The 68207-nt window shown below is 46.0% G+C and overlaps 2 protein-coding genes across 2 annotated transcripts; one reads left to right on the top strand and one right to left on the bottom strand.

Moving 5' to 3' along the window:
- Nucleotides 1-14324: 14324 nt before the first annotated feature.
- On the bottom strand, nucleotides 14325-42600 carry NDUFS1 (NADH:ubiquinone oxidoreductase core subunit S1). The gene is made up of 19 exons (XM_015416009.1): nucleotides 42485-42600; nucleotides 37843-37910; nucleotides 35404-35495; nucleotides 33549-33656; nucleotides 32985-33061; nucleotides 31853-31940; nucleotides 31629-31759; nucleotides 29656-29841; nucleotides 28921-29055; nucleotides 27298-27412; nucleotides 26460-26605; nucleotides 24828-24956; nucleotides 23187-23316; nucleotides 22470-22630; nucleotides 20902-21056; nucleotides 17446-17621; nucleotides 15678-15812; nucleotides 15452-15524; nucleotides 14325-14668 (listed from the first exon to the last, which is right to left on the bottom strand). The coding sequence occupies exons 2-19, from the start codon at nucleotides 37904-37906 to the stop codon at nucleotides 14577-14579; spliced, it is 2193 nt and encodes a 730-aa protein (XP_015271495.1). The 5' UTR covers nucleotides 37907-37910; nucleotides 42485-42600; the 3' UTR covers nucleotides 14325-14576.
- Nucleotides 42601-43011: 411 nt separating this feature from the next.
- EEF1B2 (eukaryotic translation elongation factor 1 beta 2) lies at nucleotides 43012-50627 on the top strand. Its single transcript, XM_015416002.1, has 6 exons — nucleotides 43012-43177; nucleotides 46271-46393; nucleotides 48725-48842; nucleotides 49212-49278; nucleotides 49820-49945; nucleotides 50431-50627. Exons 1-6 carry the CDS (start codon nucleotides 43098-43100, stop codon nucleotides 50583-50585), a joined length of 669 nt encoding a protein of 222 aa, XP_015271488.1. The 5' UTR covers nucleotides 43012-43097; the 3' UTR covers nucleotides 50586-50627.
- Nucleotides 50628-68207: the final 17580 nt, after the last annotated feature.

Consider the following 68207-nt stretch of genomic DNA (forward strand, 5'->3'; position numbering starts at 1 on the left):
GAAAGCGGGAGGGCCTCGCCTCCCTCCGCTCGGGGGACTGCCCTCGGGGGCCCGCTAACGCCGGGGCAGGACCCCGCGGAGGCGGGAAGCCGCTAGGCCCGCGCTCGGCGAAGGCCTCGTCCCCTTTGCGCCTCTCGACCCCTCCGGCCGGCCACGACCCGGCGCCGCCGTCCCTTCCCCAGCCTCGGAGGGGGCCCCCGTAGCCGTTTCGGCCCCCCACGGCCCCCCAAGCCCCGCCGGCCCCACTCCGGGCTCCGCGGCCTAGGTCGCTCCTCCGAATCCCCGGCTTGGCGTAGCGCGCCCGGCAGCCCGCCCCGCCCAGGAGGCGCCGCCTGCCCCTCTACGCGAGCCCGGGGATGCAGGCCGGGCCTGGCTTACCTTTCCAGCTGCTTTTTTTTCTCTCTCTCCTCTCTCGCCTCTCCCCCCGTTTCCCTCTGTTGGGCTGACAGACCAGAGTTTCCTCCCCAGCAGAGGGACCGGGGAATGGGCTCGGAGCGGCTTCAGTGCTGAGGAGCGGCGGCTGTTGTTGCCCCCTTGGCTTCGGAGGGAGGAAGGGAAGGGGGAAGGAGAAAAAAAACCACACAACTCACACCGCCGCCAGATTCCCTTGCTTGGAGAAGAGGAAAGCCAGGTTTGCACCGGAGCTCTCTTTATTATTATTATATATATCTATATTTAAAAAAAACTACAAAGTGCTCAGAGGGTAGGTGATTATTAAGGGGAATCCCTGAATATATTCTCCAGCAAAGAAGGCAGGGCTGCCGGAGCCGCTCGAGAAGAGAGCGCTTAGCCAGCCTCCTAACAGCACCACTACAGGCACTGCGAGGACATAACACCAGAGAGCCGCTCCTCTGCCCTCCAAAACAACAACTTTCCTACCATCTTGGAGGTAGGAGAGACAGAAAGGAGAAGGAGAAGAAGAAGGAGGGTAAAGTACGGGAGGCTCTCGCGAAGGGCACTTTGCAGAAAGGCACCTGGGAGGGAAGTCTGGGGGATGCCGCTTCTTCTTCCCCGTCTAGAAAGACCAAAAAAAACGACTTAGCCAAATGATTTCTCTTGGAAGCCCGCTTGCAACTTTGAAAAAAAAAAAAGAGAGGTGGGCAAGGAATCTTGTAAGTTTCTTCTTCCCTCCTCCTTTGTGATTAATATTTTTTTTAAAAAAAAATAATTAAAAAGCAGGCCAGGGTTTACTTTTCCTCCATACCTCTGAAGTTTTAAGAACTTTTATGCTTGTCTGGCAATTCTGCGAATGTAAGTAAAAAAAGTGTCCTTGCAATAGAGTGAGTGTATTTTTTTGCACAAGACAACTGATATTGAGGTGGGGTTGGGTGCTTTGGGAGGAATGGGATCTGTCGGTTCTGGAGAGAAGGTGAACGGATGGGACTTCACGTCTTGGTCAGAGGGGTGTCTGGAGCTCGAGGTGATGGACAGCGATCCGGAGAGGGTAAAAATACCAGTCAGTGCAACTCCTGTACAATGTTTGGTCCCCTTTCTTTGTTCATAACAATGCAAAATGAAAATAATAGTAATAAAATTGATATCAACATCTTGAAAGCCAGTATCTGAGTTTTAATATGTTTTTGAAACATCCCCCCCCCAATGAATGACCAGTGTAGAAATTGCTTTTAATTTGTCTGGGTTTGAAGTTTGACTGATGAGATTCTGATTGGGCTTTCGGAGTTGAGGAACTAAGCATAGGTGATCCCCCCCCCCCCAAAATGTTTTCAGTATAAAAACAGATTTGGGAAATGTCCTCTCAAGTGGGCAGTTTTCATTTCAGACCTGCTAAGGTATTCAGCAAGGTTAGCTATTCATTCCTTATGAACAGATTCTGTAGAATCCTTTGCAGCGTGAACAGTAGCAAGAACGCTTAGAAAACTATTCTGAGGTTTATAGGAGACCGTTACAAATTTGTTGCGCTTTTAAAAACAAACTTTTCAAATGTTGATTAACTTAAATGTTGTAGTTGAGACAAGAGTAACAGTGTGTTAGTTTAAAATTTAGCATTAATTGTTGCCCGTTGCTTAATTATCATCACAAAGAAACGTGTACTTAGATGTCTCCACTTCAGAAGTGTCTTCAGAACGTCTCAACTGAGCAATTGCCATCTTTTTAACAATTTTATTTATTCTTTATTTATTTATTTTTTGGATTTGTATCCCGCCCTCCCCGAAGGCTCGCTCTTTCTTTCTTTCTTTCTTTCTTTCTTTCTTTCTTTCTTTCTTTCTTTCTTTCTTTCTTTCTGGAGTCCGGTGTTCGATACGCTTTCTTGAGTATGTTTGTAGAGTCTGTGCACATAATTATTGACTCTGACAACTCAGTCATAAACACGTTTACTTAATAGTTTTAATTGTTGTTTTTATGTCTCTGTACATATTTTAGCTTTAGTTTTAATTGTTTTAATGGGGGTGTTTTGGGGAGGTTGGTTTTAATGGGTCTAAAATGTGACTTTTATTACGTATGTTTTGATTCATTGGCCACTGTGGTGGCCCATGTGAGGGCAGAAAGATGGGATATAAATTTTGGAGAATAAAAAAATCCACGCAGCCCATGTCAGAGCACTTGGATAGCAGATTCTCCCAACTCAGTATATCTAGTACAGAAGCACGAGAACTTTTTATAGACTCCCTCCATCCCAGATTGGCAGTACTATCTATTAGTGCCAGATAGCTTTGTGGAAGGAATCTCTGGTCTCCCCTTCAGTCCTGCACTTTAGATAATATGATTGTTTTCCCTGATGGCTGGAAAACCACCTACTTTGGACCATTCGGGGAACGCATGTTTTCTAAAAGGAGGAACATAACAGGATTTAGGTTATAGTATACAACTCGGGTTATTTGGTGCAATAGCCAGTGGGAAGCTTGTGTTCAGGCACCAAGTTTCTGAGGTTCAGCAAGCTTCTGGATTTTCTCTGTGTTTATGGACAAGAGCCTAAATTTGAACTGCTTTTTCCAAAGTAACCTTTTTTCTTTATGCTAGCGTATGGTCTAAGGGAGTAGCTTTCCTGGCTAATGTTGGATTTCATGTAATCAAATGCCTTCTGCCATAGTTGTTGAAGTACTGTGACTCCTTAGGGTCAGACACAGGGCAGAATAGCATCTGCCATACAGCCTGCCTCCTGCTGTAATCCTCAGTGGCGGGCAACGGAATGTGGTCTGTGAAAGGCCCGCCTTGCCACAGACATGCAGTGATTTGGCTATGCTGCAGCCACCCCTGTCATTACAGGAGACGAGGGGATTCCCGTCATGTGTAGTTAGTTGCTGGCCAATTTTTGTTTGCATCCAGCAACGATGTGTCCGTTTTTGTACTAGAGATCTAACCCCACGCCTTCAGTCAGGGAATAAAAAGTTTGGCTATATATATGTGCTTGATGACAGTAACAGTGATTTCCTCGGGAAGTTCAGAGCGCAGTCCTGCACTCGTTTACTCGAGAGCCAGTTGAATTCAGTGGGACTGACTTCTCAGTAAACGTGCATAATGTACTGCTGGTGTACCATATGGAACCTGTCGAAGGGCCCCTGGTTGCAGGCGAGGACATTGTAACCCAAAGAATGTTCCAACCGAGTAATGTAACCAGTTTCCAATAGAGATATATTATTTCCACACAGATTTTATTTATTATTTATTGCAGAACTCAAGGCGGCTTACAATAACAATAAAATTATTATTTAAAAAAAAAACCCTAAAAAGCCACAATTTAAAATCTCCAGTTAATAGTTAAAAAAAAAACCAAACTACTCAAATGCAGTCCTCAATAAAACTATCCTGTGCTCACTTTGGCCTAAAATCGGAACGATACAAAGTAGATGAACATTCTCAGCTGCCTTCCTGGAGCTTAAAAGTGAACAGGCCAGGTGCATCTCTGTGAGGAGGTTGTTCCATAATCATGGGGCTGCCACCAAAAAGGCCCTCACTCATGTGCCCACCTGACAAGCTTCTTTGATTGGCGGGACGGTCAGGAGGGACCTTCCCCACGCGAGTAATCCCCAGGCGAGAAGGTTCTTCAGTTCTATGACTGCTGGATGAAGAAGGGAGCAAGTGGTAGTGGCCCGTCGAAAGAACAGCTAAGCAAAATAACCTTTTAGATATGGACTCTGGAGGAAAATAAATGCTCTCTCTGAGTAACATTCCCTCGAGTGTTGATATGCGCATGAAAGTTTAATGAGAGCCTTTGTTTCAGTGCCGTGACATCATAATTCATCCCTTAAAGTAGGCATTTGACCTTTTACATAGCAAAATTTGTTCATGTTGCCCTTTAAATATACGGGCTTGGATTACAGCTAGAATTTTGGTGCACAAGGGGGGGGATTTCTGCCAGTTCCCCCCTCCAGTGGCAGTCCAGAACATCCCCAAAACACCACCCAAAACACTGAAGAATAGATGACCTCCGGGAACAGCTTGGAAGGCATCAGAGGTCTCCTGTGGGGGAGGTGAATGGGCCAAAATCGCACACACGGACCTTGGATTTACAAATATTCTAGGCGGGACCCGAGTCATTGAGCATCACCAACCAATGTTAAACATTCAGGTGGGGTAGCTGTGCTGGTCTGAAGCCGCAGGACAAAGTTTGACTCCAGCGGCACCTTGAAGGTCAACAAAGTTTTATTCTGGGCGCAAGCTTTCGTGTGCAAAGCACACTTCTTCAAACAAGTTGGAATAAAATCTCTAGGGTTACTGAAGAACGAAGCTAGAGTCCAGTGGCACCCCCAAGACTCTTGTTTCATTCTCACATCTCTAAGTCTTGTATTTGTGTGCTATTTTGCTGGCATCCATTGATCTTATTGGCCACCTGACCCAATTTCAGCTCCGCATGTGCATCTTGGCTTTGAGTGGCCCCTCCAACGCGCATCTCGGCTTTGAGTGGCCCCTCCTAACGGCTGCCCCCCACCCTCTTTTTTCCTGTAAGTAGCCCTTGAGGAAATTTTATTCCAGTTTGAAGAAGTGTGCTTTGCCCGCAAAAGCTTACACCCAGAATAAAACTTTGTTGGTCTTCAAGGTGCCACCGGACTCAAACTTTGTTCCAACGTTACACATGTTTAAATGTCATGGTGTTTCAGGACACATGGCCTGACCTTTTTCCCACTGAAGGTACCGAGTCTTTTAAAAAGCTTACCTTTGGCCCGATCACGCCCATTATTTTTGCCATTGCAACAGCAGCACAGTGCATCCCAGAAACCTCAGTGCACACACCTACTTCTGCGATACGTACAGCCTGTTCCGCAATGGCAGCGTTCAGAAGAGGAACAACAAGACAAGAAGAAAGCACAACTGCACTTAGGGGAATGCCACTTTCAGCCAGGTTTAGGACAGGGTTGGTTTAAGAAAACAAAAAAGAACATTCGGTCCCTGGGGTCCTGCGGCAGAACTCCAGTTTTGGCCGTTCTCCATTGTACCGGCCTTTCTAGCTCAGCAAGCAGAAACGGAATGCTGTTAAATTATTAATCCTTCGAACTAACTCCGCATTGTACTCTGGAAGGTTGAAACGATCCTGTCCCGATTAATTCCCCGGTTTGTTTACATTTGGAACCTGACCCTGCAAAAAAGCGAGGCATTATGTCAGTCCCTGGTGCCTCCAGGGCTCCCAGAGCAGGACTGAATGGCATTTGCCAACGTGTCTTTGGCTCTGGCCAACCCTCCTCATCCCCAGCAGGTTCCGTATCTTGCACGACGGCCAATATCAGTGTCATGACTGCTGAAATGCTCCCTCTAAGCTGTAGAGTCTTGTGGGGGAAAATTCGACTTTGTGAGCTCGTGGCATTAAAGTTGTGAGCGAGAGATTTGGCTACAGCATAAATCAGTTTGCTCTGGAGCCCTCCTTCCTGAGCGAAGACAAAAATGTGTGAGCCGGAGGCTAAAAAACTGTGAGTTGGCTCACACTCAGCTTAGAGGGAACACTGCTGCTGAGGTGAACACACTGTTACATGCCGCTAGTCCCTTACTGTCCACAGCTGGTCCAGAGCTTAGGGGCCAATCTTGGCACTCAGCCTCTCCTTTTGTGAGAGCCAGTTTGGTGTAGTGGTTAAGTGCGCGGACTCTAATCTGGGAGAACCGGGTTTGATTCCCCACTCCTTCACTTGCACCTGCTGATGTGACCTTGGGTCAGTCACAAGCTCTGGCACAGCTGTCCTTGAAAAAGAGCAGTTTGTGTCAGAGTTCTCTCAGCCCCACCCACCTCACAGGGTGTTGTGGGGAGGGGAAAGGAAAGGAGTTTGTAAACCGCTCTGAGACTCCAAGTGAAGGGCGGGGTATAAATCCAATCTCTTCTTCTTCTTCTTCTTGTACATTCTGTGAAATGCTGCATGTCAAATGCTGTTAAGAGTCTTGGGCCGAGGTCTGCTATGCTTCATTAGTACTTTGTATTATGGCAAAAATCAGTTGTAGGGTTGCCAGGTCCCCCTCTGACCAGCAGCAGGGGATGGGTGGGTACGGTTGCCGGACCCAGGCTGGGAAACTCCTGGATATATGGAGGTGGGGGCCTGGGGAGGGGAGGGGAGGGACCTCAGCAGGGTGCAGTGCCACAGAGCCCCCCCTCCAAAGCATCCGTTTTCTCCAGGGGAACTGATCTCTGTAGTCTGGAGATGAGCTAGATCATAGGATCACAGAGGCCATCTAGCCCAACCCCCCTGCTCAGTGCAGGATCAGCCGAGAGCATCCCCGACCTGTGTTTGTCCAGCCGCTGCTTCAAGACTGCCAGCGAGGGGGAGCTCACCACCAGTGTTCCCTCTAAGCTGAGTTAGTGTGAGCTAGCTCACAGTTTTTTAGCCTGCAGCTCACAGATTATTGTCTTAGCTCAGGAAGGATGGCTCCAAAGCTAACTAATGTATGCAGCAGCCAGATCGCTTGCTCAGAATTTTAATGCCAGTAGTTCGCAGAGTAGAAATTTTGCTCACAAGACTTCCCAGCTTAGAGGGAACATTGCTCACCACCGCCCTAGATCAAGATGGACAGCCGTGTTGGTCTGTCCGTAGCAGTCGAAAAGAGCCAGAGTCCAGGGGCACCTGAAAGACTAACAGAATTTGTGGCAGGGGAGGCGCTTTCGTGAGTCACGGGCTCACTCCTCCAGGTACAGCTCTTCCATCTCAGCCTCTTCCACTTCACGTCGTCGTCAGATACAGCTCTTCCACCTGAAGGAGTGAGCCAGTGACTCACAAAAGCTCATACCCTGCCACAAATGTTGCCAGTCTTTAAGGTGCCACTGGAATCTATTTATTTATTTATTTGGCTTCTGTCCCGCCCTTCCCGTCGCAGCAGGCTCAGGGCGGCTCACGACATTATTACTGATAAAATAATTTCTCAGTTAAAATGACAATAAATTAAATCTAAAAACAATGCATCGCTAGGAACGGCATACAACATAGCGGAAACCCACAATTGATTAGCACATGGTCTGGGTCATGTCAGCAAGGCACAGGCTACTCGATGTTGATGATATTATTGGTGTTATTAAGATATGGATGGTATTGGGGCCAGGGCCTCAGGGTTGTAAAAGGTAAAGGTTCTCTTGCTCGAAAGCCAGTCGAATCCGACTCTAGGGTTGCGGTGCTCATCTCCGTTTCAAAGCCGAAGAGCCAGCGCTGTCCGAAGACGTTTCCGTGGTCATGTGGCCAGCATGACTAAACACCAAGGCGCACGGAACGCTGTTACCTTCCCACCAAAGCAGTACCTATTTATCTACTTGCAATTTCTTGCTTTCAAACTGCTAGGTTGGCAGGAGCTGGAACTAGAGACGGGAGCTCACTCCATCTTGCGGCACCCGGGTCTTGAACTGCTGAACTACCGACCTTCCACAGCCTGCAGTTCAGCGTCTTAACCACTTGAGCCACCGCAGCTCAGGGTTGTGGCGGCTCCTTAATCAAATGCCTGGTGGAAGAGCTCCGTTTTACAGGCCCTGTGGGACTGTAAAAGGTCCCGCACGGCCCTGATGTCTTCCGAGAGCTCATTCCACCCGTGTGGAGCCGCCACCGAGAAGGCCCTGGCCCTTGTTGCTGCAAGCCTGGCTTCTCTAGGGCTTCTCTTGCTCTTTTCTGCTGCTGCAGATGAGCTGTAATTCACCTGGCATCTCTAAATTCAGTTGTTTGGGCCCGGACCTGTTACTTAAGAAAGTTTTCACGAGCAAAATGGAAAAGAAGCAGGTCCGGAGTATCCGCCACAAGAGGTAAACATGGCGGTTTGCCAAGGAGATACGGATTTGCAAACCTTCACCTACTTCTGTGCTCTGCAGACACTGCCACTTCAAACCCTACAGCATTCACCGTGGAGGCCCATGGCAGCCCGCAGATAACTTTCTTCACACCCTTAGAAGTAAAGTACAAGGACAGTGAGCTAAATATTGTCATTAAAAAATTATCCAAAGCATTTTTATTCAGCAGGGTCCTTAATCAGTGCAGTTTTCTTGGCGCTCTTTCCTGGCTGCATAGTTTCTCGCATTGCTTCCTGGTGGGGTGGACTGGTTTCTGAATGTCACATTAAATCTCTCCAGACAAGGTGGCATTTACAGATGGAAATAGGAGGAGATGGAGGTTGGCAAGATGAGGAGAGCCCTTGGGTATCTCACAAAGTCTGCCATTCATGTCCTTTTTATTTTTCCTCTCCTGTTTGGCTCCCCAAAAGTTCAAAGCAAGATGGGTGGGATTTCCAGCCAGTGTCCCATACGGGGCCAGGTGAGTTGAGGCAACACCAGCCATTGAACGTACAGGAAAATTTCCCAGTGAGCCTGGGGGGACACTGGCTGGACGGGAGAAAGGTACCTGGACTGGCGATGTGCTTTGGGTGGGGCCAGCATTCCACAGGAGCCCAAGACACATAGGAATAAAGACAACCTAAGAGGGGGGGGAAGTGCGATAAAACTTTGTGGAATTGTACGCAGAGTGGAGATGAAGAATTTTTTCTCTCCCAAGACTAGAACTATACCTAGTGAGAGGTATAAGGAAGTGCCTCTTTGGAGAAAGCATCAGTAGCTACTGGCCATCAGCATTCCCTCTAAGATGAGTTATTGTGAGCCAGCTCACAGTTTTTTAGCCTCCGGCTCACATTTTTGCCTTAGCTCAGGAAGGATGGCTCCAGAGCAAACTAATCTATGGAGTAGCCAAATTGCTCATTCACAACTTTAATGCCAGTGGTTCACGAAGTCGGATTTTTGCTCACAAGACTCCACAGCTTAGAGGGAGCGTTGCTGGCCATGTGACTAAAGGGAACCTGCACATCCAGGGGCAGCCAACCTCTGAATCCCAGCCCTAGGAGGCAGACTGAACCCCAGCAGTTCTGCCCTTCAGCGCTACGTGACTCAGACCCTTCAATGGCAATGGGCATCATCATCTCACTGTCTCCTTATGCAGCCTGTTAGCGGGAGGCAGCAATGGGTGAGGCCAGATTGTTGGCACTTCTGGTAGGGTCTGAGCTGAGTGGCCCCCGAAGTGGTGGTTTTTGTAGCGCCACGGGGGCTAATTAGTTTGGCTTGTCCCTGGGCCATTTTACCTCCCCCGTCTACCCCTGCTGGCCAGGCTGAGCACCTGTACAGTGCAGGGGTTTCAAGTGTTGTACTGGGACCTGGGAGACCTAGTTTCGAATCCCCCCTCTGCCTTGGAAGCTCCCTGGTTGACCTTGGGCTAGTCACCTGCTCTCAGCCTAACCTACCTCCCAGGGTTGTTGTGAGGATAAAACAGAACAATGTAAACTTGGGAGAGAAACGTGAGCCAGAAATAAATTAGCGGTACAGTGAACTTCCCAGTAATGCGGTGGCCTAAGCTAATTCTCTTGGCCCTGGTTATATTACAATCAGGGGTCGTTTCGTAGAAAGAGAGCTAGGGGAACTCATCGGGAGTGCAAGGAAGCCCCGCGAAGGCCCTCCCTGGCCCCAGGCAGGCAGGGGTGGGGAGAGGCAGGGAGCAATCAACTTACCCTCCCTCTTCTCCTGCCTCCTCCTGACTGAATGAGGGCCGGAAGCAGGGGGCGGGGCTTTGTCATGTGCCCCGCCCCCCGCCCCTCACCCGGGGGAACTGCGATCCCCTGCGATCCCCCCCGAAATGACCTCTGATTACAATAGTTGTACAGGGCTAGAGGGCATGAACTGCAGAGCAAAGAATGTTTACGGTCAGAGGGACGCTTCTCCCATCGCAGAGACACATGCCGTCATTTGCTTAGTTGCTTATGGTATGATTCAGGGGAACTCCTTCTCAGAAGTGACTTGTGCACAGTCGTCTCTGTATTGAACAGCCTTCTGCGAAGGGTGTGAGCCCAGAGTTGCTCAACACACGTGGGTGACAGAGTTAGGATAACAGGAAACGGAGGGTGTTTTGGTTTTATGCCGCCTTGGCGTTTTTAAAAAATACAAAATTAACTCTTTCTTCTCCCTTCCCCCCGAATTAGTTTCTGTCGCTAAGTGGGATGCCTGAGCCCCTTCTTAAAGTTCCAAGGGCCCAGCAGGAGGATCCGGGTCCGGTTCGGCCTTTCAGTCTTAAACTTTTGTAGAAAAGGCAGAAACACTTTTTTGAGGGGACGGGAATGCTCGTTTTGACACTGAATGAACCAAACGTACGGAGATGGTGCCGGCTGCTGCATAGCCTTCTCAAGAGCTCTTGATCACTATTTAAAATACTTGTTCTTAAAGTTCTTTAACGCTTTTTAAAAGTTTTTTAAAGCTTCAAGTGGGCAATAGGCGGCTGGGTCCATCTTTTATCTAAATAAACTTTGACATAGCTTTTTAGGCCTCATTTCTTTTCCTTCTGCTGCTCATTGCCAGCCTGTCAGCTTTTTACTTACCCACGCACAGCTGCAGATAAAACTTATCAGCTCTGAGGAGATACACAGCTTCCTTAGCCTAATATGGCAAACATCACAGAGGGACAGATGTCAGAATCGGAATTTGATGCAGTGACTCGGCACCTCTTGCAGATGTGCTTGCTGTTGTGTTCTCGTGTGAGCGGCGGACCCAACTCTAGCTATATCGGTGTTTGTCTTCAGTGAAAATGAAACAAGATTTTGTGAAAATAAATCTAGAAAACTGATAAAACTCCTGAGCTAAGATGACTACGGCAGGACTTCTCAGTAGTGTTCCCTCTAAGCTGAGTTCGTGTGAGCTAGCTCAGTTTTTTAGCCTCCAGCTCACACATTTTTGTCTTGGTTCAGGAAGGAGGGCTCCAGAGCAAACTAATTTATGCAGCAGCCAAATCACTCGCTCACAACTTTAATGCCACTAGCTCACAAAGTAGGATTTTTGCTCACAAGACTCCACAGCTTAGAGGGAACATTGCTTGTCAGAAACAAGGCGATGCAAAGGAATTTGCCAGCTATTGAAAAGCCCAACTTTCTGGCTTACGGCCGTCCACCTTCTCCTCTCAGACTGCTGTGCCGATGCAGGCGGTGGCAGGATTTGAACACTAAGGAAGAGTTCTCAGGAAACCCCAGCCTCACTTGGAAAAAGTCCCCTGAAGTGCCCCCTTTCCCAACTGGGCTGCCTTCATGTTTGAGCTCAGCAGTCCCTTCTCCAGCCCGATCTGCATGCCTACGGTTTACTTCATTCGTACCCTGTCGTTCTCCCTGGTGGGGGACCCAAAGCGGCTGACATCATTCTCCTGTCCTCCCATTTTATCTCACAACTTGGTGATGTAGGTGTGTGCGTGCAACTGACCCCAGCGAGCTTCTGTGGGCAGAGTGGGAGCTTGAACCTGGGTCTCCCGGATTTTAATCTGACATTCCAGCAATGACATCACACTGGCCTACAAACCACACACCTCACCCTAAGGAAGGAGGCGAAGACCACCATACTTGACTTGGTGTCATTCGTGATCAAGAATGAGTAGGAGCATATCAAGGTGATCTTAGTACAGCCGCAGTCGTCAGTTACCAAATGCAGAGTAGGATTTGGGGATGTGCCCTTGTGGAAAAGTAAGTTGGAGAGGTGGCTGTGGTATGTTCTTGATATTTGCCCGTTCTTCTTGTTGTTGTTGTTGAGTCGCACAGTCGAGTCCAACTCTTCGCGACCCCATGGACCAGGTCACGCCAGGCCCTCCGGTCTTCCGCCGTCCTCTGAGGTTTGCTCAACTTCATGTTCGTTGCATCGATGACACTGTCTAACCATCTCATCCTTTGCCGTCCCCGTCTTCTTTGACCTTCAGTCTTTCCCAGCATCAGGGTCTTCTCCAGTGAGTGCTCCCTTCTCATTTGGTGGCCAAAGTATTTGAGCTTCAGCTTCAGTATTTGGCCTTCCAGGGAACAGTCAGGGTTGATTTCTTTTAGGATTGACTGATTTGATCTTCTTGCAGTCCAAGGGACTCTCAAGAGTCTTCTCCAGCACCATAGTTCAAAAGAATCTTCTTATGGTATTCTTATTCCTTTGTTATGGGCTGTTATTAAGTTTCTGATTCCTTTTGAACTATTATAAGGTGTTAATGTACCTCGAAAGCCTTTCAGGCTGGGAGGTGAAATAGTGGTTTTAAATAGAAATCAATTGCCCTCTTTATGGGTTTTCCTCCCCATACCCACCGTTAAAACATCTAACAAGCATTAACGTTTGAGTCCAGAGGCACCTTTAAGACCAACAGAGTTTTATTCAATGTATAAGCTTTTGTGTGCCTGCACAAGAAAGCTTATACCTTGAATAAAACGTTTGTTGGTCTTAAAGGTGCCTCTGGACTCAAACTTTGCTCTGCTGCTTCAGACCAATACAGCTGCCCACCTTAATCTAGCATTAAATAACTGTGTCAAATACCGAGTTTTGTAAAACCTAGACTGTAGCCTTGAAGTCAGTAGGACTGTTTTAAGACATATTTAGGATTGAAGAGCTGGTCAGTTAAGCAGCCTAAAGATTAAAGTTAAAGCCATCCCTACTGTGCAAAAGTGTGTAGCATGCAAACAAGAGTTTTAGCTTTAGTTTGCCTTGTCTTCCTTTTTGTGGGTTTGGGGGAAATCTAAATGGTCAATAAATGACGCCACAATCCCCAGAACGGTTGTGCTGATTGATGGATGACCTGAGCAAGTGAGCCAAAACCATAAAGCTACTGAAACTAGCCCTATTGTGACCAGCGAAAGTGGCCTAAGTCCACTTCACCTGGGAATGATATTCTCCAATTGCTCTATATTGAAATTAGTTTGCTTAAACTCTTATCTATATAAAAATGGAAAGTATTTTCCCTGCAAATTCTAATTTGAGTTTTGATCCCCTCACCACAGGGAATTTGTGGCTTCCCACAAGAGAAGTTGTGCCGCTAGAGGGATTTTGGTAAACTGAAAACCAAACAGCAGTAGAATATTTTAGTCATCTCTCTTTACTGGCACTAGGATTTGAACGCTTTATGCAGACTGGAGGTTCTTCAGCCACTTTTCCTGATACAGCACTAGGCACGCATGTCCCCTGCCCACATTGGGTCAGGGGCCTTCTCAATTGGTATGGGAAAGGTCGCCAGGAGTAAGAGCAGAATCAGCACCCACCTTCCCCCTCAAAGAAGGGTTTTGTGTTTCAGCACAGGACTCTTTAGATACAGACCTGATTGCATGGTAAAGTACTGGTCTGTGTATCTGCCAAATGTCTGCACCATTACAGATACAGTACATTAGCTTGCATGTAGGCAAGAGTTAATGTTGGTCAATTCTAACTTCCATAGAGGTTTGTCTTCTCCATTGCAGGAACTGATCTTTTAATTGCTTTAACCGTCATTGAAAGGTTAGAGTTAGAAGTTCAGTTCTGCAGCACAACAGAAGTAGTAATCTTGTAATTGCTTTAACAGTCATTGAAAGGTTAGAGTTAGAAGTTCACAGTTTCTGCAGCACAACAGAAGTAGTAATCTTGGAGCTTCCAGCTTCTCCTTTACAGTGCAATCCTAAACAGAGTTACACACTTTTTAGGATTGCACTGGTAAGTGTCCTGGTGAGAAGACATCCGGTGGGGTTGGTTCCATTTTTGCCCAGCGAACAAATATCAAGATTGTGTACTATATTCACAAAAGATATTAGGGCAAAGTTATTTTCACTGCGGCTTTCTTCTGTATTGTGTTTTTTGTTTTCATATTCACTTTGTGCTGTTTCTGTACTATTTCAGTAGATCAAATACGGAAGTCAGACTTTGAGACACTAGTTTTTCTGCACTGTATCTGATATTTAAAAAAACAGCAACATTAAACCTCTTGGGTGTAATAGGTGTAAGCCTATTACTGTCATAACACCCTTTATAAAAGTTTACTCTCCTTTGTCCAGAATTCAGACAGCATGATAAAATGCAACAAAATACTTCGATCTTGCTATATTGTTCCCATTACTCTATGGGGTAGATTGTACACGCATCCAAACTTTTATCATTACTTTGATGAATCAGAACACACAGAAATAGGCTCCCATCTGTAAAACTGTTTTAATTTTACATCATTTTTGTACACAATCAGTATACATAATAAGTATGCATAGATACAGTAAATTGTGCTGAACATAATTATTAAATGCACACTGACCATTAGCCTTAAATAAAGTTTACCTGCATTCATTTAAAGAAGGTCTGAACCCAAAAACTGACTACCACAGGTGGGTGGAGAACAGAAGTGGAGAAAAATCACTCTTTTAGTGCCTGGTGGACTTCCGGATCTCATTCCTTAGCAGAAGGATGGTTCTTCAATTGCCTTAGCCCCCTCTGTAACAGCTTTCACACATTTAGCCATTGTCTGTGATGCTCTGCTGATAGGATCTGTGAAGACAAGCATTTATGTGCAATTGGTGAAGGTCACATTCCAAGACTGGCTGTATTCGGGGAACAGAAACTTGGCCAAACCCCACTGGAGCTGTTCTTAACATATTATATGCCAGATTTAGTTAACTCCCAGTCTCTGTCTCTAACAGGGCAATCCTGAGAACATCTTCCTGGGTGTAAGCCCACTAGAGTAGACCTGATCACCACTTTGGGGCCAGGAAGCAATTTTTTCTCCAGGCCAGTTTGGCCAGGGATCCTGGAGGTTTGTCGTCATCTTCTGGGCATGGAGCAGGGGTCACTGGGAGCGTGGGGGGGGGGAGGCATTTGTGAATTTCCTGCATTGTGCAGGGGGTTGGACTTGATGACCCTGGAGGTCCCTTCCAATTCTACGATTCTAAGTGCATGTGTGTAAAACCAAATAAAAATACTAGTAATATTCTGTCAGGGAGTTCAGGGTGGCCAACATAGTTCTACCCTTTATTCTATGCACACAACCACCCCAGGCGGAGAGAAAATGGCTGGCCCAAGGTCACCCAGGGAGCTTTGCAGATGAAAAGGGGTTCAAACTTGGCACTCTGCAGTCCCAGTCAGCCACGCCGTGCCCCTACCCACTGTCTTCATGATAGTTCCTTATTCGCAACAGCAATCAAAGTGCTTCATATGGAAGTGAAACCGCTGCTCTGCCTCTTTACCAAATGCACTAGAGGCCTACTGTGGATTCATGTGATAAAAACGCTGCACATTTACGTTTCCCTCGAACTGCGTCAGTGGTCACAGTACCTGTCATATAGAAGTCTTTCACTGTGAGCTGGGGTGGAACGAGGGGATCGGTCAGAAGCTTCTGATTCACCACCTGCAATTACAAGAACGTGGCAATCACCTCCAGGGGAAATAATCATTGTTTTCACTCTCCACACAGTACATTGTATTCTCCTCAGCTTGCCGCAAAAGCCCCTGTTCTCGCTGAGTCGAGCGAGTGCAGAGAATAGCAGAGCTGACATCATACCTTGGAGAGCTCATTAGCCTGGCGAAAGTAGTTGGCTTCTTCCACGTCATCATATCGGACCAAATTTGGAGAGACTTCTTCTAATCTGCTCCTCACTTGATCAAGGGTATCGTACGGGAGGGTCATGCCGGCCAGCTGGAAAAGACAAAAACGGGCAGGGAGGAACAAATACAAACGACAACAAAAATCAAGATCTGATACTGTCGTGATGGCTTTTGATTATTTTTATGTATTGACCTCCCACTTTTCTCCCCAAGGGAGACCCGAAGTGGCCAACGACAACGTTCTCTCCTCTGGTTTATCCTCGCAACCATGACCCTGCGAGGTAGGTTAGGTGGACGGAGAGTGATTGGAAATGCTACAGAAGTCAAGCTACAGCCAATAAAATGTTACCAAAATATTATATGGTGTACACAATAGTAAAATTAAAGCATAAGACCGGTTTATCTGGCTGCATTAAGAATCAGAGCAAGCTTTACATAAGCTGTAATAATTTCCCAAACAAAGTTGATGAACACGTCAAATGACCAACAGAAGACCATAAGAAGCGTGTACTGAAAAGAGGACGACGAGATTGGACTTATATCCCACCCTTCACTACCTGAAGGAGTCTCAGAGTGGCTTACAATCTCCTTTCCCTTCCCCTCCCCACAAGAGACACCCTGTGAGGTAGGTGGGGCCAAGAGAGCTCTCCCAAGAACTGCCCTTGAGAGAACAGCTCTGAAAGAACTTATGACTAACCCAAGGTCACCCAGCTGGCTTCAAGTGGAGGAGTGGGGAATCAAACCCGGTTCTCCCAGATTAGAGTCCACGCTCTTAACCACTACGCTAGCCAAAATGCATATGGTCTTGTGTTGGTCATTTGAGCTGTTCATGAACTTTGGGAAATTATTGCAGCCTATGTAAAGCGTCCTGTGATTCTTAACGCAGCCTGATACTCAAGTGCATTTTTAAAATTTTACTATTGTGTATGCCACATAATAAAATATTTGTTTTGATAATATTTTATTGGCTGCAGTTTGACCCTTGAAGCATTTTCAGTATATTTCAGGCCGAGTTTTGTTTCCCCTTTTCCTTCGTTTTGACGAGTGACTGGCCCAGGGTTACCCAGCGAGCTTACATGTTAGAGCAGTAACTGAAACCTGGGTTTCCCAGGTGAGATGCTTCAATGACTGCACGTGATGATGGCTCACACTGAAAACAGTCAATATTTGCAATGAGGCAGCTGAAGTTACTGTAATTTTGAGGGGGGATTAGCTGAAGTATCGTATTTGTGTTTCGTGCAAGTACGATCAACAAGGGAACAACTGGCAGGTCTACTGTGCATTAACGTCCCACCAAGAATAAGCTAGTCCCCAAGTGCTAATACGGCACACACTAGGTGATAATTTTATCCTACGAGCCAGAGTAGAATCCAGTCTGCTCCCTGGCTATTCCAGGGAATCCTGAGAAAGAAGACATATTTCCTCATCTGCCTCCACCCTCTTCTTTTTCAGCAAAAATAATTTTATATACGTACAGAATTTATATTCCGCCTTTTTGCCCCATCAGGGCCGCCAGGGGGGCTTAACAAGTCAAAGCAAAACATTATAAAAGCATCCCGAAACCAATTTAATGTGCTGATAGATTTACGAGGTTCCACCGAGATTCCAGGCCGGTGCCGCGAGAAGATTCAAGGAAACAACGTTTTCTTTTTTTACTGCAGCAGTATCCCTGCAAGCCCTGACTTGCACGCTGTGGCAATTAATTTTTCATACACTTGCGGTACCTCGGAGACGGCTCTAATAATTCTCCAGTCCTCTCTCGCCACGCCGGGCGGCATCACCGCAACTCGGGTTTGCTGAGCTCGGCCCTCGGTGTTTACGTAGGTTGCAGCTTTCTCAGTGTAAGCGGCTCCTGGGAGAACGACATCAGCCATCGGGGCGCCGACATCACCATGGTGCCCTGAAACAAACAGCCGTGGAACTGGCATCAGCTGTGCCGGGAAACGTCACTGATATAACCTGCATGGTTCGGAGCCTCGTACAGGCAAATGCACACTCCCTTGACTGAAGAGAAGCCTTGATGACGTTCAGACCTAGAGTTAGCTTGTCCATCCATTCTAAAAGGAAGAACACTGTATCTTTTCTTCACTAATCCTCTACTAAGAAGAAGAAGAGGAGACTGGATTTATACCCCGCCCTTCACTCAGAGTCTCAGAGAGGCTTACAAACTCCTTTCCCTTCCCCTCCCCACAACAGACACCCTGTGAGGTGGGTGGAGCTGAGAGAGCTCTTTCCAGAACTGCCCTTGAGAGAACAGCTCTGGCAGAACTATGGCTTGCTCAAGGTCATCCAGCAGCTGCAAGTGGAAGAGTGGGGAATCAAACCCAGTTCTCCCAGCTTAGAGTCCGCGCACTTAACCACTACACCAAACTGGCTCTCATATTAAACACCATATTAAGAGGGCTTGCTCTCCCTCCACCTACCCCCGCCCCCCAGTGTGTGACATGTACTTTATCGTTCTTGCCCCAATACTAGTGTAGTCTTTCTGGCTGAAGTTTGCATTCATGTCCCTGCCACTTGATATCTGTAATTGCCTTTCTGTAATTATACCCTTGATGAGCTTGTTGAACCACTGTTAACACACTGTTCAAGCCACTCTTGGCAGATGGTAGAGCTATGAAGCCTTTTAAACAACGTGCAACACAGGAGGAGTTTCTATGAAGGCTCTGAAGTTCAGTTGTCAACCAGAAGCTTTCCCCAATCAAAAGTAAGGTTCACCGAATTCCATGGGAATCCCTCGGTTTATTAGAGAGCATTGGCTTAGTTAAGTGTACTTGTGATGGGAGCCTAAAGCAGCGGTTCCCAGACTTTCTGGTATGGTAATCATCCACGTTTTTGGGGTACCCTTGGCCAAGTTCCCTCCTCCTTGTGCTTTTCCATGCACTGAACAGCTCCTACCAGTTCTTTAGGCTTTCCCCCCCTTCCTCCAACTACTACTGTCAACTAGACTAGTTGCCTGACAGATCCCCCCCACCCCAGCCCTTATTGTTGAAAAGAGAGGTGTAAGGCAAGAATGTGAGAAATTTACAAAGGACAGGGAGAGAAAGAATGATACAGAAGGAGGGAAGGGACATTGGGGAGGGGTGGCCTGCAACCCACTTCCAGAGGCTTCGCGACCCAATTTTGAGTCTTGGGAAACGCTGAGCTAAAGCACACAGATGCACCAAGCAAAGGTCAGTGCAAAGACGGTGGACTATAAAAAAATCACCCACGTTTATTTCCTACTGATGATACTTTTGAATGGAGCAGAAGCTGCATACTACCCTTCCTATTAGGGGTGTGTAAGAAAAAAAATTCGGCTGAATTCGGATTTGGGTATTTTTGATCCAAAAATATTCGGTATTCCCAATTACTCCTGAATACCTGTATCGGCACTGTACTGGTATTCGAATTAATACTGGGGAAACCCGAACAATGTTCCCTCTAAGCTCCACAGGGCTGTGAGCAGAAATTCTACCTTGTCAGTAAAAAAAGTTAGTAGCATTAAAATTGAGAGCGAGTTACTGCATAAATTAATTTTTTATAGGATTAATTCCATAACCTTGTAAAAATCTCAGAATAAATTCTTTTAAATTATATTCAAACTATATTTTAAGAATAAATTAAACATAAGAGAAAATGGAATCAAGTCATATTTCACCCACCCCTTTCCACCATATCGGTAGACCTGTCCTCTGGAGGTCTACCCACCCCTTTCTGGAGAACAGGTCTACCCACCTCCCCACCACTCAGTTGAGCAAGCCACGGTCTGAGTGAACTCAGAAGTTTCACCCTTCTGGGTTCATTCAAGGCTTGGCTTGCCAAACACATTTCAAGGGACCATCCCTTTAAATGCATCAGGCTTCCCCTGCTCCGTAGTTTAAACCATGGGCCAGGAGAAGTTGGCCCCCAGAATCTGGCGTGCCCGGGGATGTCACTCTCTCCCCGCAGCACGCAGACCTGGCTGGGAGGGCTTCTTCTGCAGCGTGGTTTAAACCGCCCCGCAGAAGCTGGTCCCAGGAGCTGGCGGGTGGGAAGGGAGAGCCCCCACACACACACAGACCCTGCTGGCAGGGCTTCTTCTGCAAGGCGGTTTAAACGACCTCACAGAAGAAGCTGGTTCCACGATCGCTGGGGCTGCTTTGGTATAACTGTACCACACCTGTATAAAAGTCGAATAATATCGGCTGTATTCGGGCTCAGCTATATCGGTGGCCAAGTACGGATCTCTAATCTGTATTCAGCTGAATAAATTCCTGAAAAATACTAATAAGGTATTTTTCGGGTATTTGTACAGCTCGGTATTTACCGAGCGCTCACCCCTACTTCCTATCAGAGAAACGACCAGCAGTAAATCCTATGGACATAGTTTCAGAGGACAGTCATGCTGGTCTGCAGTAAAACAACTAGATTTGATTCCAGCAGCACCTTGGAGACCAAGAAGATTTTTCAGATATAAGGTTACGAGAATCAAAGCCACCTTTCATCGGATATGCATCTGACAAAGGGAGCTTTGACTCTTGAAAACGTATATCCCAAAACCCTTCTTGGTCTCTAAGGTGATACTGGACTCAAATCTGGGAATCCCATCCACAGTTACTCTAAGCCTGTTGAAGCTGATGGGCTTAGACTGGAGTAAACTCCAGATGGCAGTGCATAGTCAAACTTACATTCCTTTCTCAGTCCTCATACTCTAAAGTCTTTCGGACATGCTTGGCAGGAAGTAAATGGGTGAAATCCTCACATTTTCCCCAAGACCTCATTCACTGAGGTTTTTAGGAAGTTGGAGCCGAACATCAGGCAGCAAAAATTTCAAGGACAAGGTTCAAAACCTTCCAGAAGCACGTACAGAGCGACACCGCTGGGATTTGCAAGAATCGCACATGGGGTACAATAAGTTCAGGCTCCAATGGTCATGCTCCTCTTTAGTCTTAACTCTGGATCAGTGGGTCCCAACCTTTTTGAGTATGGGGCCCCCATTTTAACATCGGGGAAAACTGCAGACTCCCCACAAGAGTAGCTGTACTCTTAGTATCCACCGATTGGAAAAAATGCACAATGACCCAAAAAATGGCAATGCTTAGTGTGCGTATAGTTTCGTGGGCCCTTTAAAACAACTCTGGGCCCCCTCAAGTTGGGAACCACTGCTCTAGCTCGTGAGTTTAGAGGAAAATTATAAGAACTCCATGCCTGCTACTTACCCTGATAGATAATAAAGCAATTCTTGGGCAAATCCTGACGACTAACGCAACCTGCATCGGCCCCTAAGAGGTACAGGACTTTGGGAGGGTTCTTCCGGATTGCGTCCACTCCTGGTTTGTAGCCTAGGTCAAGTGCAGCTACTTGGCTGGCAACCCTATACAGAAAAGATTACTACTTCACCCTACATAATTTCCTTAATAGTCAAAGAAACATACAACAATTATATAATCTGTTTAAATTTGTCCGGTGTCTCTATTTTAGCTACTTTGGCAATACCCCACCTTTCTGCCCCGGTGGGGACCCAAAGCAGCTTACATCATTTTCTCAGTCCATTTTACCCTCACAACAACCCTGCAACGTAGGCCAAGCTGAGTGTGTGTGACTGGAGTGCCTGCCTTCAGAAGCCTGCAGCTGCCAGAGGAGAACATGTGGCTGGACACATGCGGAAGTGAGAGGAATGACACAGAATTACACATAGCATGTTTTGTGCAGAGCCAAAAAAAATTCTGATAGGTGGGAAATTTAATAAGTTGTTCATGCTCAGTATTGGAAGTAAATTTATATCTTAAATCTGAATGTATCCTACTGGAGATCTTTTACTAGGGTACGCCCTGACCTGGATGGCCCAGGCTAGCCCGTTCTGGTCAGATCTCAGAAGCTAAGCAGGGTTGGCCCTGGTTAGTACTTGGATGGGAGACCACCAAGGAAGCCCAGGGTTGCTATGCAGAGGCAAGCAATGGCAAACCACCTCTGCCCATCTCTTGCCTGGAAAACCCCATGAGGGGGTCACCATAAGTCAGCTGTGACTTGATGGTACTTTCTATCACCACCGTGTCCCATTCGGACGGCCAAAATTGTTTCCTCCTATATAATATAATGGAGCTGGTCACCACAGCCGCCTCCACACATGACTGGATGCTGCCTTCTCACTGGGGCAGCTCCAGAGTGAGTTTTCCACAAGCAGAATGGAGCTTTCCTGCTCCCCCACCCCCCCAGTGTTGTGGTCTCCACAAAATGCTGTTCTGAGGAGGGGGGGAACAGGCAGGCCCTCACCAGAGGTAAAGAGAGGCCCAAGGCCACTTCCATTTTTGAGACACACACACACACCCCGCCGAAAATGGGAGGTTGGGAAGATTAGTATTTGTATCTGTAACTATAACCAAATTAAGAGTTAGCATCAAAAGTGTAAATTTGAGGGGCCCCCTAGAATGTGAGACCTGGGCCAAATGGCCCTGCTGCCCCCCCCCCCCGAGGCCCTGGGAACAGGGGAACAACTTGTGAGGAGTCTGCAGTGAAATTGTCTCTCCCTTTCTGTTACTGGAAAATCTAGTCTGGTTCCAACCCACCACGTTACAGGAATCATTCACATCTGGATCTTCCTGTATGGGCGAGAGAGAGATTGCTATGGTGCAGCGAGAGCACAAAAAACAACCATTTCTGGGCGCAACCCAACATTTCTAGACATTCTGTAGCTGCCTTCGGACGGCTACAGCCAGCAGATCTGCACTGGGAACCTTTTACGCCCCTTCCATGGGATCCCACGGAATAGCATCAAGCTCGAGCAAACCTATGAAGGATGTTCAGGACCTTCCACTCGGCGGCAGCTCCGCTTTTGCTCTTAGCGTTCTGGGCAATGGTGGAAATGGCTGAATGAATGGCCGCTCCATCCCCCCGCTGAAGTACCGTGCTGCCGACCACCACCATCGGCTTTTTGGCCTGATTTAGGATCTGAGTGGAAGAAGCAAGAGAACGGGGAAATCACGGCTACAATACCGAGACAACAAACCCATTTTCAAGGCGATTTTTTAACACAACGATGTCAAATTTTGGTTTGCCACCAGTACCCAATGGGCTTTGTGTTCTCCTCTCTACTTTACATGAAGCAGAGCCATGCAACGCCAGAACTGTATTATTGTGCCGGTCTCTGAGGAAGGAAATCAACACGGCAGTGATTCAGGCGCTTTCCTAGAGAAGTGGTTTTCAAACATGAATTGGTGATCTGCACGCAGTCGAGGAATTCTCTCCACACTAAATTGGTTTAGTTAGATGCCTCCCATCCGGACACTGGCAGACCAGCTTAGCTTTAGAAATGCATTAGATAAATTAAATCTCGCATGGTACATTTATTAACCTTGACCCAATCGTTATGGATTGAATATATCAGTTCTGCATAGCAAATGACCTTGGTGAAAACCCGTTGCACAAAAATATCACTCGATTCGGGAGTGGCGCGGCCACAATGGGTTCTGCGGTGGGTTTCTTTTAAAAAAATATTACAGGGTACCTTGCTGAATGGATGTTTCTCCGAGGCTATGTCCAGAAGCAGCTGTGGGGAATCTCCCAGGTGGTCGTAGGTGTAAGTCAAGTCGACCGGACTACCCACGAGGGCCACCTGCAGCTCATTGTGTAGCCAGCTGAAAACGGACCAAATGTGAGGTGCCGTTAAGGCTCGAGATTGTATAACACCCCATACATCTTTGCTATGGCCATTTCACTGATGTGCAGGTCCCTGTTTATCCTGCAAGAGTTCCTCTGCACAGAAAGCCTTGTTTATTAGTTGGCTGAGAGTCCGTAAGAGGCCGTACTCTCTTCTTTCCCGTATTTAATCCAGAATTAAAATGTGGTGCCAATTCGTAGTGAAATATAAAACTGTAAAAAGTCTCTATCAGGTCAATCTATGGCTACACAGAAGTGGGCAACAGCAAACCACTTTTGTTCATCTCCCGCTGTCAGCTATGCTGCCACAGCATGTGGAGGGGGGAAGGAGGCCGCTGGGTGAGCGTCTTCAGGTTCTGGAATGTTAGCTTTCACTTCTTCTGCTGCGTCTTATCTAGTAGCCTGACCTTGGTACTTCGCGATCCTTGCTCTGCCTGGGAACCTGCTCCCGTTAGTTTAGGTACGCAAGGCTTGCACCTCTGATTGGCTTAGCTCCATCAGGGGGTCCCCACTTTGAACGCAGTATATCTTCCCCTCTCCCGCCAGTTGAGTTAGCTCTAACACAGAATGTATGCACAGATGACCTGCCTTTACTGTCTTCGATAAACTTGATCCTTCTGAAGGAACATTGTTGGGACTGATTGCTGTGGGCACTCTGACACCTGCTTTGATAACCCTATGGGGGCGCCATAAGTCAGCTACAACTTGACGGCGCTTACCATCACAACCGACACCACTGAAGATCACGATACCAACATGAAATCTGGTACGAATGTTGGGACATAACTCTGTGCTTGACACAGGAAACCCCCCAACCCCCGTTCGACTAATCTAGTAGCCTGACCTTGGTACTTCGCACTCTTCGCTCTGCCTGGGAACCTGCTCCCGTTAGTTTAGGTACGCAAGGCTTGCACCTCTGATTGACTTAGCTCCATGAAATTGCTGACCGGTCGGGTTAGAACGGATAAAAGGAAGTACTTCTTCATCCAAAGAGTGATTAACACTTGGAATTCACTGCCACAGGAAGTGGTGGCGGCTACAAGCATGGACGGCTTCAAAAGGGAATTAGATAAGCATATGGAGCAGAGGTCCATCAGTGGCTCCAGGGCAAGTGATGCTCTGTCATCTTGGTGCTTGGGGGGGTCAACAGTGGGTGGGCTTCTAATGTCCTGGCCCCACTGGTGGACCTCCTGATGGCACTGGTATTTCTGGCCACTGTGTGATACAGAGTGTTGGACTGGGTGGGCCTTTGGCCTGATCCAACATTGGCATCTCTTATGTTCTTATGTTCTTATGACCCTTGGCATGACTTCCCCAGTGGGGGCCAGGGAAGAAGTGTGGGGAAGAGAAGCACTGCAAAATATGTCGTAATGCAAATCTGCTTTACAGAGTAGGACCCTGCTCCATGTTCCCTCTTCAAATCAGAGCTTGACCCACACCGCACTTTACGAGTTTGCAGGAGGAGTGATTCTTTTGTCTTAGGACCAACCTCTTTCGGATTCTGGCGTTGAACAGCGGTGCCTCGAAGCGAGGATTGGTGCCGACCAGAAGCAAGACATCTGCCTCTTCCACTCCAGCAATCGTGGTGTTCAGGAGGTAGTTAGACCGCAGGTCTATCCTGTAACGAGACACACAAGGCAATCAGCTGCACTGACGAGAGGGAGAGAGCTACGCGTGGGGTTGGGGGGGGGGAGGGCTGAGAAATAGTAGCACCAGAAAAAAATTATTTTAAGGCAGAAATAGAATCCAAGCAAAGCTTCTTTCACTACTTGTTTCCAACATGCAACAAAGATCCTCAAAGTAGTAGCAAAACTGATACACAGCATCACAGAGTTGGAAGGGACCTCAGGGGCATCTAGTCCAACCCCCTGCACAATGCAGGAAAGTCACAAATACCTCCCCCTCCACACCCCCAATGACCGCTGTTCCACACCCAGAAGATGACAAAAAACCCTCCAGGATTTCCAGCCAAACTGGACTGGGGGGAAATTGCTTCCTGACCCCAAAGTGGTAATCGGCATTTCCCTGGGAGTGTAAGAAAGGGCCACGAGAACTAAGCCCTGATGCAACGCTCCCTGCCCACCCTCTCATGATCTACCTAAGTTCACAGAATCAGCATGGCTGTCAGATGGCCATCTAGCCTCTGCTTGAAAACCTCTAAAGATGGAGAGCCCACCACCTCCCGGGGAACCGCTCTAGATGTCAGGAAGTTAACTTCTCTTCCCTTTATATGGACGTGAATGACAACACACATTCTATTAAGGCTGTATTTCCCAATGTGTGGGTCAAGAGCCAAAACTAGGTCACAAAGCCTCTGGAAGTGGGCCAGTGTTCCCTAACGGCCACTCCCGCCCTTCGCATCATTCTTTCTCCTCGTCCTCCTTGTCAACGTCTCACATTCTCCCGTTCCACCTCCATTTGCAAGAACAAGGAGAACAAATAGTCCGGCACCAAGTAACTTCACGGTAGTAGCCAGACAAGAGGGGAATATGGAATGCCACTTGCTTGGGGGCAGCTGTGCCCTTTGTGGGATGTCTGTGGGTTTCTCAACAACGGTTTCTACGTTGCTGCTGTAGAAAATGCAATACTGGACTAGATGGGCCACAAGGTCATAATTTTGTACTTGTGGGTCACCATACCAAAAAGGTTGGGAAACACTCTATTAAGGCACGTTTTCACATGAAAGGAAAATAAAAATGACAGCAATACTTTGCACAGAACGGTCTAGAAGCTCACCAGTAAATACCGTCATAGTGACCTTCTTCTGTTGAGAATGACCTCTCTCTAGCAAAAACCAAAACGCAATATGTCTAGTTTTTCCATGATGGTATTCGCCCTGACTTGGATCGCCCGATCACATCAGATCTCAGAAGCTAAGCAGGGTCGACTCTGGCTAGTGTTTGGGTGGGAGACCTCCAAGGAAGACCAGAGTCGTGACGCAGAGGCAGGCAATGGCAAGCCACCTCTGAGCGTCACTTGCCCTGAGGACCCCACTAGGGGTCGCCAGAAGTCAGCTGTGACTTGACGGCAAAAAAATTTAAAATTAATATTAGCTCACAAAGCTTAACCCTAGTATGTGCTCTCAATCCCTCATTAAAATCATCTGTTGGCATTATCTTACCCAGCTCCTGCAGTAGGGAACACTTCTTCAGTGCACAGGTTGTCAGAGTTCACTCTGTTCAGCAAGTCTTTGAGAGCGACAAGCGCTTCTGCGTCCACCAGGCCTCCTGCAATGGCAGCGACTTCGTTACCCTGGGAACCTTGAAGCTTTAAGGACGAAACACAAGAATCCGTGAGGTGAAACAGGTCTGCTGGTAAAACACAGGTCGTGTATCATCTTGCCTTTAGCAAATACATAAACAAATAATCCTGAGCCTGATGCTGGAAATCTGTTCCACTAGTGGAAGTATGTCTTTCCTGACAGAATAGGTTTGTGGCATCCAGCCCCTGATCCTTCACAAGACAAAACACACACATACACAGACAACAACATTGTTCTTATTGCAAAACAGTGGTGTAGTATCGTAGCAGCAGCTTTGTAAATCCACATGCTAGCGTGGATAGGGAAAAACAAAAAAAAGTAGTCAACAAGTTCTAAAACAAGGAAAGCTATTTAATTTCAGCATCCTTCCGATGCTCCCTCTAAGCTGTGGAGCCTTGTGAGCAAAAATTCTGCTTGGTGAGCCACTGGCATTCAAGTTGTGAGTGAGCGATTTGGCTGCTGCATATACTAGTTTGCTCTGGAGCCATCCTTCCTGAGCTAAGACAAAATTGTGTGAGCCGGAGGCTTAAAAACTGTGAGCTAGCTCACACACACTCAGCTTAGAGGAACCATTAATTGGCTACTGGTGCTACTTGCAGTTTGATTTCACAGGGTTCAGATCAGACGTGCTGTAAGAAGTCCGTCCAACTAATCAGCGGAGCTCCACAGCCAAACTGTTAGAAGCAAATGCTCTTACCGCTCCTGCCACACACGTCAAGGCATCCTCCCACGACACGGAGGTGAACAGGCCTTCTTCATTCCTGACCATTGGCTCAATGAGGCGCTGACGTTTCAGACCATCATAAGCAAATCTGCAAAGTTCAGATCAAGCTAAACCACAGCTGAAGGACTAACCAATCCATTATCTACTGATTCATTCGCAGCTATTTAAGCATACTGTCCTCTCAGAAACAGGGATACTTTTAACATAGCTATCACACACATGAAAGCTGCCTTACACTGAATCGAACTTTTGGTCTCTCAAGGTGAATATTGTCCGATTAGACTGGCAGCGGGTCTCTGGGGTCTTACGCGGAAGTGTTTCATAGAATCACAGATTTGGAAGGGGCCATACAGGCCATCTGCGCAATGCAGGATCAGCCAAGAGCATCCCTGACAAGTGTCTGTCCAGCCGCTGCTTAAAGACTGCCAGAGAGGGGGAGCTCACCACCGCCCCAGGCAGCTGATTCCACTGTTGCACAACTCTTGACTGTCAAAAAGGTTTTCCTAAATTCCAGCTGGTACCTCCCCGCCCTTAATTTAAACCCAAGATTGTGAGTCCTCTCCTCTGCTGCCAAAAGGAACAGCCCCCTGCCCTCCTATAAATGACAGCCCTTCAAATACTTCAAGAGAGCAACAAAGAGAGCTTTCACATCATCTACTGCCAGGTTCTTTATCTGGAGATGCCAGGGATTGAACCTGGGACCTTCTGCCTGCCAAGCAGATGCTCTACCGCTGAGCCATGGCCCATCCTTCTGGGAAATAACTGATATTACTTTAAGATAACCCATGGCAGCCAAAAAAATAATAATAGTCCTCTGGCATTTTAAAGACTAAGGGATGTACAGTGGTATTAGATTTCAAGAGCCAGGACACACTTCATCAGCTGCAAAATAATCACGAGGAGCTCTTATTCTCAACAATGGTCTTTAGAGGGAGGATCAAAAAATCCATATGCTGGGGCTATGTACAGAAGGGATTTTTAGCTGGCACAGTGAGGATGCCCAACACTTGAGCCTAGGTGTAAAAAAATCCCTGCATGGCTGCAGGCTGGGGGGGGGGCAGTGGCGTGGGTGGGTCAAGAACGGGCTGGGAGGGAGTGGAAAAAAAGACTGGGAATGGCGAGAAAGTGGGGCCAGTGTGAGGAATTCCTTCTCCTATGAATCTCATGGACAGTCAACTCGTTTCAATTATTTGTTTTTTATCATGACAAGTTTATGCTTACAGGATACTGTGCCGATACAACCAGCAGTCCTAGGGTAAATGACACAGAAGCTGACATATTAGTAACTCTGTTAAGTAGATAACCTGCAATGTTCTGGCTTTTTGTACCAAATTTAAAGTAACTGTTAAGACACAGTCCTCCTGAACACGATGCATACTTCAAAACCAATGATTTCAAGATCTTTCTCTGGATAAAGTAGACTGAAGTTCTCTGCTTTAACCATCTCTCTGCATCCACAAAAAATGTCAACATCAGTTTATAAATAGTGAGCAGATTCAAAACCTTCAAGCACAAAACTTCAGGAGGTACTGCAACTTCTATCTTTTGTACGCCACCCAAGTTCACTTGAGAACGTATCAATTTACACACAGGTACCTTGTTTTATCAGATATCCATTCCTCATTGATATCTTCATGCAATCTGGGCAAAATCCTCATTACCTCTCCAGTTCTGGTACTCACGACAATATTACTCCCGACTGCGTCAAGAACATCAATGGACTCCGTCTTCCTAAGGGAAAGGCAGAAAGCCCAAGGCATGTATGTTTCTGAAGACCTGAGACATCCTAACTAAAAGCTACCAAATGCCTCCATGTTTCCAGCAACTTAAGTTGTGTGTGTATGGTGCTGTGTTTATTTTTCGATATACCACAAAACAGCCATCAGCAACTGAAGGCTGAAACTGACATAAGAACATAAGAGAAGCCAACGTTGGGTCAGGCCAATGGCCCATCCAGCCCGACATTCTGTCACACAGTGGCCAAAAATACCAGGTGCCATCAGGAGGTCCACCAGTGGGGCCAGGACACTAGAAGCCCTCCCACTGTTGCCCCCCCCCCCCCAAGCACCAAGAATGCAGAGCATCACCTGACCTGGAGTTCCTATCTGTACTCTGACAGCTGCTCAGAGGACTGCTAACAGACTCACTGTTACAAAGCACACGCCACACCCAATCAACTCTTCCCATTTTGCCCCCACCATCAACTCCAAAAAGGGGTTCAAGGCTTACAAAGTTCTTGATGCATAGACCTGCACATCTGAATCTTCATCTCTTGAGTACAGCAAATAATATTTGCTATTGACATTTGAAGTGACACTTCTGAATACATACCTGGTCTCCCAGGGACGAGCAGTAAAAGCATAGGGCTTAGATGTCAGGGCGCCTACTGGGCAGATATCGATTATGTTGCCGGATAATTCAGACATGAACATTTTTTCAATGTAAGTACCAACTTGCATCTCATTTCCCCTTCCTGTCGTTCCTAGATCGTCGACTCCCGCAATCTCACTCGCAAACCTAGTGAAGGCAGAGATGGGTAACACGTTACGTACCATTTAAGCTCATTATTCTCCCCCCCCCAACCCCCTGAAGATGTTGTTTCTTCTAAGAAGAAAATTTTGACGGCATGTATAAAAGACAGTGTATAAGAAAGCCCTGATGCATTGGTCAGGTTCACTGCTGGAATGGAAAGCAATTCCAACAGCTCGTAAGTAGACCCACTCAGTTTTACATGGATTTGAATCCAGAATCTAGTTAGAGACCAACAAGATTTTTCGGGTATGAGCTCTTAAGAGTCCCAAAGCTCATTCCTGTTGTTCTCTAAGATGCTTCGGGACTCAAATCTAGCTGCTCCACTGCAGACCAACACAGTTACCCTCTGAAACCGTCTTTACATCGTTTCGGTTCTTATAAAAGATTCCCTCGGAAAGCCACTATCTGGCTATCTACTCTGATTCACTGAACAAGAAGATTAAAACAACAGAGCCAACAAAATGAAGTTTCCACTATATGTAAAATACTTGTTAAATTAGTTGCCCCACACCAGCTGATCCTCAGGTGCTAACAGGTAGTCCAGACACTGGCTTGATTCAGCTGTCACATGGAACCTCAGTTTAAATAAAGGATCTGGATCCGTGTGACGCCAAAACACAGGTTACTACACCTGAAAAAGGGTGCATGCACACAAAAAGCTCTTAGACCTGGAATAAAACTTTGTGGGTCTTAAAGGTGCCACTGGACTAAAACTTTGCTCTGCTACAGAAACTGTTCAGGTACATTAGACTATGACAGCTAGTCCTGTGGCTCTGTGTACTGTACAAATGTGGACATTCTATCTTAATTCTGATTTGGTTCCTGGCGCTTCCCTCACTGCAATGGTAGCCAGGTCTCTGCAAAAGAGGCGTAAGAAATACCCCAAAGGGAATGAACATTGCATTCACCAAGCAAACCAAGGTTTGAATCACAGTTTGTGAGAGGGAACCTGGTTTCAAAAAATTAACCTCTGTTTTTCATTCAGTCTGAACAAAGCCATTAAATCTTGCACTGCTTACTAAAAGTATGCAGTTATTTTGTTTGAAAGACTACAGTTTCCTTTTGATTTCATATTCTTTTTTTGCACCTACATGATTTATATCACATAACAGCCACTTCACCTCTATATGAAAAGAAGAAGCAGGAGGAGGAGGAGATTGGATTTATACCCCGCCCTTCAACTCGAAGTCTCAGAGCAGTTTACAAACTCCTTCCTCTCCCCACAACAGACACCCTGTGAGGTAGACAGGGCTGAGAGAGCTCTTTTGAGGACTGCTCTTTCAAGGACAGCTCTTGTCAGAACTATGGCTTGTCCAAGGTCATCCAGCAGCTGCAAGTGGAGGATTGGGGAATCAAATCTGGTTCTCCTAGATTAGAGTCCGCACACTTAACCACTACACCGAACTGGCACACTTAACCATTACACCTTCACAGATTCTTGTTACAAACTCCAAACAGAATCCAGTAGGGAAGGGAAGCTAGGAGCCCTGGCCCTCCTAGCAGGAAGCTACCCCACCCACCCCAAGGAGGGCAGGTGGTGGCAGTGAGTTACCCAAGTGGAAGAAAGAAGTAACCCCCTCCAAGAGTTGGCAACACCAAGGAGGCTTGGGCAGGGCAGGGTCTGCAAATCAAAGCAGGCCTGTTCCATCACATCATAGAAGGATCATTCAAAAACACCTGAATGCAGGCTACAGATTAGATGACATTTCCCTCTACTTACAACATCAACATATATTACATTCTGGTGACAAGGACAATGGGACACCAGCTACCTGATGCATCGGGTGCATTGTATGCACCGGGTCATGATAGTTTTCACTAGCGGACCGAGGTTCTTGTCTTCAACGGCACGTTTTCCTTCCAGGAATCTGCTCCTATCACTGCCAAACATCATTGACTGATCCTAAGGACAGACAGAAATGAAAGGAACATACCTCTTGAAGAAGCAGCGTTTCACTCAAGGTAATATCAAAAAAAGGTCTCCTAGAAGTTATACCTGGAGGTCACACTCCCCTCCTTGATCACAGATAGGACAGTCCAGTGGATGGTTGGCCAGCAGAAGCAGGAATTCCATGACACCCTCTCTGTCGGGAATCAGTCAGTAAAAAATGAGAATCATTGTTTATATTTATTTATTGACATTATTTATAGTTCACCTTTCTCACTGGGACTCAAGGTGGATTACACAGAGTGAGTCAATACAATTAACAGATGGGACATTCAATAAATAGTGCAACAGGATTAGGGTTGCAGAACCAACCAGAAGTCTAAAAACAGAACTGAAGCAACACACTAAGTGTTAACGTATCAAGTTAAATGATGCACAATTCCACCATAGGATCCTAGCTTAAACAAGCTATACACAGTGGTATAATACACCACAGTCCCTGATCATTTTTCCAAGTAACTTTATGAATCAATTAGTACAGTGCAAGTCGATTGCCTGTGATATTACTGATACACAGAAGAAGTTAATTTGTTTTATATTTCCACCGTATTTTCCACATTCTACCCATTTAGAAAAATGAGTTCAACTATTAAAAGGTTCCCTTGCTCAAAAGCCAGTTGAATCCAACTCTAGGGTTGCGGTGCTCATCTCCGTTTCAAAGCTGAAGAGCCAGCGCTGTCCGAAGACGTTTCCGTGGTCATGTGGCCGGCATGACTAAACACCAAGGCGCACAGAACGCTCTTACCTTCCCACCAAAGTGGTACCTATTTATCTACTTGCAATTTCTTGCTTTCGAACTGCTAGGTTGGCAGGAGCTGGAACTAGAGATGGGAGCTCACTCCATCATGCGGCACACCCGGGTCTCGAACTGCTGAGCTACTGACCTTCCACAGCCTGCAGTTCAGCGTCTTAACCACTTGAGCCACCGCAGCTCCTTCAACTATTAAGGCAACTTATTAAAATTAATTCAAGTGGGGGCAGCCGTGTTGGTCTGAAGCAGCAGAACAAAGTCTGAGACCAGCGTTAATAAAGGCACTAATAAAGTCTCATTCTGGGTATTCTTTCATTACAATTATTATTATTATTTTAATAAAGGCACTTTGTTTTGATGCACACCCAGCCACAAGCCCATTATTCCAACGTCGGGAAAGTAAGTTGTACAAAAACATACACAGCTTACCTCGCTTTCCGGGACTTCTCGGAATTTGTCAGGATATTCCAGCCCTTCATCACGGGCATGGCACAAGCAGCTACCGGCTACAAAATCCATTAGAAAGATGCAAATTCAGTGATGACATCTCCATGTATCTTCATAACATTCACTACCCAACCTTCAGTTCATAGCAAAAGTTGCACATGTGATTAAATTCATGTACATTCTTTCCACTGTTCTTTACTATAACCAGGTGAAACCAACAAAACTTTCATCTGACTTCAACAGGCCCAATACAACGCAAATTAGCAGTTACTTTCTGAAGAAAAGCCAGCATTTAAGACCACACAACATTACAGCTCCATTTCTGTGTCTAGTTCAAGCGAGAGAGAATTTCTGGGAAGGTATATCAAGCATTTCTAAGAGATCAATTAAGCTTGACAACTGCACTGTAAACAAACATATTTAGAATAATGTCAAAAAGCTGCAGTTCGCTGCAGACACATTATAACCGAAACACAACCTACGTGTTCTGCAAAGTTCTGCAAGCTTCCGGAACACCACAGATTTTAGCAAAAATGTAATACTGACCTTGGGTGCCTTCTCTATCTCCACAAGACACATCCTACAATTTCCGGCCACAGACAGTCTGTCATGGTAGCAAAAACGAGGAATCTGCATCCCAACCTTTTCACAAGCCTAAGAGGAGAGGGAAAGACATGTGATTACTTTTTTCAAAACACCCAAAAGCATGGGTTAGGAAAGTTCATCAGTGGCAGTAAAGAGACCTGTAGGAGGAAAACTCCAGTATGCTTTGAGGGAATATTACAGGAAGCATCAAAGGGATTGAAATGATCCCTGTGGAAACTAAAAGGGGCTTGCCAATTTGGTCCTCCCTTCAGAAATTTAAGATTGACATAGGAGAGCATTCAAACATACATCATAGAAATAACTTGCACACTGCTACCAGGCTTCTCTTGCTTGTGACCTCTGATGACCTGTTGTTCCTATACCAATACTTCTGGCTAAACAATGCTATGAAACATAAATGTGAAGTAACACGGGGTTTTTTATACAGTGGCGTTCTATGAACTCTTGGCTCACTTTAATATAGGAGTCGGTTCAGACGTAACATGAAGCCATGGTTTATTTCAACAGTGGTGGGCTGGTGAAATTTCTCTCCCTTCAGGCGCAGAACAAGAGAAGTACTGCAAATGCAGTCTTCTGGGTCATCAGCAATTCCACCAGAGAAGGAAAGATGATGTGCCTTCTTTACTTAAACATCATATTTACTCCAAAGGAAGACACACCTGAATGTAAGATGACCCCTCCCCAAAAAATTACACACAATTTATTTTCAAATTAGTTGACATAACGGTAGCTTATATGCAAACTGAAGATGACTCATTTTTTTTCTTTTTCATTTTGGATGGCATGTCTGGAGGAAAACCTAGTCCTGCATTTTGGTAAATACTGTTTCTGTTTAGAGATCTCTTCCAACTACCTCAATAAGATACCAGGTAGAAAAGGGATGGGGGGGGGGAGTGCAGGAATAATAATACAACTGTTTTGGGGCATGGAACAGGGGTCACTGGGGGTGTGTGGGGGGAGGTATTTGTGAATTCCCTGCACTGTGCAGGGGGTTGGACTAGATGACCCTGGAGATCCCTTCCAACTCTATGATTCTATGAGTCTGAAGACGCACAGTAGTTCAGTTCCACAGGGTTGTGGTTCAGCATTCACTTTCAGCTAATAATCTGAGATGGGGAAATCACAGAGAGTGATTAAAATGGGGAATTTGCTGCCAGAAGATGTAGTGATGGCCACAGGAATAGACAGCTTTAAAAAGGGATTGAATAGATTAATGGAATATCGGTTTATCAGTGGCTACCAGCCATGGTGATTGAGGGGAACCTTCATGTTCAGACATTCTCTGAATCCCAGTGCTGGTAGGCAAAACCAGGGGAAGGTCTCAGCCTCCATGCCCTGTTGTTGGACCTCCAGAGGATCTAGTTGGCCACTATGTGAGACAGGATGCTGGACTAGATGGACCCTCACTGGTCTGATCCAGCAGGGCTCTTCTTATGTTCTTATCATACTTATAAAGCAAAACAGAACAGGAATTGATTAGCATTTTAAAGAATAACAACATTTATTCCAGGATAACCTTTCCTGAGTCAAGAGCTCACTTCATCACAAAGCTTATACTAGATTAGAATAAATTTTGTTAGTCCTCAAAGTGCCACAGGACTCCTGTTTTATTTGGCTACTACAGACTAACAAAGTCATATACAAAACTGTTTCTTCTTATCCAGTTTCCTAATGGAGCTGCTGAAAATCTACAGCAAGAGAAGACATTTTTTAATATCTAAGAGAATGCAAAGATACTACTACTGTGAAAGTCTGAGTGGAATGCAGAAGGACGTAGACCCAGGGGTCATTCTACCTGAAGCACCGTGGTTCCTGGAGGTACCATAAGGGGTTGCCCATCGACAAAAACCTCTATAAGGTTGCTGGCTGCTGTTGCTGTTGTGCGCACTAAGAAAATGAGAAACACAAAATATATTTTATTTCTCAAAGCCAGCACAGATATTTCAGATTCACTGGCCCAAATTAATGAACAGCTGAAGCTGCCTCGTTTGACCGTGAACGGCCAGTCGTATCACTGCTGAAAAAGAGCAAAGGGACAGAAATATTTTACACCTTCATGACCACGGAAACGTCTTCAGACAGCGCTGGCTCTTCGGCTTGGAAACGGAGATGAGCACCGCCCCCTGGAGTCGGATTCGACTAGCTTTCGAGCAAGGGAAACCTTTACTAGGAGCAAATGGAGTCTTTTTGCTGCTTTACAACACAGTCTATGCAGAGTTATTCCAGTGTAACCGCTCTGATTTCACTCAGCTTACAATGGAATCAAGTTCATTCATGACACAGTATTCCCTATTACTATATATGGGTGTGAGAGCTGGACAGTGAAGGAAGCTGACACGAAGAAAGTGGATTCTTTTGAAATGTGATGTTGGAGGAGAATTTTATGGACAACAGTGGGCCACCAAAAAGACAAATCAGTGTGTTCTAGATCAAATCTAAGCCTGAACTCTCCCTATAAACTAAAATGACTAAACTGAGGCTATCGTACTTTGGTCACATTATGAGAAGACAATAATGCATAGAAAGGTTGAAGACAGCCGGAAAAGAGGAAGACCCAACATGAGATGGATTGACTCTATAAAGGAAGCCACAAGGGCCCTCAGTTTGAAAGACCTGAGCAAGACTGTTAATGACAGGACGTTTTGAAGGACATTAATTCATAGGGTCAACGTAAGTGGGAAGCAACTTGACAGCACTTCACACACACACACACTCACACACACACAAATGGAATAATTCTACAGATAATGGCATTGTCATTCAAGATACCAAATTAAGTCTTTTAAAAAGCACAGAGAAACATTTTATGTCTCCCCCAGGACGGCATCATTTATGACTTCTATTTATATCACGTATGTGGGGGGAAAATGAAATCACAGATTTTTGGTGAGTGCTAAAGGGCTGTATGCAGCTCATGGCACTATTTATTGTATGCATTTACCACACCGTTTTCTAATTTCTGTAATCTAGTTTGTGCATTTAAACTATGTCTTGTACTGCTTTACTGCTTTACCTAATTGTGCAGACCAATCTTAGTACAATCTTTATCTTATACTGCTTCACTGCTAAATTTTGGAATCTACCTTGAGTCTCAGTGAGAAACGTGTACAATAAATGAAGAAAGTTATATGGAACTGCCACTTTATGAAGTCTGGTCATTCAACTTGTGCCGTTTGATGACTTCTGTTACTGTTTTGCCGACTTTGTGTTATACGCCACTCAAAAAGTAGCTCCAGTTATCAGAACTAAAAGGATTTGTCTTTGTTATATGCCACTCAAAAAGTAGCTCCAGTTATCAGAATCAGGCAAGTGCCTGATGGAATTTTTCTTCTTTTTATCTGAAATATGAACCTAACACAGACTTCAATACAGTCCCTAAGAGAAGCCCACGAGAGCTACTTCCCAAAATGTGCCTAGCAGCACTCATCAATGGGGGTTTTTCTGGTTTCTGACCAAGGTTAACTCTCAATAACAAATGCCGACCTTACAATTAGTTCCTAATCCTATGCTGTTTTGGATATCCACTATCTATTGCCACCCATACAATTCTCATGACTAACCAAATGCACTAAGTGATGACCAGTGTTCCCTCTAAGCTGAGTTAGTGTGAGCTAGCTCAGTTTTTTAGCCTCCAGCTCACAAATTTTTGTCTTCGCTCAGGAAGGTTGGCTCCAGAGCAAACTAATTTATGCAGTAGCCAAATCACTCGCTCACAACTTTAATGCCAGTAGCTCACAAAGTCGAATTTTTGCTCACAAGAATCCACAGCTTAGAGGGAGCATTGGTGATGACTTCTTGTTGTTGTTCAGTTGCACAGTCGAGTCCGACTCTTTGCGACTCCATGGACCAGATCCCGCCAGGCCCTCCTGTCTTCCGCCGTCCTCTGAAGTTGGCTCAATTTCATGTTCGTTGCATCGATGACACTGTCTAACCATCTCATCCTTTGCTGTCCCCGTCTTCTTTGACCTTCAATCTTTCCCAGCATCAGGATCTTCTCCAGTGAGTGCTCCCTTCTCATTTGGTGGCCACAGTATTTGAGCTTCAGTTTCATTATCCTTCCAGGGAACAGTCAGGGTTGATTTCTTTTAGGATTGACTGATTTGATCTTCTTGCAGTCCAAGGGACTCTCAAGAGTCTTCTCCAGCACCATAGTTCAAAAGAATCTATTCTTCGGCGCTCGGCCTTCCTTATGACTACCTCTACAAAAAAGAACGTTCTGAATAGAACAACTTACCACATCCTTTAGTTGTCTGAGTGACACCATTCAGGCACTTGCGGACAGCAGGTAATCGCAGCATGGTGCTGCAAATAAACAGAAGAGAATTTAAGCTACAAGAGCATTTATATAATTATGATTTATAATTCAAATTTATATTCTGCCCTCCTCGCGAGTGGGCTCAGGGCAGATCGCAACCCAATATCAGAAATGTATCAACAATTTCAGACATATAAAATATAGATATAGACAATGAAGACAATTTAAATCAAAAAACAAAACAAAAGGAAAGAACTGAATGACCGTATTTTTAACACCAACTATACGAAACAATTGTAAGATGTAATTAAACATGTCTGCCTTTCTGGCTGTCTTTCACACACACTGTTCAATGTTGGAACCCCACCTATTCTTAAACAATTGCTTTACCAAATCAAAAATACTCAGTTTTATTTTGTAAAAACAGTTCTCTGCATAATACAAGCATTGTGCATTGAGAGATACTGCAGGTCTCTCGCTTAAAGCCGGCCTTGGTTCGGAGGGCGGGGTAGAAATTTAAGAAAACGAATAAAAAATAAAGTCACTGGAAATATAAAACAGAAATACATCCTGCGAATCTGAAGTGAAAAGCACACAGCAAACCAGATTTGCCTCTACACAACCAAAGTACGTATCACTTTCCACTAGCAACGTATGAGAACTGGACTCCGTGGCAGCTGAGCTCTCTCACAACAGTAGGGACCCACACTGATTTTCAACAAGAGCTGGCGTAGTGGCTAAGCAACCAAGCTGATGGAGGTAGAAATTGATGTCAAGTCCTGGCCCTGCTAGGAGACCTCCTGAGGGCACCTAAGTTTTGGCCACTGTGTGACAAAGAGTGTTGGACCGGATGGGCCATTGGCCTGATCCAACATGGCTTCTCGTATGTTCTTAAGTCACAGCTGACGTATGGCGACCCTGTGGGGGTTTTCAAGGCAAGAAACTTTCAGAGGTGGTTTGACATTGCCTTCCTCCACGTCACAACCCTGACATTCCTTGGTGGTCTCCCATCCAAGTACTAACCAGGGCTGACCCTGCTTAGCTTCCAAGATCTGACAAGATCGGGATAGCCTGGGCTATCCAGGTCAGGGCAAGCAACCATGCTAAGAGTTCAGAAATTCATGGCATGTGGCCCTGTTCTGGACAGCTATCTCAGAAGCTAAGCAGGGCTGACCCTCGCAAGCAACTGGAAGGGAGACCTCCAAGGAATACGAGGCCTCGGGATGCAGAGGCAGGTTATCAAGCATCCAAACCCCACTAGGGGTCACCAGCAATGCTCCCTCTAAGCCGTGGAGTCTTGTGAGCAAAAATTCTACTTTGTGAGCTACTGGCATTAAAGTTGTGAGCGAGCGATTTGCCTGCTGCATAAATTATTTTGCTCTGAAGCCATCCTTCCTGAGCTAAGGCAAAAATGTGTGAACTAGAGGCTAAAAACCTGTGAGCTAGCTCACGGTAACTCAGCTTAGAGGGAACACTGGTCACCAGAAGTTCCATGCAAGTACACACACACACACACCAAACTCCCCCCCCCCCAAGAAAAGAGAAATCTCTGGCATGTGTATTGCCTCGACCAAGAAGTTGGGAAGGGTGCTCGCTCTTTGGAGGAAAGGCTACATGCTTTGCATGCAGAAGGCTCCTGTTTTCGTCCCTGACATTAGCCAAGGATCTCGGGTTGCTAGTGTTGGGAAAGAACTTTCTTCTCCACTTGAGACTCTGGGAATCAACGCAGAGCTCGATCGCGCCAGATGGATCAGCAGTCTGACCACAGCACATTCATCTGGACGTCTCCATATCGGTCACTTGGGAAAACAAAAACTGAAATTCAGAAACAGCCAGAAGTGCTACGTATAAAGATAGCACCTTCTTCGCGTGTTTCAGGCTGGAAAGAGAGTAAAGCCAAGAGGTGTAATGTTTGGATGGCAAAACAAAAACGCACAAAACCCCCCAGAAGTGGTGCAACATGCTGTCTTTAAATGTTGCTTGTCTTATTTATTCTAACCCATCACAAAGTGAAACAGGTGACAACTGCAAACATGTCTATCCTAGATAGTAAAAAGCTGGACATAACCTAGAAGGAATGTGTATTCCACAAGCACTACTGTCCTAACACATCTCACCTTACTTCTGCTTCAGGAGTAGCTCATCCCTTGCTCGGTATAGGTCAGTATCAAAAAAGCTCACAAGTACTTGTGGGATTAGAACATGAGCACACACGCACGAGCACATTTTAGGCTGCTTTCCAACGATTAAACACATCACACCTATGAATGTCCACTTATGTCCATCTGCCTGTATTTCCAAATTAACTTATTTGCTCCTGTTCCACACTCTTTAAAGTTATTTTACTTTTACATATATTTTTTCTATTTCTTCCACTTCATACTGGGAATAGCTCTCATATGTTTCCCCTTCATAAGATATGGGAAGATGATCCTTCTCACATTCTGTTCTGAGTACGCTCACCGAAGAGGATTGTAGTTCTGCAAGGCTTATCTAGACACGGTTCCAGCACTTCAGAAAAATCAGTGTGGTCTATTCTCAATGTCAGAAAAATAACCTCTGTTCTCACAGTTGGAAACAGATGGCTTAAAATGTTATTTTTCCTAGGCCTTGAATGTTCTTTTCCTAGCCTGAAGGACACCCTCTCCCTGCATGAGCCTCCATACTAACTCTCTTTCTCCCAGCAGTTCACACTTTCTATTACCTCTTGTAAGGAAACACAACCTGGGGCAGCCACTTCAAGTGGGGTTTTCAATAGCTGCTTCACCTCTTTGGAACAGGCCGCCATTAGGCAAGACCTGTCCCTTCTCTGTCTGCTTTTTAGGGGAGCACGCAAGACCGAACTATTCGGGGGGGGGGAGGCTTTGGCTGTTGTTTGTATTGAATACAGGTATGGATTTCTGTTACGATGTTTTGTTCCTGGGGTGTATACATTTCAGCATACTTCTGTGAACCATTTAAGACCTACTGTAGAGGGAAAGGCGGTGAATACACATCTTAATAAATAAATGTTGCTTGCCGAATCATCTGTATCCTTCCTTACTGCCAGAACACATGGCATAGCCACAACAACCTTCTTGGTCAGAAATGCACGCTAAGGCACTAACTACAAAGGGACGGAACTGGGGGGGGAGTGAGTGAGGAATACATCCCAAGTAGGCTTCAACACTGCCTTAGTCCTAGAAACCTATCAGTAAACTCTATATGCCCTCCCCTGGATGGCCCAAGCTACCCCGATCTCATCAACAGACATCTTTCGGGTATGCTGTAGGGCTATCTTTCGGCTATGCTCCTGCAGAGTGCAGGGGGTTGGACTGGATGACCTGCAAGGTCCCTTCCAACTCTAACATTCTATGATTCTAAGTCTCAGAAGCTAAGCAAGGTTGGCTCTGGCTAGTATTTGGATGGGAGACCACCACGGAAGCCCAGGGTTGCTGTGTAGAGGCAGGCGATGGACAGCCACCTCTGAACGTCTCTTGCCTTGAAACCCCCACAGGGTCTGGACACATGGTAAAGAAGCCCTGGTCATATTCCACCAGGCGTTCAATGACTTTCACCTCAACCTGACTGTAGTACCCACCTGATGAAGTCAAAAAACAGATTAACAACGCCAGAATGGTACCCCAAGAAAATTAAACCCAAACAAATGGTAACCATATAAACTAAGCTTATTATTCCTGTTCGGTCCTTGAATCTGTTAAACATCTCCATTCTGCTGTATGCTAATGCTCACCCTCTACCTATATGTATGGGCGGGTAAATGCCACTTCATCGTATCTTAAGAAGTGTGCATGCACATAAAAGCTTATATCTTGAATAAAACTTTGTTGGTCTTAAAGGTGCCACCTGGACTCAAATTCTGTTCTGCTGCTTCGGACCAAGACAACTACTGGAGTATCTCTGCATAGGATTGCACTGTCAGTCTCCCAGGCCTCGGGCTGGGGACCTCAAAATAACAATATGGCAGCGACAAAAACAAACACTTCGAAGTGAAGCTCCAGCGGGAAATAGCTGGACCAGACTTCGCCAGCACACTTGTTCATATTCGGTTTGGGCTTAATCAGAACCGCCAGTTTCTTTCCACGCCACAGGTCTGCAAGTAAGCACAGCCAAAGGGGAGAATCGCAGCAGATATTATTCACCGACGGGAATCGCTCCCTTGCATGTCCACTGTGACTTTGCATAGGAAGGTCTCCATCGCCTACTAGCCGACGCTGCCACACTTCAGGGTTGCAGAGAGAGAGGAGGAAACAAGGCTGCTTTGGAGGACTCCCTGACTCTGATGCGGGGGGTTTCAGCCCCCTACGGCTAACAGGGCAGCCCTATGCACAGAGCCTAAAGCATGCTGCAATCCACGGATTTACACTGGAGTAGGTCTGCATTAGCAAGCTTGGCAGCCTTTCAGGGGGGCCACAAAGATTCTTTGGTGTCTCTATGCAAAAGCATAAGGGAGGGGGGCTTCTCTGTCCTCCCCAACTGCAGACACTGGAGGGGAGCGACGCAACCCCCCGACCCCTGTCAAGGACGTCGCCTCCTGGGCCCCCCACCCGGCCACTCTAGACGTCCCTCGCCCACCCCCTCTGTGGCGAGGAGCGGGGTGCCCCTCTCCCCTTCGCATTACCTCCTCAGCCCCGGTTTGGGGGGGGCCCTCCGGCCCTAGCGACCAAGCCGCCTTCGCCCACGAACGCACTCCCTCGCCGAGAATATGGCGACAGCTTCGGCAATTTCCGTGCCGCGCTCGGCTCCCTTCGTCTCCGAAAGCGACGGTCGGGGCACCAGCCTCGGTAATTTCCGTGAAGCGCTCGACGACCTTTGGGTGGGGGGAAAAACAACGCGGCGGTAGCCTCGGTAATTTCCGTGTCCAGCGTATCCGTTTTCGGCTGTTCTGCGCGAGGCCGCGAGACACGCGCAGTAGACCGCTAATTTCCTACCTTTTAAAATGTAGGCTCTTAGAGACAGCCGCCTATTTCCCCACACCCACTTTTTTTTTTTTTGGAACATACTTGTATCCTCCGACTTTTAAACCGTTTAGTCAGGTTCGGAAGGGAGGGGGGGATTTCGCACTATCCGGCGGAAGGATACCGTTTCGCAACTTGAAGCGGAGGGATCCCAGACCCCTTTGCCTATATATAAGGCATGCCGGCAAAGCGCGCGTTCTTTTTCGTGCGGCCTCTCGGCGGTGTTCCTTTTGTCTCTCTCGCCGCGGCCCTTTTCCCGACTACACCGGCACCGCCATGGGCTTCGGGGACCTGAAATCCTCCGCAGGGCTGAAGATCTTGAACGACTTCTTAGCGGACAAGAGCTACATCGAGGGGTGGGTGAGCTGGTAGGAGGAGTGGCGGGGAAGGCTCTTGTGGGAATAGCAGGCCCGGCTTGGCCTGACTTCCGAGTCCGCCTGCGTAAAGTTCGCGCTCCGAGGCGCGGGGAAGGGCGAGGGGGGGAGGGTCGCTGCCTAGGCCTCATTCAATCCCCATCCATCCAGCGCCGTGCGGGGTAGGGAGCGCTGGGGAACGTGGCAGGCATGACTGGGGAACCTGTTCGGTTCTGCCAGGCTGCAAAAGCGTCTAATCAAACAACTCAGGGAGCTACCTAGGACAGCGTTCGAGTCCAGGGGCAGCTTGAAGAGCAACACAGTTTAATTCTGGGGGTAAGTTTCCGTGTGCATGCACAAGAAGTGTGTGTGCATACAAAAGTTTATACCCAGAATAAAACCTTAGAGTTGGAAGGGATCTCCAGGGCAGGCCTGTAGCCAGGGTTTTGTGGCTTGTGGGGCAGATTTTTTTCTGGTGGGGCTGAAGTTCTCAGTGAAGAAAGAAAAGCTATTGCTGTTGTGTTTTTGAAAAAGTTGAAAATTAAACGTTGAATTAAAAAACAGAAAGAAGAGCCATTTAGTCAATAGAAAGCTGATACCAGGTTAGATCTCTGAACTGAAAGCTGTTGACCACTGTAGAGGACAGTTTTCAGCTGCTGCAAGTAAATCACTTCTGCTAGCCTAAGCAACAGTTCTTATAACAGGCTGACGTGTGGGGGTGATGACTTCTATAGTCAAGAAAGCTAACACTTAGGCAGAAAAGCTCTTAAAGGAGACCAGTTTCTTGGCACAGAATTAGAAGGGCTTCTAGAGGTCACCTTCTCCAACCTCCTTGCTCAGTGCAGGAATTAGTCAATTACAGCACCCCCCTCTGCTTTAAAAATGTTTTTTAAAAGCATTTACAGGAGAAATTGTTGTGGGGCTGTGTCTTTAAGAAAGGAGGCGGAGCCCCCAATAACCCCACCATAGTTATGGGTCTGCTCCAAGGTCAGTTAGTCCAACCCCTTGCACAATGCAGGAAATTCACAAATACCTTCTCCACACACACACGCCCAGTGACCAGTGTTCCCTCTAGCTCACAGTTTTCTAGCCTCAGGCTCACGCATTTCTGTCTCAGGAAGGATGGCCCCAGAGCACACTAATTTCTGCAGTGGCCAAATCACTCACAACTTTCACTCACAAGACTCCGCAGCTTAGAGGGAGCATTGCCAGTGACCCCTGTTTTATGCCCAGGAGATAGCAAAAAAAAAATTCCTCCAGGATCCCCAGCCAAACTGGCCTGGAGAAAAATTGTTTCCTGACCCCTTGTTGGTCTTCAAGGCGCCACTAGACTCAAACTTCCTTCTGTTGCTTTATTGTAGACCAACGTGGCTACCGACAGGGAGATATATAGACAGCCAATGTGGTTAAGAGTGTCAGACTGGGATGTGGCAAACACAGGCTCAAATCCTTGCTTGTGTCATTGAATCTCCATAGGTAATCTTGGGCCAGTCCCTGTCTGCTAAAATAAAGAAGCTGCTCATACTGCTGGATTGAGTTTACAACATGGGAACCCACAGCTCAGGCCTTATATTCATTACATTGCACAGAACCAGGATATTAGCATATTCTTAAAAAGCCATCTTGTACTGTGTCTTTATGGTTTTAGTATGATGTTTTAATATTTCAAAGCCTAGCAGAATTTGTGGCAGGGTAGGAGCTTTCGTGATGAGTCACTGCTCACTTCTTTAGATACCTTTCAGCGGTGACTTAAGAAAGCTGCTACCCTGCCACAAATTATTAGTCTTTAAGGGGCTACTGGTCTTTTGCTCTTTTCTACTGCGACAGACAAACACGGCTACCCATCTTGATCTACCTTGCAGGGTTGTTGTGAGGATAAAATAAAGCAGAGAAGAATGGTGTAAACCGTGTCCACAAAGGGGAGAAAGGCCGGGTACAAGTGAAGTAAATAAATTAAAATACTATAGGCTGATAGCAGTATGGAGCCAATTTAGAGAGAGGTGGTTGTTCAAAGTGCTACACAAATTCTTGTAATCTGTGTTACAGCCTGGTAAAGTAGATTAGTTGCGTTATCTGAATGATATGAAGATTGACTCGAAAGAGTTACTTAAAATTTATTTATTAAAACATTTATATCTGGCCTTTCCTCGTGGTTCAAGGCCACTTATAGTAATAGTGAAGGTTGCCTAATAAATTCATGTCCAAGGTGAGATTTGAACTATAGCCTTTCTGATTAATATCCCAGGTCACAGTACCAGAGGAATACCCGTGGAACTCTGTTGCATCAAAAGTGAAAGAGGTAACACATCTTTAGCATGGTCTGAAGCAGCTGAACAAAATTCGAGTCCAGTGGCACCTTTAAGACCAACAGAGTTTTGTTCAAAGTATAAACTTTAATGTGCATGAGCACTTGTTCAGATACGAAGTGTGCGTGCACACAAAGGGTTATATCTTGAATAAAACTTCGTTGGCCTTAAAGGGTGCCACTGGACCCGAATTTTCTTTTGTGGTGGGACGTAGCTGATAACCAGTTACTTTTGTGGCCTGCTTCTGTTTGCTGACTCCTCCTTCAACCACACCCCTTTGGTGCACATCCTTCACAGTGGACAGGAATCTGTGCTTCCCTGTTTTCTTCTAAAGCTGTTGGATCTGGGTGATGGAGTCATGGCTGTAGAGCTCAGAGATGCTAGATTTGAAGTTATGAGCCTAACTGGAGCCGCTCAGTGAATAAGCAGTTTCTGTTCAAGCCTATCGTAAGGCTGGCTTCAGAGAAGCGTGTTCTGGTGAAAGGGTTTTTACAGTGTTTACGCTGGAGGAGATGGTTGAACGGCTGTGTTCAAACCTCTCCAACAGTACAAGTGATTATCTTAAAGATGTGTCAGTGGGCAGCATTATTAAAAGCTTTATACCCTGCCCTTTCCTTGTGGGTCAAGGCAGCTTACAATTCAAGTTCAAAAGCAGACAAAATACAGGAAATCTCTGGTTTATGTGGAACTTTCTAGCTTCTTTGTTAAATGATGTGCTGAAAGCAAAGTACAATGCATGTCACAATATCTGTGCCTTTTTATCGTGCTGAATATCTACCCTGTTTGACAGGTATGTCCCGTCCCAGGCTGACGTCGCAGTGTTTGAAGCCGTTGGAAGTCCTCCTCCTCCTCCGGAGCTGTTCCACGCCCTCAGGTGGTACAACCACATTAAATCTTACAAGCAAAAGTCAAGGTAGGCCTTGCTTGGTGTCCTAAAATGAGGTGGCATTTGTGTTTCTTTTTTTTTTTAGTGGGGTTTGCCATCGTGGCCTGGACAAAAGACCGTTTGAGATGTAAAAATATTTCTACTTCTAAAGTCCATTTACCTGCACCGCATTGACATGCACTGTACGTTGTGTTGGGTTGGTGGGTTGGTTGGTAGATAGATTAGAAAGAGCGAGCTCTCTTCTTTGGTGATCATTGGATCAGTATGATGGTAGAACAGTCCAATACCATATTTTTTCTCCTCTGGGGAAAACAAAACTCTCATTTATTTGGATAATTTTAACCCCACCTTTGTCTCCAGTGGGAGTGGCTGGGGGCATCTTTCTCCCCTCCTGTGCTTCATCCTCACAAGAATCCTGCGAGGTAGATTAAGCAAAGAGTGAATGACTGGCCCAAGGTCACCTAGCAAGCTAGCCATGGTGAACCTAGGTCTCCCAGGTCCTAGCCCAGTTGTCCACCCACTGTATCACATCTGAAAGATTCAGGAAAATCTTCATTGATTCTCAGAATGTGTCCCAAATTGCTGCCTCTTTCAAAAACTTGACAGTGACATCACAATATCCTGATTCATTTCTATTGGTTTTGCCTGAAGAGAGAAGCTTTGAAGAGAAAAACATTACTAGGTTTTACTGCTTAGTGGGAGACCTTTGTTTTTCTGTTCCTGGAAACCGAGATTTCCCTCAGAAAAGCTACTTCACATACTCAAAGTCAAAAGGGAAGAGGATCTCTGCCTTGATTGAACCCCACTTCCTCCCATCTTGCCTGCCCCACCATGCTGCTGGCATCTAAGGGGTTGCCAGGCAGCATTCAAAATGGCAGCTGAGATCTCATTCCTCTCCTTCCCCCCTCCCCTCCGGCTTAGTTGCAGTTTTGAAGTTTCCTTGCCTTTTCTATCGTTTTCTTGCAACGCTGGAGGGTTCTCCCTGGTTTCTAGAAGGATCTCCTGTGTTTGTACGTGGCTCCGACGGTGCAGATTGTTTGCTCCACACTCCAGGCCTGGGCCCATTGTTCTGAATTAGATACATGGTAGGACTCTGCTTTCCCTTGCTATTTGTCCCCTAATGTTGTTCTTAGGAAACATCTTAGGCCCAAAATCAAATGGCCTCGCATTCTCTGTTAACTAAGTAAAATACTGACACCATCAGTGAGCCAGGTGTTCCGTTTGTGCTGTATATAAATTGTACAGCGTTTCTCCCAAGCATTATCAGATTCTGTAAAGGAGGGGCGAAATTGCTGAAGTCAGGGGCTTTGGACAAGTTGCAAGCCTAGCAACTCCTGTTCAAAAAGCAGTGCTGTTTCAAGTCCCATGAAAAACAGTGTTGCAGCTTCCAATCTATTTTCAAGCAGCAGGTGGAGCCCTCCCTATGCTTTTAAAAATAGTGTCTTGTGTCTCCTTTTAAAAATAAAAAAGCTTTTTGATAAACACTTTGCATTAGGGAATGTTTTCAGTTTCAAAGCAAATCTAGCATACTAAGCAAAATCCCAGGATAGTTGGCTTGTATGAACCATTAGTAGTATTCAGAAGCTGTTCTTACTGAGCTATTAGCTCTTTGTTGGAGACAGAGAACAGAGAGTTTTGTAACATCAATATGGAATTTAAAAAAAACTTTTGGCCCTTGTTTTCTAAACTTCCTTTGGAATTCACAATATTTCAGTATAGAAATGATAGCGTTAGATACATCTTCTGTCGTCTTGACCTGTACACCTAGCAGAGTGGGGGGGTAGAATGGACTACACCATTGCAGATTACAGGTGGGGAGCAGGGCTGAACAGCCAGCACAGCAGTCAAAAGACAAGGCTACCACCAGTCCCATTCTAAGACACATGGGTTTAGAAGTGTGTTAAGTCTGCTCAGAATTGCATTGTTAGTGTCTGTCGTACTGGAAGAAGAGGAGATTGGATTTATACCCCACTCTTCACTAACCAAAGGAGTCTCAGAGCGGCTTACAAACTCCTTTCCCTTCCCCTCCCCACAGCAGACACCCTGTGAGGCAGGCAGGGCTGAGAGAGCTCTGACAGAACTACGGCTTCCCCAAGGTCATCCAGCAGCTACAAGTGGAGGAGTGGGGAATCAAACCCGGTTCTCCCAGATTAGAGTCCGCGCACTTAACCACTACACCAAACTGGCTCTCCACCAGTGCCTTTGTTACCGGCATCTAGTGCTTGGCCTTTGTATTTAGGTTTCAAGTTAAGTAGCAGCACTTCTTCATTGATAGTACATTCCAGTTTTTGCTACACTTGATTCTGCGGTTGGTGACGTTAATAAGAAGTCGCTCTAAAGTGCCACGTGTTTTTCTAGTCTGCCAGGAATAAAGAAGGCTTTGGGGAAATACGGCCCAGCAGATGTTGAAGATGCCACTGGTGGAGATAGCAAAGATGACGACGACATTGATCTCTTCGGCTCTGATGAGGAGGAGGTAAGCCAGCATCCTGGTTAACTTTTGGTTTCAGAGACGATACATGTTGGAGCGCGAGTTTAATGGTGCAGTCTTAACAAAACCTGCAGAGCTCCAGACTGTGGGATGAAAGTGCCGTGGTCCAGAGCTGTCTTGGGACACATTTGCAATCTGCATTTTTTTTTTCAAAGTCTTTCAACTGGGCAACATGATGAACAAAACCAAATCACCATCTTTCGACTGAAATTGTGATGATTTGTTTTACCTGAACAGTCCAGTTGTACATTGTGCTTAAACCAAACAATTGTCTCCGCTATGTGATCCTAGTGGTATCATGCAACTTAATAATAAAATACAACTTCATTAATCCTTTTCTAAAATTTTGTACAGGAAAGTGAAGAAGCAAAAAGGCTAAGGGAGGAGCGACTTGCCCAGTACGAATCAAAGAAAGCTAAAAGTACGTTGTGGCCCTGTCTGTCTTTGAGATTAGTTGTTTAGATGGAATTCATAACTAGCTTAATCTGAAAAATAATGTAAAGTCCAGTTTAGACTTGACTTCTCTTTACATCTAAGTTCTTCAACTGGTTAAACTTCCAAGTTCTATAGCAGTGAATCTTTTTGTTTTTTCTTCTAATGATGGAAAACTGATTCCTACTTAATGCAGGATTCCACAGCTACTGGCCTGAAACTGCTTAGTACTGTAGCAGTTGCAGTATTCCAACTGTGGGAAATCAGCAGTTACACAATTTACAAATGCTCCTTTCTTTTGTCAACCAAGTGAAAGGGATTTCAGTGTAACAGACAAGACAATCTCATTCTTTTGAGCGCTTTAAATTGGGTAGTGGAGGTAAGATTAGTTGCAATTTAGAAAGATTATTTAGCATATTGTACTAGCTTTTTGGAGAACTGGCCAACTACAAGACCAAAACTCTTGTTTCAGAACGTGTAGGAAAACTTCTGCGCCAGGTTTTTTTTGAGCTGTTCTTTGATTTTTCTAGAACCGACACTTGTTGCCAAGTCATCTCTCTTGCTGGATGTGAAACCTTGGGACGACGAAACAGACATGGGCAAATTGGAGGAATGCGTGAGAAGCATTCAGGCTGATGGCCTGGTCTGGGGATCTTGTAAGTAATCGATAAAGGCTGCTGCTGAGAATCGGTGGTCAATTGTGCTTTCTGAGGGAGGGAATTGAGTAACTCTTAAGAAAATGTCTGTCACTTTGTGGTAGTGGAGATGCATCTCCCCCTCAGAAATACCAAAAGTTTACAGGTGGCACTTTCTGCATCTTTGAATGTGCTGAGAAGCCACCAAGAGCTACTGTGGGACAAGAATTCCAGGGCCCTCTTTGGCCTCCCCATAACCTGCCCATGAGGCGGAAGAACAGTCCAGAGCAGGTTTCAGATTTCGACGCCCCTGGAGATTGTATAATTAAGGTTGATTTGTTGATATTAAATTGTATTTTGTATGTTTTAATCTGTTGTAAATTGCCCGGAGCCCTGTGTACTCAGGGATGGGGCGATTCAGAAATTTAATTATTATTAATAATACTAATAACAGCAACTGTGGCCACTAGGATGTAGATTTTAACAGGCATTCTTTTCCTTTTTAGCCAAACTGGTTCCAGTTGGTTACGGAATCAAGAAGCTTCAAATTCAGTGTGTAGTTGAAGACGATAAAGTTGGGACTGATATGTTGGAAGAGAGGATCACTGCTTTCGAAGATTATGTACAATCAATGGACGTTGCTGCTTTCAACAAAATCTAGTCCCCGATAGCCTCCAGAATTAAAAACTATTGCAAAGCTTGAGCATGTTGTTTCAGTTGCTTACGGGCTGTTTTTGGTTACACTGGTATCCTTCCATATCTGAAGAAGGCAAGATTAAAAGGATAAGCATGAAAGCAATGAATCAGTTAAACAGGGGTCACTTTCTTTCTGCTCTGAAACAAATCCTTGAAGATTATTTGGGGGGCGCAGGTTAATGGGAAATCACTTTCTGTGGATAAAGAATTACAGATGCCTTGAGAAAGCTGTTCACTATATAGTCACTTGGTAACTTTCTGCAGCTCTTGTGTTGGAATCATACACTGTTTTGCGATACACTGCAATGCATCCTTGCCAAAACCATAATGAGAGAACAATTCAACAATGCTCTGGGGAGGAAAGATTCGGGGCATTACCATGTGTCTCTGTTGAAAGAACCCATATTCTGCAATAATCGCGCAATGCGATAAACGTAAAACGGTCAATTAAGACATTTAAATTGCTCTCCATGGAGCGTGGTGGTTGGGAAAGAGGGAGCATCTGGGCCAGGCACAACGATCAACTGGTCAGTCATTTGGACACATCAGGTCAGACGTTCCTGCCCTGGTGATGCTCCGTGTGAAGGGTTATAATAATGGAGGGTGGGGAGGCCTTTTAAAGGGGAGATTGAGTAGAAACTTGAGGCCGGGAGTCAGAAGAAATGGAGATGAGACTTCCAGTGATACGAGACGTGCTCCCAGATTCTAGGGAAGGATACCTACCTGCAACATTCAGAGTGCCGTTGCAGAGTTAACACTTTTTGAGGGAAATAAATTCCCTTTGTTGAGGTGCATTTGTTAACAGGATCATCCCCAAGGTGGGCATAGGCGTAGAGGAGAGAATTCAAGAATTCTGTAGCAGAATCTTTGTGCCTGTAGATAATTAGGAGCTGTCAACATCTGGAAGGGGGACCTAAGATGTGTTGTGAAACTTCGAACCAACAATGTTTGGATTCAGAACAGCCTCAGCAGCACAGCTTTTTAAATGGTTGTATTTGAGCTGTGTTTAAACTTCCCTGTGCAAACACACCCGTGGTGCTTCTTAACTCATTTGGCTTTCAAGACGGCTGTTAGCAAGAACAGCATAAATCTGCATATGGTCAGAATTGGGGCTGGATGGTGTTGGCTTTGTGGCTAGCCTTTCTGTTCTGTGAAGATAACTGGAACCCCTATTGTCCTACAAAGATGGGAAGAATGGGGCTACATTAATGCCAGTCACTGGAAACTGTGCCAGATGTTGGAAACCTGATATATGCCCTATTCACATCCTTCACCTCAGCTAGTAAATATTATCACAGATCTTTACGTCTGCTTATCCAAGACAGCCCTTGAAAGGGGGCGCAGTCTGCAGACTGAAACATTGGTGGATTGCTTCACGATCCTGTCTGCTTGGTGCTGGTACAAATGAATAAACCCCATGTGCTTCTGGCCTTTGGCTGTTTAAAAATTGTAGGTTAGGGCTTATAAGTTTGGCAGGTGTGCTGTCGTGGTTAGGAGTGGAAGGCCCAGGTTCAAATCCCCACATGCCAGTCACAAACAGCCTAACCTACCTCGCAGGGTGGTTATGAGAGTCAAATGGAGAAGGTCTCCACTGGGGAGAAAGGTGGGGTACAAATGAATTAATACGTCTTGCCTCAGCCACACTGCAAATTGGTTCAGCTTGAGACTCTACTTGGATTTTGGCCAAGAAAACTTGGGTTGGAAGGGCCCCCCCTTGCAGCCACTAAGCTCTCTGCGTAGTCGTAGATGAATACAATTTACTGGGGTTTTAAACAGGTACCAAAATGTGGAAATGACATGTGCCACTGCTAGATGTTCACCCCTTTGAATATTGACCTGTAACAAAAAGGCGTTTCTACAAATGGAAAACCAGCAATGAAGTTTCTTGTTTCTCCTAAGCCTTGTAGCCTGCCCGGATCTAGGGGCAAATGAGATGCCAGAGAGTCCTATTTTAGTGTAAAAGGCAAGCACACAGCGCTCTAATCTGAATTGGGACAATGGAAGGAGGTGTTCACAAGTTACAATGAACACACATACAATCCCTATCCTTGGATTTGTAAAAAAAAACTTCAGTAAATTTTTCTTACCTTCAACACACGTACATCTGAATGTGTAATGTAAACCCAGCTTTTAAGCCAGGTAGTGGTCCCCGGTTTCAATTGCAAAATCAATAAATGTTGGCTCTTTCTCATAAAGAGATGTAGATACGTGATGTGTGTACATGTGTGAACAGGACTACGTTTGGCATCGATATATGTTGGCTCTTTCTCATAAAGAGATGTACACATGTAGATACGTGATGCATGTACATGTGTGAACAGGACTACGTTTGGCATCTTGACAAAATGGCCCTGCATATCTGTTGGAGCTCAATGGGCAGGTCTCCACCAAGATGAGAGGAAGCACTAACACAAGTTTGCTCCCCTGTGTAAAGAAGCTTTTGAACTGCTTGCTTTCACGGTTTTGTTCTAGTTATCTGCATACGCACGCAACAAAACTTCGGAAACCAGTTTAGGAAAAAATACTGACAAAGTCCTTGTGGTGCATGAAAGAGCAGGTGCAGGCTGCAGACCTCAGCAAATTTTCCCCCCAGGAACTAAATGCTTTTCTTAGGCAGCGGGGAGGGGGGGGAAATGAAATATTCCAGAAACCTGCACAATAAGCGCCCTGTTGCGTTAGCTTCCTGCTTCAGATGAGCAGAGAGAGAAGTGAGAACACCACATGGCCTCGTGGCATCAGAACAGATTTATTGTGGCATGAATATACCATAATTCAAGCTCTTTGGCATGCTGCTAGACTGCTGTTTTTAGTTTGGTTTTTTTGCTTCTGTGGGTGCAGAGGCTGATTTGCTACAGCTAAAGAAGGCAGCTTCTAAGAAAGATGGACTGGAGAAAGAGTCGGCATGGCTGCACCCTATAAGAAGGGTCCCAAACATGGTGCCTATGGGCACCAGGGCCCACCAAGTGTTTTTAAAAAGTGGGTGGGCCTTTTGCCCAGTAGGACATTTGATTGGCCACTGGAGATCTAACTGGGTGTGTGCAGCTTTTATTAAAAAAACTCTTCAGTGGCACCACCACCATAATCTTGGTTTTATTCTCTCTCACTCTCCTTTCTAAGATCATGTGTAGTATCTGTTCTTATCAGTTTAATATCTGATATGTCTTCTATTTGAGGACTATATATTAAATGGATTTTTGGAACTCGGAATGAGAGCCAGTTTGGTGTAGTGGTTAAGTGCGCGGACTCTAATCTGGGAGAACCGGGTTTGATTCTCCACTTGCACCTGGCTGGATGACCTTGGGCAAGCCGTAGTTCTGATAAGAACTGTTCTTGAAAAAAAGCAGTTTCTGTCAAGAGTTCTCTCAGCCCCACCCTACCTCACAGGGTGTCTGTTGTGGGGAGGGGAAGGGAAAGGAGTTTGTAAGCCACTCTGAGAAGTACGGGGCCGGGGCGGGGTATAAATCCAATCTCTTCTTCAAATTATCCCTCTTTCCCCCTGTACTTGGACTTCCTGTGTGGCTTTACCTATCATAGCAGCCATTTTGTGGTTGTGCCCACCACCCTGTGTCACCTTTCCAAAGCTGCCCACGGGCTGAAATGGTTGAGGGCCCTTTCCCTCTGCAAAGGAAATGGTGGGTTTTTGTTATTGGCAACCAGTTAATGGGCGGCTCAGACAACTGAAAGAACTTGGGGGGGGGGGCCTTATTTGGTTTCATAATTTTTTGTGTGAGAGAGACTGGATAACCAGGGCTTGCTTGCTTTCTGGTGTATTACTTGGCTAAAGGAGTGAGTCTAAACAGGTTTACTCAGAAGTAGTTGCGATGCACCTTTTTCACTCAGAGTGCCTATCGCTCCCCCACAGATTCAGGGTTACAGATAGGTCAGTCCAGCGCATGTCTTCCCAGCCCCTTTAATAATTGCCCCTCCCTCAGACACTGCACAGAGTTATTAGGGTTGGGGACTCAAACACTGTTCTATTCACACACTCCCACCATTTATTCGTATCCTAAAATATAGACCCAGATCTTAGCTGGGGGGGGGGTGTCTTCCCTTAGACATCCAGCGCACAGGGTCAGGGTTAAACAAACAAGGAGTTAACTTTTGTTTATGGTTTGAACATAACACTGAAGAAAGTCAGGTAGAGGTTACAAGGTTTTTCCCCTTAGAACTTTTTGTTTCCCTATTCCAGCATTTGGGATCTTTTCTTACAAATTGACTTTTTTTCCCCAATCATCTTTAAGCTGTTCTTCACCACAGCTTAATTTAGCTACATCCACTCTCTAAACTGTGGTATTCAGCTGTCTTTCTCACTAACATCCCATCAGCTCCCATTGGCTGCTCATAGGGAGAGCCAAACCCTAACCAGTCTGTCACAGTCGCATTTTATTCAGTGGGCTTTCTTCTAGGAAAGTGTTCTTAGGATTGCAGCCAAAGTGATCAAGATGGGTGGCCATGTTGTCTCTCTCTGTAGCAGTAGAAAAGAGCAAGAGTCCAGCAGCATCTTAAAGACTAAAAATTGTGGCAGGGTATGAGCTTTTGTAAGTCACTGCTCACTTCAGTTACAGCTAGAATGTGAGTCCATCTGTCCTTATAGTTGGAGAGTAGAGTGATTTCAGATGTTGAATGATGATAGCCGGCATGATTGGATTAGGTGTGATATGCAACGGGGAAGTAGGCATGGAGAAATCAGCATAGGCACCATCACCAAACCTGAAGTGGCTGTGGGTGAGAACAAACATGCAGAGTTCAGCGGCAAGATCTCTACTGTGGTGTTGTCAGGGATGATGTTTCTAATGGCTTGCAGTCAATGCTCCCTCTAAGCTGTGGAGTCTTGTGAGCAAAAATTCTACTTTGTGACCTAATGGCATTCAAGCTCAAGCTGTGGGCAAGCGATCTGGCTACTGCATCAGTTAGTTTGCTCTGGTTCCATCCTTCCTGAGCTAAGGCAAAAATGTGTGAGTCGGAGGCTAAAAAACTGTGAGCTAGCTCACACGAACTCAGCTTAGAGGGAACACTGCTTGTAGTCCATCCTTATGGTGTACAGAGCCTTAACATATATGCTGGCTAGAATGCTGTTTTCTGTTAGATGGTCGATGGACTGCAGTTTCCTCAGGAAGTCTGTGGTATCACGGACATAGGTGGGGGTATTAATAATGTATGGTCTCAGGATGCAGTCCATATATCCTGATACTCCTACGGTGATGGTGCCTATGCTCAAGACAGTGGGACATCCAGGTTTGCCAGGTTTATGTATCTTTGGCAGGAGGTAGAAAGTGCCCGGTTGAGGTTCTTGGAATGTATCCACATAAATTGGTTCCTGTATGTGTGTTGGTAATTTCTTCATAATTTTGTGGGGTTCTGGCTGTGTGGGGTGAGGTCTGAGGATAGCCGCCTGTAGAAACTGGTGTTGAGAGTTGTTACTCAGCTTCTCACGTATAGTTTGTTTTGTCCATTATGACAATGGCTCCTCCCCCTTGTCAGCTTGTTTTATTATAACATCTGGGTGATTTTTCAGGTTGCTTACAGCCAAAGTAATGTATGACAGGCAGGTAGAACTTTTGAACATTCAGTCTACTGCTATACCCTAAGAATCATCATCAAATGGAAACAAATGAAGTGCCAGGTTTATGTATCTTTGGCAGGAGGTAGAAAGTGCCCGGTTGAGGTTCTTGGAGTGTATCCATATAAATTGGTTCCTGTATGTGTGTTGGTAATTTCTTCATAATTTTGTGGGGTTCTGGCTGTGTGGGGTGAGGTCTGAGGATAGCCGCCTGTAGAAACTGGTGTTGAGAGTTGTTACTCAGCTTCTCACGTATAGTTTGTTTTGTCCATTATGACAATGGCTCCTCCCTTGTCAGCTTGTTTTATATTATAACATCTGGGTGATTTTTCAGGTTGCTTACAGCCAAAGTAATGTATGACAGGCAGGTAGAACTTTTGAACATTCAGTCTACTGCTATACCCTAAGAATCATCATCAAATGGAAACAAATGAAGAAGCAGCCATGTCATACCGTTCACTGAGACTGAATTAAATAAACACAACACAGCGTGCAGCTTTGGAGTTCTCCAGAACCATCTATCAGGTCAGATGTTCTGAAAAAAGAGGTGAGGAAAAACAGTCTCTTAGGCTAGAAAACTGCGAGGAAACAGATGGGTGCAGAATCAGACAAAGAGGCCTTAACATCTCCCCTTGCCCTTTTGGTTGTTTACATCCAGCCTCATGAGGAATTCTGGCAAAGTCAAAAGCTCGTGCGCCGTGCTGTGTTATTTTGGTTGGTCTTAACGGGAGGCTTTAGAGTTTGGATGGTCTTTTTCTTGTGTACAAAGCTACTAAAGCTAGTTGCAGGGGGCGGCCATGTGGGTCTGCAGTAGAACAGCTAGATACGAGAAGAGGAAGAGACTGGATTTATACCCTGCCCTCCAGTCCCCGAAGGAGTCTCAGAGCAGCTTACAGTCTCCTTTCCCTTCCTAGATGAAGGAAAAGGTGCCACTCAAAACCACATTCAGATACCCTGGGGCAACGCCATACTGACTGCAAGGTCATCCCTGAACGGCCGTAGATCTATGCAGAAGGTACCATTAAAAAGAAAGTGAAAGTGGCATGCAGTGTAGAAGGAGATGAACCTCCCAACGTGGCTGCGGGAAACCTGCGAGGAAACAGATGGGTGCAGAATCAGACAAAGAGGCCTTAAAATCTCCCCTTGCCCTTTTGGTTGTTTAACATCCAGCCTCATGAGGAATTCTGGCGAAGTCAAAAGCTTGTGCGCTGTGCTGTGTTATTCTGGTTGGTCTTAACAGAAGGCTTTAGAGTTTGGATGGTCTTTTTCTTATCTACAAAGCTACTAGAGCTAGTTGCAGGGGGTGGCCATGTGGGTCTGCAGTAGAACAGCTAGATACGAGAAGAGGAAGAGACTGGATTTATACCCCGCCCTTCACTACCTGAAGGAGTCTCAGAGTGGCTCACAATCTCCTTTCCCTTCCCCTCCCCACAACAAACACCCTGTGAGGGAGGCGGGGCTGAGAGAGCTCTTTCGAGGACTGCCCTTGAGAGAACACCTCTGAAAGAACTTATCACTGACCCAAATTCACACCAGCAGCTGCATGTGGAGGAGTGGGGAATCGAACCCGGTTCTCCCAGATTAGAGTCCGCGCTCCTCACCGCTACACCAAACTGCTACATACAAGTTCAGGAGCATCCCAGAGACCAACAAGACTTTTGGGGGCATAAGCTTCTGAGAGTCAAAGTTCCCTTCCTCAGATGGTACTGGACTCGTATCTAGCAAAGCTACTAAAGAAAGCCTTAACTGAAGTGTACATATCAGAGTTACAAGAAGAAGAGTTTTTGTCCATGACAGCTGAAACTGAACAGATTTCTCCCCCCATACATTCTAGCTGCCCAAAAACGTTGGAAGAATTAAAAACAGTAGACCGTTATCATCCAAAATGGAAGAGGGCCAGGGGCGTTCCTGGCAACGCCCAGCTTGGAAGGGGAATGCCAGAGAACTATCAAGCCGTGAACTATCTATCAGAGATCTATTGGGCAGAGAACTATCAGTGTGTGTCTTTCTGGGTCCTAAATCATGCGTGACACGACCCACTTGAGTGTGTGGGGTAAGCAATCCTCTCATCCTTTTAGATTAACCTTGAAGGTGGCCAGGCCTGATCCTGGGATGACCCTAGTCCCAGTTTGAATCAGGCCTCATCAGTGTGTTGTTTTCATGCAAGGCCAGATTCTCTGACGGGGATGCCAGCTGTTCTGTGGCCAGTTCTAGCCCACCCACACAAATCTGAACAGAATCAGACCTATAACTATGGCGTTTGTTTGTTTGTTTGTTTTCAGTGTCCAAATTCTCACCCCTAGGGGAAACGGAGGCATAACCCATCGGCCAAACTAGATGTAATAGCAGCTCCATCTGTTCAGAATGATTTTGACTGGGCAAAAGCACTTTGGGGAGGGTGGGTTTACTTAGTTCATTTATAGTCCACCTTAACTGTTAAGATTCAAGATGACTTACAGCGTATGCACTTTTCATCCTTTGGCACGAATGCATAAAAAATGCCAGGTTGAGATGAACAGAGATAAATGGTTGACATAGGAAGATGGTTGCTGTGAGATTTGGGGACCGTGCCTGGAGACGGTGGAGTTTGGGGAGGATGAGACATCACTTCCAGGTCACTCGCTAGAAATTCCTCCTAATCACTATGTTAATATCACTCATCAATTTCATGAGGCCAGGGGATTGACGCCAAGGGCAGGGGTGTTCCCGGTGCTGGCAGCCAAATGGCATGGAAAAGTTCAGTGGTCCACCCAAGTGCATCTTTTGCTTTTAAAATAGAAGCATAGTTCTGTTTTGAAACTGCTAGCATGTCTAACACAGCACTAAGTGTGCCACCAAACCTTGACGGTTTGTACCAGTATGTACAAATGTGCTTGCTGACCACCAGACCCCTTGAACCTATTCCACAAACCAATTGCCGTCAATCTTCTGTCCTCCTCAAGGATGATACCTACCAGCCACAGTCTGCATTCCCATACTGCATCCCCAAGAACACATGAAGCTGCCTTATACTGAATCAAACTGTCAGTCCGTCAAGGTCAGCATTGTCTATTCAGACTGGCAGTGGCTCTTCAGGGTCTCAAGCAGAGGTCTTTCACATCACCTACTGCCTGGTCCTTTTAATTGGAGATGCCAGGGATTGACCCTGGGACCTTCTGTGTGCCGAGCAGATGCTCTACCACTGAGCCACAGCCCCTCCCCTGATCCAGCCCTGTACAGGATGCGAACTTCTTCCTACCTAGCAAACACTGGCATCGAGAAGTCTGCCTGACCAGCTCATGGCGTGGTCCATCAACCAACACAGGATTTATTCACTTATGCCCCACCTTTCTCCCCCAACGGGCCCCCCAGAGTAGCTTAAACCATTCTCTCCTCCATTTTATCCTCACAACCACCCCTGGTTTCCATGGACTTAGAAGGCTGTGTCTCTGCCTAGGATGGCACTGTAAACAATACCTGCTTTGGTAAGGCACTTGGATCCCTAACAGCCAGTCCTTCGATTTCCTTAACATACTGTTTTACTTCTTGTGAATTACAGAACTGCATTTCTGCATGTACAGAAAATCTGTCTCAAAACACGACCCTGAGGCCCACCACAATTGTGTGGGCATATTTGCACCATTTGGTACTGTCATGATCCTGGGCCTATAGTGGTGCAGCCTACGGGTTCTAGGGAGGCCTAGTGGCTCCAGGGAAGCCTGTATTCGAGTGACTGCAGGGCCTACATTTTCCAGGTCCCCTCTCCCTCGCTCTCTCTCTCTCTGGGAGCAGGGCTGGTGAGGCTGCTGCAGAAAGAAGGATTCCTCATCCAAAAGGGGTAAGTCAGTCTAGAGAAAGCTAGGACAGTATAGCCAGACGCGTCAGGATTTTCTTATTTTGCTGCTTTACCTATCTTTCTTGTACTCATTTTTGCTTTGTTGTTGTTCAGTTGGACAGTCGAGTCTCATTTTTGCTACATATTATTGAATCACCGTTGTTGTTAAATCTCTTCAATAAGAATTATTTGTTACTCTGCCTGGGTCCTCACGCCTCATTTGGTCACTTATAAGGGGAAACCTACTGGAAAAGGAGTATAGATGGGTAGGCTGGGTGCTCCGGGCCCTCCTGAGGAGACCCATACCAGAGTGGTGGCAGCCATTAGGGAACCTTAATAGCTGCTGCCCATGACAGATGCATACACATAAAAATACCAACTCAATTGAAAAGCTACTCATTGGTCAAATAGCTTCCACATATTACTTTATTAAAAATTCTGCCATTTCTCCAAGAAGTTCAAAAAGATATGCACAGTTCTTCCTCACTCTGAGCAGTGAAATCAAGCCCTTATGCTTCAAATATATGTAATGTTATATATGCCTAGCTGGTATGGAGTAAAAAAAATGAAAACAGCAGTCAGATTGTTCTCTTATTGTTCGTGAGTTGTTGCCAGAAGATATCAAAAGTACATCTGATTACTTTTCAATACTAGAATATTGCAGGCTTTAAGTAGACTAGACTAGTATTTGTATCTTGTGTTATGTTAACTTATTTGACAAACTATTATACATGGCTAATAAGGAAATAGAGTCCTAGTTTGGGGTCCACCAAGAGCAACATTTTGATTTTGAATGTAAGACCACACCGTGGAATGGAATACCCTCCCAAATCTTATGCCATGATAATCTTCATTCACCAAGACGCTTGAGATAGGATTTGCCCATTAGGGTTGTCAGCTGACCCCAAATTAATGGGCCTGTGCTAGGGTTGCCAGCTTCGGGTTGGGAAATGTCTGGAGATTTGGGGAGGTGAAGTCTCAGGAGGGCAGGATTTGCGGAGGGGAGGGACTTCAATGGGGTGTAATCCCATAGAGTCTACGTTCCAAAGTGGCTGTTTTCGCCAGGTGAACTGATCTCTGTCCCCTGGAGATCAGGTGTAATCCCAGGAGACCTCCATCTACTACTTGGAGCCTGGCAACCCTAGCCTATTTCTGTACTTTTAGGAACTACAGTCTACAAAAATCAGGAAGTGAAGCTTTTCAGGCTATAGGGAGGTAAGCATAATCACCTGTCCATTTCTGTAGTTGTTGTTAAAAGCACAGGAGCGCAGGATGGCTGAAAGGATGGCAACCCTACTGCCAGCTAAATATGCTTAAAAAAAAAGAATTGAAATGAGCTTTCAAAATATTACCCAGCCTCAATCCGCCATGCCTTGGGTATATAAATCTCATATTATTTACTTACAAAACCCTCCTGATATTTAGTAAACGAGTAGGTAAAAAGATTTGTTTTGGACTGGCACATGAAAGAAAGTAAAGTGTTACTAATACGTGGGGGAAAGTACCATCAACTTGCAGCCAACTTATGGCAACCCCATGGGGTTTTTAAGGCAAGAGATGTTCAGATGTGGTTTGCCATTTGTCTGCCTTTGTGTAACAACCCTAGACTCCCTTGGTGGTCTGACCAGGATTCACCTTGCTTTGCTTCTGAGATCTGACTAGATCAGACTACTCACAGCTATAATATGATTTTCCATATGTCAAACAAACAATTTTTAGGAAATGTCGCAGTTATCCTTTGACCAGTTAATTGTTGTTAATCTCTATATATCAACATTCAACTGGGCAACATTCAAGTGAGAAGCAACCACAGTATTGACGCGACTCCTGTGACTCGACTCCTGTGCTTCTTTATCTAGACACTACCAGAGTAGCATAGGGCCAAACTGCAGAAAAATTATGTTGCACCATATGAACAAAGCTTACAAGAATGTAGAGTAGTTTGTTCCTCTTTTCTCTCCTGGTTTGCCAGATGGATAAACATTTGTGTTGTATCCTAAGAATCTGACCATATCACCATATCAAAAAGAGTTGAAGTGGTAAATGGTAACTGTGAATCCAACGAGAGGCAGCGTGCTTGCACTAAGAAAGGTCTGTCTGTGAGGGCAGTTTCACCCTACGGCCTGATTCCTGTGTGAATCAGCTTTGATGGTCTCAATGCATTGGAAACCACTCCTTTGTTTTCCATCTTCTCTTTTCTCTTCTTTGCCCTCTATGGTAACCAGAGTGAAGGAGAACAAGACTCCTGCACTTCACAGGAAAGTGAGTTACTGCAGCTTCAGCTTGTTATGCAGGACTGAAGGAAGCTGCACCAACTGAAATGTGCTCAGGAGGGCCTGGCGAGATCTTGTCCATGGGGTCGCGAAGAGTCGGACTCGACTGTGCGACTGAACAACAACAACAACATATAACTCTTAAAACATTCAAGACCACTTTCTTCTTTTCCACCCCCCCTCCCCATCTCCTCCCCTCCATTTGCTTGCCTGTTTGCCTGTCATGTAGTACAAACAAACACAGGCAGGCTGTTCATCCATTCTCTAACAGCCTGCAGTGGACAGAGGTGACTGTAAGGAGAGGAAGCAGGTAGCGGAAGAGCTGGCTTGGCTCCCGGAGGTGGCTGCAGGAGAGCCCAGATGGCCAGTTCTCCTTAATTGCCACACTGGTTGAAAATGTGTAGTACAGCCATTAATTGTTATGGCACATTATTACTGGTAAATATGAATTAAGCCTTTGGATAAGAAAATTATGGGCCTAAAGTTATAGGCCTAAATCCTACCCTTTTTAAAAATATTAGCATACCCAACACACTCAAAATATAAGGGGCTGTGAATGATAGCCTACATGGTGCCTGTGCTGAGAATACTACATGTTAAATATTGGGGGGGGGAGGATTATACAGCAACAATAACAAATTTCATTCTGTTGAAGGATTGAAAGCTCACACCGCCAAAACTCTTGTTGATCTCTATGGTGCTATTGGACTGGAATCTAGCCATTTGATACTGGTTTTTTTTGCTGCCTAAGTCATAATCAACTTATGGTGACTCCAAAGGGTTTTTGAGACAAGAGAAGTTCAGAGGTGGCCTGCCTTTGTGTAGCAACCTCAGTCTTCCTTGGTGGCCTCCCATCCAAACACTAAACAGGGCTGACCCTGCTATCTGATGAGATGGGGCTAGCCTGGGTTATCCAGGTCAGGGCATTTATACACATTGCTAACTGGAATTCTGAGATGCAACTGGGATGCACACTTTCTTCCTTGTGTGAATGGCCAATGTCAACAGAAAACCAACATCTCAAGATCTACGCGGTATAATGATGCAAGTCCCAGTTGAGCAGTAAAGGCTGCCCTCTAACATGATGATAAGCAGGTCGTCACTGGGTGGGGGGGTCAGTTCATACTCATCTGTGGGACCTGGAGACTTAGGTCCAGGTAAGGAAAGGGCCTGCAGCCATTAAAATTATTTTTGATGCTCTTGCTGATGTCTTCTGTGATTTGGACCATATTGGGTTGGATTCAGTTTAGGATTTCCATTGGACAGAAGGGATTTCCTAAATAAATAAATACGATCCTGCTGCAACTCCAAAAGCCTCCAGAAGTGCTGCTCCTGGGGAACAGGGAGCAGCAAGATTAGCAGGAAGGGGGAATCAGGGGAAATCACCTTCCCTTTCACAGGAAGAATTTGTTTGTGGGATCCAAGCCCTTCCTTTCTGTAAAACAGTCTGTGCATCTCATGTGGGAAAGCACACAACAATACATACTATTTACTTAATATTTAGATAATGAATATACTAAAATTAAAACAAGAATGGTAATACTTTCCTACCTTTCAGAAGCGTGGCTTCTGATAAAAATGGTGTTCAACTTATCTGCTCTGGTTGGGTTCTTTTCTATGTCTGTAAGAGAATCCGGAGGGGAAAATTAAAAGCAACAATATGGGAGGGAAAACGTAACTGAAAGATCAAACAGCAAAACAATTTTGGGGGTATCACCCGAAAAACAAAATTGTTAAGTTAAGTACAATTTCCCTAGAAACCTGAAACCACATGTTATGTGACTGCATTACAAGGTATCTCAAGGGACGGCGACAATAAAACAATCAAACCCTTCTGAGATTTATATACTACAGCTACAAAATAGTATTGTCTGAAAACAATGTACATGAATTTTTTAAAAAATAAATAAAATCAATGATCAATTAAGATACAGTAAGTTCAAACCATACCATAAAAACACAACAAAATCAAGTGAAAAGATTAAAAGCAACAAATGGCATAAAACCATCAGTGCCGTAATTGCAGTTCACAAGAGCCAACCAGCCATGCAGATGAAAACATACAAATTAAAATAACAGTCCTTAAAACTATCCACGGATTGAAAGCCTACAGCTGACTACAAAATCCAAAATGATCTAATACCTATGAATCACAAAAATAAGAGCACAGTTAAAAAAGTGAACACCAAAACCTGAACAGTGGATACCAAAAAAACCCCTTCCATATAGCCGCCCTGAGCCTGCTTTGGCGGGGAGGGCAGGGTATAAATCAAATAAATAAGTAAATATATCCTACAAGCTAATCAGACCTTGCCCTGCCCTGGACGACCCAGGCTAGCCCTCTCTGGTCAGATCTCAGAATTTAAGCAGGGTCAGCCCTAGCTAGTCCTTGGATGGGAGACCACTGCAAAAATCCAGGGCCGCTATGCAGAGACAGGCGTTTGCAAACCAGCTCTGAATGTCTCTTGCCTTGAAAAATCCTATGAGGGGTCGCCATAAGTTGTCCAGGCCTTGACAACACTTTCCGCTACCAATCAGGCCTCCAAATACCTGAATGGATAACAATAGTTTAAGTTTGAGTCCAGTGGCACCTTTAAGACCAAGGAAGTTTTATTTAGGGTGAAAGCTTTCATGTGCATGCACACTTCTGACACCAGAAAACCGAGGGAGTAGGTGCTAGGCAAAGGAAGTGGTTCTTGCCCAAGGCCAGTGATGCTCCACCGAGTCCTGAGTCACGCCAGCCAAGGGACAGTTCAAGTCAAAACTTGGGCCTTTAAGGGGATAAAGGTCAGGTTGCAAAACGAATGCAACTTTGGAGGTTTCATGCACCGAGTGCTCTGATTTATCCTCCAGAGCATTTTCACATGCCTCTCAGTCTCATTAGTTCCAATTAACTAAATTCCTCACTAAATCAAAATAGGCAATGCAAATGTACTTTGAACAGCATGTGTGCGAGGAAAAGGCTTGCCAGATTATGCATAAAGGAGCAATTTATGGGACGGTTTTGCAATTTTGCAAATTAATGCGAGAGATGTTGACGAACATGCCCAGCTTGAGATATTTGCAGCATCATTCTGTTCGCTGCAGGGGAGATCTCATGCGCAGACGTGGTTTTGTGCTGGCCTCTGTTTTGACAGCCATCCACAAATATAGGGAGCATTTGATCGGCATGGGTATCTCCCTCTTTTCTATATAGATACATCTATGCTAGAAACTTATATAATTTTTGTCCAGTGTTATCTGACAAGAATTCCCCCAAAGATTTTCTTTTGTCAAGCGTTTTGCGAATTCTCTGACAGAGATCTCCTGCCCCAGAATGGCAGATCAAAGGATTTTCAAGAGAAAACGTATGACTGATATGTAGGGAGGCCAGCCTCCGGGTGGGACCTGGGGATCCCCCGGAACTACAGCTTGTCCCCAGACTAGAGAGATCAGTTCCCTGGGAGAAAATGGATGCTTTGGAGAGTGGACTGTATGGCAGTGTACCCCACTGGGGTCCCCATCCTTTCCAGGCTCCATCCACAAATCTCCAGGTGTTTCCCAAACTGGATCTGGCAACCCAACCCAACCGTCCCCCCATCCCCTGCTGGTGGCCAAGGGGGACCTGCAAACCCTACTCAGAAGTGACTTGGTGGCACATGACATACAGCTTCAATTGCCTCTCTCTGAAAACCTGAGGCGTGGGAGAAAAAATGGCCTCCACATAATGACACTCTAGGAATTTCCCCTAGATTCTCCAGTAAAGACTGCAAATGGCAAGGGGAGACAGCCAACAGTGTCACCAGGGCCGGCTTGAGGTGTTTCTGCGCCCTAGGCGAGGCACAGACGCCAACCTCCTGGTGGGGCCTAGAGACCCTAGAGACCCAGGGGGGAGGGTGGGTGAGCTGCGGCACCGCCTCCTGTGACTCGGCCAGATGTCCTCCTCCTTCTCCTGCTGGCGGCAATGGTGAGTCCCCGCTAGCAGCCGCCATGCTGCCTCTTCCCCCCGAGTGGGGAGGGCAGGCGAGCTGCGGCACTGCCTGCTGCACCCTGGCCGGGCGTCCTCCTGCTTCTCCTGCTGGCGGCGGCGGGTCCCCACTGGCTGCCACCATGCCGCCTCTGCCTCCTCCCCCAAGGGGGGAGGGCGGGCGAGCTGCGGCGCCACCTCCTGCACCCCGGCCGTGTGTCCTCCTGCTTCTCCTGCTGGCGGCGTCCCTCCTTCCTTCCTCCCCTGCTTCCCTCCCTCGCCGGCACAGAGAGAGGGGGAAGCGGGAGGGCAGAGAACAGGGCCTTGATCCCCGCCACCTTTCTTTTCTCTCTCGCCGGGAGGGGGGGCTCAGCTGCTGTGGGGCCGGAGGGCACAACCCCCCAGCGCTTCCCGCCTCTGCTCGCTCGCCAGCCGCCACCTCTTCCTCCTCCTGCGGCAGGGCCCAGCAGGGAAGCCATCATTCAGGAATTTTGGTAGCAGCCCAGCCCTGCTCCCCTCCCCGGCCCCTTCCCATGGCGGCGGTGATCGCCCGGTTAGGGGGGGCCGCAGTTTGGTACCCCTGAGGGCCGGCGCACCCTAGGCGAGCACCTAGTTCGCCTAGCAGGCGAGCCGGCCCTGAGTGTCACCTATTCAACAACACTACTTAGTGTAAATGAAGGTCTGCCTACTATCAAGAACAGTTTTATAAGCAGGGTGCTTTGTCCCTTGACAATGTGTACTCAGCACATTTATTCTAAACCTTAAGCCTCTAGTAGGGAGAATGAGGGGATGGAGGGAAAACTGGTACTGCAGGTTTACAATAGGAGCCGGCTATGTACAGAACTGACTGGCTGGTGCCTGTGACATAGTAATCACATACACATCAACACAGAATTTTACAACTTTAAAAAATGCTTCTGCTTTTTAAGAGGTGGCAAATGGACTTTTGTTGTGTAAATGTAGAATCAGTGTACTTTTTTTTTAGTCAGACCGCTTGCCTGGCACACAGTAAGAGAGGAAGGTCAGGCAACTGAAATAGCATTTAAATCTCTGTTAATTGCATTGTGAAGGTGGGAGAAAGCAGGTTCACTCCATGGAAGAACCCCACTCCACCCCGTGACTCCTATTTTTAATGATACATTTGTACATAATGTAATAATGCCAAAAGATTTCAGGGGCCAGTACCGATTCTGCCTTCAGACTATCACAAAAATATACAGCTTGAGAACATCCAGTAAAACACAGTGCACTAACAAGATATTGTGGCCTGCTGAGTGCTTATGTATGTACATATATCGTGTCAAAACACAGCCGACTTATAGTGCTGCCAGCAAGGGGCTTTTCAACACAAGCGAGAGGCAGAGGTGGTTTGCCATGGCCTTCCTCTGCAGAGTGTCTTGGTGGTCTCCCTTCCAAGTACTAGCCCCACTTAGTTTCCAAGATTTGATGAGACTGGGCTGTGCCATAGCATCCCGTCTCCTGCAAGTGCTTAATGACCCCTAATTCTGCAGGAAACAAGATCAGGGTTACAGCGAGCCTCTAGTGGGTTGCCTGTCTTTAGCTTCGGGGGTCAATTTCTCCCGGCCTGGGTGAGCACACATTGGTGGGAGGCGTGCAGGTGGGGTGGTGGAAAGGGGTGTGTAAGTGGAAGTCCTTGTGGTGGGCAGAGGGGCGCCTTGTGTGCCAGGGGTCCCCCAAAAACATTAGATTATCCATCCATTCATCTAGACGCACATATAAAGAGTGAGCCCATATAGCCTCATCTGCCCAAACAGAGGTGACACTTTTCCTTTCCAACTTTAACCTAAAGTGAAAAGAATTTTGACTCAATGAAGGAAGCCACAGCCCTCCATTTGTGAGAACCGAGCAAGGTTATTAGTACACAGCAGGGGTCATTTCGTAGAAAAAGAGCTAGGGGAACTCATTAGCATAACTCATTAGCATATGCCACACCCCCTGACATCACCAGAAGTGTGTCATAAGGCCACACCCCC

This window comes from Gekko japonicus, unplaced genomic scaffold (genome assembly GCF_001447785.1).
Source record: "Gekko japonicus isolate JY-2015 unplaced genomic scaffold, Gekko_japonicus_V1.1 scaffold123, whole genome shotgun sequence".
NCBI lineage: Eukaryota > Metazoa > Chordata > Lepidosauria > Squamata > Gekkonidae > Gekko > Gekko japonicus.

Bases quoted from the DNA above. Each gene is read 5' to 3' on its own strand.
- EEF1B2 (XM_015416002.1), top strand. From the start codon at position 43,098: ATGGGCTTCGGGGACCTGAAATCCTCCGCAGGGCTGAAGATCTTGAAC. The intron at 46,394-48,724 runs GTAGGCCTTGCT...GTGTTTTTCTAG, and splicing joins TCTTACAAGCAAAAGTCAAG to TCTGCCAGGAATAAAGAAGG. The intron at 49,279-49,819 runs GTACGTTGTGGC...TGATTTTTCTAG, and splicing joins CGAATCAAAGAAAGCTAAAA to AACCGACACTTGTTGCCAAG.
- NDUFS1 (XM_015416009.1), bottom strand. From the start codon at position 37,906: ATGCTGCGATTACCTGCTGTCCGCAAGTGCCTGAATGGTGTCACTCAG. The intron at 29,056-29,655 runs GTATGTATTCAG...CCTTTCCCTTAG, and splicing joins GCTCGTCCCTGGGAGACCAG to GAAGACGGAGTCCATTGATG. The intron at 24,957-26,459 runs GTAAGATAATGC...GTCTCGTTACAG, and splicing joins TTCCCTACTGCAGGAGCTGG to GATAGACCTGCGGTCTAACT.